Genomic DNA, 72089 nt, shown 5'->3' with positions numbered 1-72089 from the left:
TTAGGAATGCTGAAACTTTTTTTTACTATTAAATAAACTTTGTGGCTTCAGGAAGCTGATTGCCTGAGTAATACAAATAGGGAAGGTGAAAACTGAACTAAGAAAGTTCCCAGATGCAGACTGGGGTCTCTAACGCTATGGATTTTCCTATTTATGATAGGAAACAATACTTTATACCAATCGCAAGGTTAGAATTGAGAACTTAGTCAGAAAGGTTTCTTTCTTGTCTGGCTTCAAAAAGGTGGGAGACTCATTCATGCACACTAGAAAACATCTCATGCACAGACATCAGAGGGTATTTGATAAGACCACTGGGCTCCTGGATTGAGTAAAGCACCTCTTTTATGGGCAAATTATATATTAAACTTCCTCACTGATCAGTCAATAAAGTGACACTCTATAAGGGATGTCCCTAAAGTTTTATTGTGGTGTTAAGTTTATTAAAAATGAATGATATGACTTAATAAAATGATACCCTGTAGAGGATGTCACTTTATTGTTACTTTAAAGCTTAAATTAAAATTTAAAGCTGCACTAAGATTTTTGGGATACTTTCCGTAGGCTTGTGGAAAGCAGTGCACAAGTCAGAGGGAGTTTCTTGTACTACTACAATACAAATGTCACCAATTGCACACAACAGCATACTGCATTAGTGTCACAGGTATGTATGTGGATATATATGTGTGTGGGTGTATGTGTGTACGTGTATATATGTATGTGTGTGTATATATATATATATATATATATATATATCCACATAGGTACATGCTACACATATGTAAGATAAGGGTCACCCAGGCTTCTCAACTGAATCAATTGGAAAGTATGAACAAAGCTTGACTATATCCATTGAATCAATCAATCAAAGGCATTTCAACCACATAAGATAGGAAGTAAATTAGGATTGGCTGAATCAACTCAGTCACGCCCTGGGAGACTATATAAAATGACAAGTTAGTCAGGATTCCAGCATTCAAGTGTATGGCAAGGTGGAAGAGAGAAACATCTAGCCAAGCCCTTGAGAGAGAATCACTCGGAGGGAAGGTAAGATAGATCAGAGGAGCTTTGTGAACCTCAGAGAACTTCATTTGAACACCTCATTAGTATCCTAGGATAGCAGTGGTTGACAGTGGTCTCTGCATCAGAAGCTGAGGATAAACTAGACACATTAAGGAAAAGCATTCATGACTGTACAAGGAGCTCAGCAGAGAGCTACAGCAGTGCCGTGCCTAGGGGAACTTGAGGAGCACTCCAAAAAGGGAGAGAGAAGGACTTCCAGCAGCCAGAAGCTGTGAGTTACTCCTATACCACATTTGCTCTCTAGGGTTGATCTCACTTTCTGTAAGTACTGGTAAGAGGCTACATCATAGAATTTTTGAGGGGACGTTTTGTACCTATTATACCACTTAAGTAAATACCTGATTCTAAAAGAAGTAAATCTGGTTGACTAATTGACTGATTGTTGTTGTTGTTGTTCAGTCGTTTCTCATTGCTCCAATTCTCCATGACCCCATTTAGGGTTTGGCAGACATATTAGAATGGTTTGCCATTTCCTTCTCCAGCTCATTTTACAGATGAAGAAACTGAGGCAAATAGGGTTAAGTGACTTGCCTAGGGTCACACAACTAGTACGTGTCTGAGGCCAGATTTGAACTCACAAAGATGAGTCTTCCTGTCTCCAGGCTCAGCACTCACACAACACATTTCATCACATTACATCACTTAGCAGGAATAATTAATACAAACTGATAATTATTGGGAAAAATATGTTAGCTGTGGTTAATGAGCCTGTAGTACTACAAAGATACCCCTTTGGGGCCACACCTAGAACCCTGAGGAGAAATGTAACAGCTGAGATTTAGAGACCTGACCTGCCAGTGTGAGTCTGGACTAAGCATGAACTATTAGAATTTATTTGAGTACACACACACACACACACACACACACACACACACACACACACACTTCTCAGTAGGAATGACTTTCCTTGGTTAAACAACAAAGCTGTAATTCTGGACGAACAATCTTCAAAAGATTCCAGCCAGAATTCCCATCCATATCTGAAAGCAAGCCCCTAGCCTTTTCCTATTGTAGTGGGACAAATACTGGGCTCCAAGGCTTGATTTCACGTCCCCAACTCTATCACTAACTCCATACTCCAGATCAGCCCCCTGGTCTTTACCACCCCCTCTTAATGCCCTTATATACTTAGAGTTTTGGACAAGATGAACTCAAAAATCCCTTACACCTCTAGAGTTCTTTAGACTTCAGGTTCCTCATCTAAAACATGAAGGAGTCAGACTAGATGATGTCTGAGGTCGCTTCCAGCTCTTCATCTATGATCCTAAAAGATTATTAATACATTGGGGTGTTATATACACTATAACTATGACAAATAGATCAAGTAAGAGTGATATAAATATATGATTTGGTGAATTATGGCTTGGTTAAGCATTCCTAAGTTATATTCAAATCATTCATTATCTCATGGAGACAAATGACCATGTGTAGTTTTATTACTATAGCTTATTACGTTCAGCTATCAAATCATCTTTACATAAGAAAATCAATTTAACCCTCAAAGATTATGTAATCTTCAAATAAAAATTAAAAATTAAATTATCATATTAGGCTCAGTATAGGCCACCCTTGAATATAGGTTACTTCATTAAAATATGACCTCTTTGAAAGGATAAAAAATATAGAGAGATAGGCACTTTAAAGAATTAAACAAAGTCATCATACGTAAAATTACTGAGAGAAACCAAAGGAAAATGAACTTGAAAATAGGAAGAGTTTCTAAAATCTTGAATACTATTAATCTCAGTCCCACTTATTCCCCCCCAAAAAATGCAAAGTAATTATAATACTCAGTCACTTAAGTACTCAAAACAACTCTTCTTTTTTTTCTAGTGAGCCTCAACTATTCAGGGATCTATATAGTTTTCCAGTTTTGCTATAACTTATGAGATCCCTCTTGAAAGGAGAAAAAACTTGGCTTGATAGTCAAATAAGAACCCCCTAGAGTTAGTCCCACCCCCTTGGGGACTTCTATAACACTCTTCGGCGGTGCTATCAAACTCAAGTAGGAATGGAGGCCAATAACCATACGTGAGGATCCCTACGGCCAACATATTGACTTAGAAAGCCAGATATTTGCTCACCAGTGTTGTGGGTCACATGGAGCCTGTTGCTGGGCATTTGACAACCCTGGAGTTGAGGTACACACCTCAACAATGGGAAAGCACTCAGATGCTTTCTTTTTCCACCTATGCAATGAGGATAAGTCAGAGTACCAATGAGGAGTAAGGTCCAGGTTTGTATTACCACATCCTGGTTCTCTCTTGCTCACCTGCTCCCTCACCTGTATGGTTCACATACTAAGCATTAGCCAGAAATTCCTCTTCTCCAGCCAAGAATTCTTCTGCCTGGTCAGGAACCTCTGATGTTTCATCATTGTTGTTTCACTGAGACTGGTTCCAATTATTAGATCTCCCAGTGTGACTGGGGGGATCCTCAACATTTTATGTTGCCTCTGTTGGTTACCATTTCTAGTTCCCTGTGATTCCACAGAATGTACGTTTACCCACAAGGGCCCCAGGACTGGGGAGGCCCAAGGTTCACTTAAAGATCAAATCTGAACTTGTGTGCAACCATGTGCTCATCTCTGTCTACTGGGTTTTCTCTCCAGCTCTTGTCTCCCTTTAAAGGCTAGATCAAAGAGATTAACTCAGTTATTCACTAGCAATGGGATGTTATATGGCGAAATGAGAGCCCTTGAACTTCATCACCTTTCCAAAGAGATAATTCAGGGGCCAGAACAAAAGTCTTATTTATGTTCATTTCTTAATAAGGAATTAATCTAATCAAGGCAATCTTGCCTTCTTAAGGAGACTCTAGAGGGATTTAGGAGAACCTTATCAGCCTCCTCCTGGGCAATCCCTGTACATTTTCTTTAGGAAAAGTAATAAATTTTAAATTTATTTTAAATAAATTTAAATTTAAATATAAATTTAATTATTTTAAATAAAATAAAATAAAATTATTTTATGACTTCTAAGTTCTAATACAGCAAATACATTTGATGCTACTTCATGTAATGTGTGGGCAGTTAGGTGGTGAGTGGATAGAGCGCCAGGCCCAGAGTCAGGAAGACTTTTCTTTTTGAGTTCATATCCAGCCTCACAGACTGTGTGACCCTGCCTCAGTTTCCTCATATGTAAAATGGGCTGGAGGGGGAAATGGCAAACCATTCCAGTGTCTTTGCCAAGAAAATCCCAAATGGGGTAACAGAGTCAGACACGACTCAACAGTGACTTAACAACAACATGTAATCTGTACCAACTGGCTTCCCTTGTGCTTTACATTAGAGCATTGGTCTCTACAAACTAACGACAATGCTTGGGTCTTCCAAATTTGCTGCATTTTAATTAAATTTGCACATGCATTGGTGTAAGGCTCAAACCATCAACAGGGCAAAAAAAAAGAACCCAGAACAGCAGAGGAAAGCAAACCAAAAGTATCCAGAAAAAAGAAGATTATGCCATCTAAACTGAGTGACTTTTCTGTACTCCCTAAGTGCAGTTTTATTTCGTTTGTAGCTTCTGTAAAGTAATAAAAAAGAGCATGGTACTTGGAGTCAGAAATTCTGGGTTTGAATATCGGCTCTGGCACTAATTAGTTGTGTGACTTTACATCCTCTCTGGGCTGGGTCAAGCCAATTTTGTTTTCTCTGTTGTCCTTGGACAACTAACAGCAGGAACTACTAAATGACATAAGCCACAAAACAAGGGGGTGGCCCTGGATAATCTAAGCTTCATTCTCTATGGGGTGTTTTACTCTTGAGACAGTAGCAGAAGTTGGAGCAATGGAAAGGGATGCTATATTGGTACAATATTGTTCTGTTACTGATCCAGGAGTATGCTACTAAAATGTTTAACAACCAGTTCTCGGGGGGGGGGGGGGGCTAGACACACTTTTAAGTTTAATCTGCATTGTTAATATTTTCTCCATCACTTTCTTAAGTCTAGACAACAAAATAATAAAGGATTTGTGTTGTTTGCTGAGGTATAAATGCACTCACTAAAGATTTAACTATTGGCTCTCTTAAAGACCTGACTCCAGCACATCACTGAATTGATCCCGGACAACATGTCAAAAACCAGTTGATGTTTTTCAAGGCATTTCACTCTATGACCATAAACATACTACTTTATGATTTTGGACATTTGGTCAAGAGAGAACATTTGAGCTAGTAAGGAACAGATTTTACTGGCCCCACACAATAACAAATGACTATAAGAAGTGTGAGACTAGTTTCCAATGTGTTCAGAGGAAAGTAATTACCATGCTGTGCTGCATACTTGAACAGTATAAGCACCAGCAGGCCATTGGAGCCTGTGCAAATAGATTTTTTTTTATCTCTTCAGGAAAATATGAAAAAATATAAGCAATATCCTACTGATGACTTACCATTTCACATAGTACATGCAAGCATACCCAACCAGGAATCAGAAAGCTTATCCAGTAGCTAAGGTGTTGTGAGACAAGTAGTTATCTGTTATGGAAGTAGGTGCTTAATAAATACCTCTTGACTTGATTTAACTTATATGACGCTTCCTTGCCAGGATCCACTCTGACCAAGATTGAAACTTTTGAAGAAAACTATTTACATTGGTATTGGCTTAGAAAGAAATAAAGAAGTCTAACACTATACCTTACCTTACCTTACCACCCTGAGGGAAACCCACAGTCTAAGTGTTTCAGTCTCACACTGCTAAGCATGCTGGGAACCTTAATTCCTGCAAATAAGGTTCAGTGGAGTAAGCATGTGGCATTTCTAGCTCAATACTACCAGGCTCTCTCAAAGCATTTAGTCTTTGAAACACTGCTAGGAATAATACCAACACACTGGTCTTTACACCATACCTGCTGATATTTCAAGGAAGGCAGCAGTTGTCTTTTGATTTGTGCTTTGGAGTCTCAGAAGATGGGGGGAGAAGGGGGGATGTGACATAGAGATTCACAGTGAGCACATCGCTTGGTTGAAAGATCAGCTGAAAGAGGTTTACCACTTGAATACGGCTAACACTCAGAAAAACTTTGATGGAATCAAGTGAGAGGAGGATGCTCAAGTTCATTGTCAAGAGCTTCAGCAAGGTGATAGATTTCGACTAAGAAATCTTGGTTGCAGAAGGACACATAGAGAGCAGACCATGGAAAGCCATCCCGTACCAAGTAGTTGAAAAATAAGGCAATCTGCCAATCTAAAAGATAACCCTATAGAATGATCAGGGCCCCTAAAAAGACCCTATAAAATAGGTAGATCACATTTCCCTGCAGCCTGTTGGAGAGTTGGTCAGACTCTTTCATGAGCAGGAAGGAAAGGGATGATAGAGACTTAGCCAAGAGGACTCTAAGGAGAAGAACCCTCTCACCAGTAGATGGGAAAATGTCAGAGTTAGGTAAGAGCTAAGACAACTCAGATGAAGGAACTGGGTGCTGGGTGTTGATACTTGCTAGAGAGTCAGAGAAATCAACCTAAGGAACCTCTGTTCAAATAGATGAGAAAACTGATCTCAGAGGTAGCCCCTCTCTTGGCTAATCATCAGGTTGTGGAGACACTTAGGGAACAGAAGGCACCCACAGATCCTGGCATCAGTGACAGCCAGCCGGAGCTATTCATGAACTTCATGATTCCACGGGTACTTCTGCAGAGCTTGGGGTGTCTTTTCTCTAATGCTATTGATTTAAGCCCCAAATCTGGTGTGTTCTCCCCATTGGTAACTGCTACTGGTTCATTTAGCCAATTAATATCAATTAGCTTTTATAAAGATACTTATTTTAAAAACCTAAGGTGAGTAAAAACACAAACATTTCCCTCCAATGCTACGGGACACAGGCTCGCCTATACTATCTCAATCCCTAGAGACGGTGCGCTCAGACTATAGTATCTACCTAGCCTACCTCACCAAGTTCACTTCCAAATGCTACTTAGCCACTGGATGAGTCTGTGTCTCCACTGCCATTAGGCTGGGTCCTGAAAGTGGTTCCATTGGATGGTAAACTCCTTGAGGGTTTGAGGAAGTTTTTTGCCTCTTTGTATATTCCCAGAACTCAGCACAGTGCCTGGCATATAGCAGGCACCTAATAAATGTTTATTGATGGTTGATTCCTCAGGGTATTGTCCCAGAATTTTCAGATTCCTTACTAGCTTCTGTTCAAATAAATCAGCACAGGTTATCAACAGGTAAGCTGCAGTTTATTTATCCACTTACAGTATGACGTATACCACCAATAAGTGATAGATATGAGCGTCCTGAAATTCTGCAAATATCACACACACACACACACACACACAAATATTCTTTCCTCCTGACCTAGGGAGAGTGACAGAAGTGTCTCTTATGGAAGAAGTTTTGAATAAAATGGGATTAAGTCAGATAGGCAGAAAAAGGTATTTATTAGGATGCTTCAGTTGTTACAAAGGAAAGAATGCGGCTTTTCAAAACAAATCTAAGAAAGCATTGTCTTCTTTATCAGGCAGTTAATTAGCATTTGGTGAGCTCTACTAAAGTGCTTTATTAAATGGGATAAAGAGAAGGGAGTGAGTTCCCGGTGGGAGAGAGGTATTAAAGGAGACAGACATTTGGCCTTAAGCTGTCCCTGAAATCCAAGCTGAAACATAGCAAAAACAACAACAAAGACAGAACAAAATGGAGTCAATTATGTCCTCCCCCCACCCCAATCCACTTTTAACAGTATCATTGCTAAACTGGCTGACTGCTAAATCCATCATGGACTCCACGCTCAGATTTCCTGGTGGCTCATTCTCTATACTTTTCATAAAATAGTCACTATCTCCAACCTGCTTCACTTCAAATAAGAAAGAATACTTTCAAAGAGGCAAAGAGCAGAGGCTTGTACTCCTTGTCTGCATATGGACCTTAGATAAGGCGCACCTGAGACCCCTCACCATATAGCACTATGTCTCACTTGAGTTCATCCAGGCAGAAAGGAGTCAGACCAAAAGGGGCTGGGCCTGCGCTAACTAGTCTTTAGAATGTGTCCTTTTTCCAGCTATGCAATGGTACTAAAGCTAACTGCATGGAATTCTAGTGTGAATGTCACCTGTGCATTGTACTACGCCATTAGATGTTGGCTGTCAAATTATCTTGCTTAAGATACTTTAAAGATTTTCTTTTATACTCCATATAATTTGCTGGAAATGCAAATTCTTTACTCAGCTATGGAGCTTTGTTGCTGACAGATATGCATAATATAAGCAAGAATATGGGCTGGGGGAGGCAGGACTTTTTTTCAGATTCATTTGTAACTAAACTGAAGGGGATCTCAGGAATGTCTAACCTTAACTTACGTAGTGACCTTATTATTCCACAGAAACTGCTCTTTCCAAAGTTACTAATGATCTTTTAGTTGTGAAATCCAATAGCCTTTTCTCAATCCTTATTCTCCTTGACCTTTCTACAGCCTTTGACACTGTTGATCGCTCTCTCCTCCTTGACACACTTTTCTCTAGGTGTTTGGGACACTACTCTCTCTTGATTCTCCTCCTACCTATGTGACTGCTCTTTCTCTGATTTCTTTGCTGTATTCTCTTCCAGATCATGACCTCTAACTGTAGGTGTCCCTCAGGGTTCTGTCCTGAAATGCTCTCTCTCTCCTCATCTCTTCCTACTGGCTTCCTTTAAGTCTCAACTAAAATCCCATCTGTTACTGGAAGTTTTACCCAACCCTTCTTAATTCTAGTGCCTTCCTTTGTTAATTATTTCCTATTTATCCTGTATGTTGCTTGCTTTGTATATATGTTTGCACATTATCTCCCCCTTAGACTGTAAGCTCCTTGAGGGCAGGGACTGTCTTTTGCCCCCTTTTGTACCCCTTAGCACAGTGCCTGGCACATAGTAGAAGTTTAATAAATGTTTATTGATTGATTGAATTTTTACTGAAGTCTATCTCTGTTCATATATTAACGTAATAAAAAAAAAAATCTAATCTTACCTGGGGTCACAATAAAGCTATGTCAGCCTGCCCTTATCACAGAGAGGTTCTAGCAGCTGTACCCTAGTGGCTAACAGCCACCTCAAGAACAGAGAAGCAATGTGCTCTAGTTTTAGTGGGATGGGGACTGAGGGAGAAAGAATATCCTATTGAAACTTTTCTTACCGTGCTATTTTATTCAGTACCTCTGCCTTGAACTAATTGTCTTCTGGCTGACTGAGAAGAATGTAAACACATTGTTGAAATGCTGTGAATTGTGTTTTTTGGGGGAGTGTGGACCCACAGAGTACCTGGTACAAGGATAACTATTCTGTGAAGCCTGGTATAAGAGAGGGGGCATGACAGATGCTACATGTAATAGGAAAGCTTGGACTAGTTGGTGTCTACAGCAGCCAGAATCGATCTTTCAGTTCTGATATTCTGTGATCTGAGGTGAGGACCATTAATTATTAAGTCATCATTCCCTTCTACCCAAAGAACAATCCATAAGAATATGAGTTTAAAAAAAAAATGTGTTGCCTCAAGATCTAAAGGATGCTAGAGAGATTTACTTTGAGAAAGAAAAATCTTGCCAAGTTTCTCCTCCCTCTGATGGCCCTTACACATAAGTGGTGAAACAGATGGTAATTTTCCCACTATCCCCCTGCTTCTCATCCCTCCCAGAGTCCCATAGCATCCTCCTACCCTGCTCCACCACTTTCACCCCACAATCTTTACTGGACTTGGCAGGCACTCAGTCCTGGGAACAAGCTCTAAGTTTTCCCAGTGCCACCTCCAGATCACTGCCCTCACCTAACACAAGCTTGGACCGGAATCCGGGCTCACTAGGGACTCTAAGCTGGGGGTGCCAACTTTCTCCCACACCCAGACTAATTAAAAGCTCACTACCAGCCCTTGGTTTTTTGGAAGAAGAGCACATCAGGACCCTAGAACAGAAAGGCTGAGGAGGTGGCGAAGAAAACGAAATCATTTTCCCTTGCCCTTTTGTACCACTTCTATCGTGCCATCCTAGGACCCATCCTTGCTCTCTTGCAAACTCTGGAAATGACACTGGAAATGACTCCTGCTTACTTTCCCACTTTAACACTAGCCTCTGAAGCCCTGGGGTTATCCATCTCCAAGTGAGAAAAATAGCCCCAGCCCTAGGATGAAGAAGTAAATTTACTTTGAGAAAAAGGATTCCTAGATCACAGATTTAGGGAGTAGGTCAAAGGTTAAATCCAAACCTTTCATTTTATGGATGAGGAAATTGAAGCCCAAAGATGTTAAGCGACTTGACCAGAGTGCCACAGCCAGGAAGTCTCGTAAATGGGATTCAAACCCATGTCTTCCTGACTCTAAGTCTTGGTGCTCTATCCACTTAATAGACTGTGTTGCTCCCCTACCCCAATTCCTGAAGGACATCTCCAGTGAGATCACCATATCTAAGATATCAGAGTGTATAAGTTGGAGTAGGGCAATCTACCCCACTTTTCCCTTGCAGATGGGTACAGGGGCTTTGAGGAAAGAAGTTATTACTGATTTTGTAGCTGTTAGGAATGTTTAAATGGCATCTGTGGGACTAAGGGACTAAGAAATTCAATGCCTTCCTCAAATTTTATCCAAGCCAGACTTGGAGGGGGTCAGGAGGTACATCCTATATAGACATATTGGGAGGCAGTATGGTATAGAAACAAGTAACAACATGGTATGAGTAACAGTACTGCCTGTTTCTTACCTATGTAACCTTGAGCAAATCACAACCTGCCTGGGCCTCAGATTCCTCATCAGTAAAATGAGGGGATTGGACTAGACAACTTAAAAGGTTTCCTCCAACTCTAAAGCTATGACCAGAGGAACCAATTCTGTAATGTATGAAGGCATTGCATAATCTTAGGCAGGTCATTTAATTTGCCTTTGCAGGCCTCAGTTTCCTCATCAGTAAAATGAGGGGATTGGACTTATAAGGTCCCCTCCAACTCTAAATCTATGACCCTATACTAGAGGAACCAATTCCATAATAAATGAAGGTGTTGCAATCTTGGGCAGGTCATTTCCCTAATCTTTTAAGCTCCAGTTTCTTTATCTGTAAAATCAGGACACACTGGATTTGACTTGTTTTCAGTCTGTTCTGACTCTAATTTTCTTCAAGTCTCTTCTGAAACATATTTAAGCGGACTTTCAGAAAAGAGGACATGGAGGCTGTAACACCAAACGGCTTCAGGAGGACATTGTAAGGTCTTTATTAGTGGAATCTGATTGTTTATTAACCACCCTGGAGCACTCTTATCGTAAATGTGTCCAGGGGCAGCATGACAGGATGGGAATACAGCCCCATCTCTGGTGCAGACTCATTTTATACCTAAATTTGATGTGCGTGCATAATGCAAAGATGGATGACATAGTTTATTATTCATCGTGAATCTAGGAGAAAGTTGACTAAAAATGTCCCTTTTGGAAAATACAAGCTATGGCTACAAAGCAACCAGACTGAATCATTAACACCCAACCAAAGGTCAGTCCCATCACGTTCTAGTCTTACCCCTTTGTGGCTCCAGGTGCTCTGGATGCTGGGTGACAAGAGGTTTGACTACATCCAGCAGACTTGCATTTTCCTGATTCATGCTAAATTATTATCTATACAGCCTTTATTGCTGGGGAGTATGGGGAAGTATTGGATCAACTGGAACATTGCAAAATATCAGCTATTCTTGTACCCCAAGTTCCAGATATACATTAAAATGTTCATTCTTCATTAAGAAGGAATGAGTAGACAGACATTAACAACGATAATAGGAACAATAATAATAGTTAGCATTTATATGTGTGTTAAGGTTTGCAAACCACTTTACAAATACCTCATTTTACCATCACAACAAACCTGGGAGGTAGATGTTATTATTATCTCTATTTTAGAGATAAGGCAACTGAGGCAGACCTCAGGAAACTGAGAATGAGTGATTTGCCAAGGGTCACACAGCTAGTATGTGTCTGAGGCTGGATTTGACCTCTGGTCCTCCTGATTCCAGGTCTAACGCTCCATTCACCGAACCCTTTAATGGCTTTTTGGGATTGTGGATGGGAATAATAGAAGTTTGAAAGCATTCCCCTTCGTATTGGAATGTCCTTCTCCCATTTTGATGCCCGGAATCAGATTAGCTCTGAAAGTCTGGTCTCCCTGGCTCCCCTCTCCAGTCCATCCTTCACACAACTGACAGATTGATTTTTTCTAATAAAAAAAAATCTGACCATGTGGATTTCCTCCTCAAATACTTTCAGGGAATTCCTATTGCCTGTGAGATCAAATACAAATGCCTACTTCTTAATGACCTGGAAAAAAGGCAAAGATAGCGTGCTTATTTATGGCACATAGTACAAAACTATGAGAAGTAGCTAATGTACCAAATAACAGAATCAGGATGCACAAAGATCTTGACTGGCTAGAACATTTGGTCAAATCTAATTTTAAAAAATTAGGGGGTAGCTAGGTGGTTCAATGAACAGAGTGCTGGGCCTGGAGTCAGGAAGGCCTGATTCAAATCTGGCCTCAGATATTGTGTGACCCTGAGCAAGTCATTTAACCCTGTTTGCCTCAGTTTTCTTATCTGCAAAATGAACTGGAGAAGGAAATGGCAAACCACTGCAATATCTTTGCCAAGATAACCCCAAATGGGGTCACAGAGAATCAGACATGACTGAAAACCAACTGAGCTGAACTGAATTAGAAAATTTAATAGGGATAAATGTAAGGTAGAAGCAGCTAGTGGTAGAGCACTGGGTCTGGAGTCAGGAAAACCAGAATTCAAATCTGACCTCAGACATTTAATTAGCTGTGTTATCTTGGCAAGTCACTTAACCTTGTTTGTCTCTATTTCCTCTGCTATAAAATGGGGATAACTTATAAAGCACTTAACACAATGCTTGATACCTAGTAAGTGCTACATAAATGCTTATTCTCTTCCCTTCTCCCTCTAAGGTCTTACACTTGAAGTATGAAATAGGGGAGGCTTGGCTAGAAGGTAGTTTGTCTGAAAAAAAGATTTGAGTGTTTTAACAGAATTAAAGCCCTACATACATTAGATATGATAATTTTTTAAAAGTTTAGGCTGAGTTAAGAGAAGCAAAGTGTCCCTTACCTGGAAGATGATGGTTTTGCCATACTCTGGTCTAATCAGATCACATCTGACATGGTGTGTTCAGTTCTGCAAGGCACGTTTTCAGGAGGACCTTGGCAAGCTAGAGGGTGACCACAAGAGGAAAACCAAAATGATAAAAGAGGAGGAAAAATAAAATACTCTTGACTATGTCAAATGAGAATTGGTTGAAGGATGGGCATCTTTAGCCTAGAAAGGAAAAGATTAAAGGACACAACAGCTGAATTCAAGTATTCAGAGCGCTGTCATACGGAAGAAGGTTTAGTTATGTTCTCCTTGGCTACAGATGGGGACTAGTGCTAATAGGTAGAAGGCTGATTTCAGCTTGATGTAGGTGTGGAGGTAGAGCAGAGTGGCAAGTGAGCTATAAGTGAAAGGACTAGCATGTCTGGGGCTTCTCATCACATGGTAATTCCAGACTTACCAGTCATTGAGCCTCGGAGTAGAGGGAATAACAGTACTCCTGAGCTCCAGCTTCCTGGTTGGAGAGGGCAGAAGGGAAGAGATTTCCTATTCAGCATAATCCTGGAATCTAGCATTAAAATGCCAGAGAAAGGAGATTTCTGAGATAGCTGCCAGCCTTTGGTTTTGGCTTATGAACAGCCCCAAGTTTGAAGATCCAAAGTTCTGATCTTTCCATAAAAAGAATTTTCTAACAAATATACTTCCTGAAGAGAGGAAAGGATCACCCGTGCGAACCTTGCAATTGTAGTGGCTAAGCTACTAATTTCATAACATGTAGGGCAAAAGACCTTGACCTTACTGTCAAATAATATGTGAGTTATTGGACAACACTAGTCTAATGAGAACAGCGCCTGTCCCAACGGTCCCAAAATATATTTTCTTTCTGAGGGAGTTGATGTCCTCAAAGAACCTCTGTGGAATATAAAAAATGGAACCCTCTAAAGGAGACCTGTGTTTGCTCACAGGATTCTGTGAGTTCTTTGCATCTTACACAGCTTCTATGGGGCAAAAGAAAAGGTGTCATGTTTCTGATAACATTGTTATCTTGAGTTCTTGTATAGGATGTAGGAACCTGTTAGCTACATTTGTGAAGACCTAGATATGAGCTATCTTTGGTAATTTTCCTAGAGTAAACTCTGGCTTAAGGAATATTGGAACAGAGTGATCTACCTTCCTCCCCTACCCCAGGATCAAACCCAGTTCATGTGCACCCATGAGTTGGGGGAGCCAAGCCACAGTATCTTTTGTATATTTATTTGTGTATAGATTTTACTTTTCCCTACTAGATTTAAGGCCCTTGAGGTAAAGGATAATGTCATATTAATCTTTGTCTTTTTCTGGGCACCTAATAGTTCAGCATGCATAGTGCTTGAAAACTTTATGAAGGAAAGAGGAGAAACTGACCAGTTGTGTTTAGATCTTAAACTAGAGGGATGAAACAAAAGAATAAGTATCAGATTCCAGTTGCTAAGCACTCTTTTTAGGATGTAGTTTCATTTCAGGTACTCTCCTTCCAGTCAAAACTAAGTGAAGAATTGAGGTAAATAGCTTGATAATTTAGGTCACAAGAAACAAAATGCTATGAGAATGAAGCAGGGTTATAGATAATTATCACATATAAAAGACGGTGCGGTACAATAAAAAGGGCACTGAGCTGAGACTCAGGGAAAAACCTAAATTTTTCATCCCAGTTCTGATATTCATTAGTGGTATGACCTTGGGAAAGTACTCTAAATTCACTGAGCCTCAGTATCCTTACCTGTAAAACAGTAATAATAATGTTTGCAATGCATATACCACAAGGTTGTTGTGAGAAAAGTGTTTTGCAAGCTTTGCAGAGTTATACAAATAACAGCCATGTGCTAGCCAGGATGAAACAAGGTTCACTAAAAAGAATACTGGAGGGGCAGCTAGATGGCGCAGTGGATAGAGCACCAACACTGGAGTCAGGAGGACCTGAGTTCAAATCTGACCTCGGACACATAACACTTACTAGCTGTGTGACCCTGGCCAAGTCACGTAACCTCATTGCCTAGCCAAAACAAAACAAAAAGAATACTGGATTTGGTGTGAGACAACCTGGCTTTCAATCCTGGCTCTTGAATTCCTGGCTCCATTTCTTTCCTCATCTGTAAAATGAGGGGATTGGATTAGATAGCCCCAAAGGCCCTTTTCAGCTTTAGTGGGATTATCATTCAACTCCAATATGGGTATGAGGGAAAGATCATTGGACTTGGGTTCAAGTCCTGACTCTGGCCAATTACTAGCCAGTAACCTTGTTCAAATTACTTAAATTTTCTGAGCATCAGTTGGCTATCTCTAAAATAGGAATATTGATACTTACACTTACAAGCATATTGGATAAGAATACGACTGTGAGGTATCGTAACTGCTATTATCCACACTGAGTAGGGCAAACAAATTGTTTTTCTAATAGATTTACATTGACAAGATTGTTTACTCTCTTTATCCACTTTCCCTTGGCTATAGACAGGTTTGAGGTATACGTAGGCTATGGTTCTGCCACAGAACAGAACTTAAATTAAGAGTGAATCCATGACTTGGAGCCTGGAATACTTGGGTTTAAAGCCTCACTCTAATACTTTCTAGAGGTGAAACCATGGCTAAGTCACTTCCTGTCCCTGAGCCCTATTTCCTTCTCTGTAAAAGGGGGATAATAATATCTGTGTTACCTACGACATGGGTTTATCATGAGTCTCAAAGGAGATAACATGTGTAAAGTCCTTTGTAATCCCTAAAGGGCCAAACAGAACAAGTGAACTCATGGCCTTGGCCTCAATAGCAAACCCCAGAGGAAGCATTTATGGAGAGTTATTCCCAACATTTGGTCATTTTTTTAACCTTTACCTAAGTATCAGGGCAGCTAAGTGGCACAGCGGATAGAGTGCTAGGCCTCATGTCAGGAAGACCTGAGTTCAAATCTGACCTCAGACACTTAGTAACTGTGTGACCCTAAGTTCCTTAATCTCATTTGCCTCAGTTTCCTCATCTGTAGAACGAGCTAGACGAGGAAATGGCTAAACCACTCCTGTATCTTTGCCAAGAAAACCCCAAATGGGGTCACAACTGAACAACCAAAAGTCCCAGGACTTAGATAACCCTGAGGAGAAGAAGGAGAGCCAGACTACTTTTCTCCTAAAGGTAGAATCCTTATCTAGGTTACAAGTTATTTCCACACATCTCCCTGGGTTCTGTGGCCTGTGGCCAGTATCCAAATGCCTTTCAGCACCCGGAGGCCATCCAGATGGGAAACCTCAGAGGAAAATCCTGGGTGATTCAGGGTAAGAGAGATGAGATACAATGGCAGGCATGCTATGCCCTTACTTCCTCTGGGGGATGTGTCAGGTAGAAGATCTATATTGCCAGGGCAGGCCTCTTTCACATGACATGTCAAAGAGAGATCTTGGCACCTCGTGACTTGTGGTAATTTAAGTAACCCAGAGCCCTTTCTGTCATGTGAGCCACACTCCAACTGGAAGGAGTCATTCTGCGACCTCAGTTCCCCCTCATCCTTTCAACCTGAGGTATTTTCTCTTGGCACCAGATTAGTGGAGAAGTATCACAGTCCTCGGCTGAACACCTGCTACATTAGCTGTGGCTGCATTTCATAATAAAATGAAGCAATCCCTTTCCATAGATAGATTACATCAAACTTTAGACTCAGCCCTTTAGACCTTCCACAGAGTAACAGAAACTGAGTCTTATAGGGAACCATTGAGTCTTGATTTTACACGTCTGCGGGGCCTAGTGTGATTTGGTTGCTGGAGAAAAGTAGGATAAAGGTCATTAAATTCACCAGCTTCCTCAGACCCCTTTAAACCTTTTTTACAAGGTGATTTGCTATAGAGCATGAGTAGGATAGGAAAGGAAGCTCCTTGTCACAGGTCATCCCAGATCCTTTCAGTCTTGCTCCCAGGATGATTCCAAGGGATCCTGGCTGGACATAAAGAGATATGGTGGGTGTGAAATGAGATTTTCTGACCATAACTCAAATAAAAGCTTAAGCTGACAATATCTGAGAAGCTTCAAAAAAATGACAAAATTTGTCAAAAGACAAATTTAATGACTGAAAACTTCTCTGGCTGGCTGTGCCCTGGATCTGAATCACAAAGAACTGAAATAGCACTTGTGATTATAATCTAAAGAGGTTATACAGCAGCTGAAGATCAGCATATGGCAACAGATGTTGGTTGAGGCATTAGCAAAAAGCAACTCAGTGGAGATGCCAGAAAAGTAGAGCTTAGCAGAGACACCCCCCTTCCTCAGTGAAGAAAACAGATCACAGCCTGATGACATCACCCAAAGACATTGGCAGCTCTGCAGAAAAGAAAACAGCATAGCTATAAGCAGAGAGGTGTCCTATTCAGATCAATGACCCAGGAGTAGGAGTTGTGCTGGTCATGTGTATTCCCTTTATGGGCCCCCTGATGTATATTCTCCATGTGTTCCCTAATCTACTGGTGGCGTGATAACCTGGGGGACACTGTACCCCTGTGTGAATGGGGAAATTTTATGCCACAGAACAGAACCTAAATTAATAGTGATCCATAACTTGAAGCTTAGAATACCTGGGTTTACAGCTTCACACCAATACTTGCTAGAGGTGAGACCACAGTATTTTGCTATGCTACTTAATTAAATGTCATATGCTTTGGAACAATGTCCACTGATTAGTCTAGTCAAATATTGGTGAGTTCTCATGTGACACTGACCCTTAGTATGTTTTGAATCTAGAATAGCTTTTTGGGGTAATCCACACTTTCGGGAGCCCTGGCTATATTTCAATCCAAAAAACATATAGTAAGTGCCTATGATATGTAAAGTGAGAGGCAATATAATGGGTAAAAAGCTAGCCTTGGAGTCAGGAGGACGTCTGTTCAAATCCTGCCTCTGACATATATTAGCCGTATGATCATGAGCCAGCCTTTTAACCTCCCGGTACTCCAAAGTAACTATCTAAAACTATACATTACAGATTTGTTGACCTGTGTCAATGGAGGCGGTTTCCATACTGGGATTTGCCTATGCTGATGAAAACACATGCTTGGACTGAGAAAAAAATAATAATACATAAAGCTTTGGACTGAGTTCTAAAGATACCAAGATTTTTTTTTTTTATGGAAGGCTGTGCTGTCAAAGAGCTTACATTCTCCTTAGGGAATATAATGTGTACAAATAAGCAAATGCAAGGTAATTTGAGAAAAGAGAGAACATTAACAACTTGGAGAACAGGGATGCCAGAACAAATACCTCCTATACATCATCTACCACCCATCCAGCTACCATGTGAGGACCACCAGTGATAGAGAACCCACCACTTCTCGATCACACATTTCACTTTGAGGTAATTCTGATACTTAGTAAGTTCTTCCTTATGTCAAATCGAAATGTGCCTCTATACATTTCCTAATGATGAATGATATTATACAAATGCAAAATGCTAAAGTAAGGTGGAAAAAAAAAGATATATTTTCTAAGTATTTATGTGAACTTCATAAGAAAGTCCTTTTTTTAAAAAAATAGTTAAACTAGAAAAATCTAGGGTTGTTTATTTTTTATTATCTCCTTTGGGGATATTAAATTGGGTCAACATTTATTACGTCCTTCCTGTTAGTAGCTCCTTAGAAATAATTTATTCATTTAGTTTCTATACAAATAGAATATTCATACAGATAGATATTCATATAGGTGAAGAATAAAATACAAGTCGAGCTCTGTATTTATATAATTTATTTTAGCTGTGTTTTTCTCTTTTGATTAATATATCAAATATTATGTGGGTTCACTGTTCAAGAGCTAGGTCTGCTACATCTTCCCTGGGATATCCTGAAGAATTGGGGATTCTCTAATTCTACTGGCTGAAGTCATTGCCCCTGTTATTGTCAGTGAATTATAGCACCACAGTTCTATTTAACCTCTTAATATCAATGAGTTTTTACAAAGGGGTATTTACTTTGAACATACAGCAGTAACAAAAATACAGATATTTCTCCCCAACACCTGAAGGGGCACACTGTTACCTTGGTCTCTGCAAAAAGTGGGCTAAAATGTAGCACAGTTTCTACATAGTATTGGTGACACCAGCATCCAGTAGCACCACTACTAGATAAATCCTCATCTTAGTTAGCACTAGGTTATTTCCCAAAAGTCACTCCTTGCTCTTTGGAGCAATCAGTGCTAGGCTAGCTACAAAACCCAGCATGGATTCAGACTCTCAGCATCCTAGAGCATAGATGATTCCTGGAGGTTTGCTCTCCTGACCTGTCAAAACTCATAAGGTTGGAGCAGTCAGATCAATTTCCTTCATGAAAAAGCAAATGTCAAGGCAAAAGACAGAGGCCTGTTTTCATGAGGCCACATATTGTCCTCAAAGGGGAGAAGGTCCAAGGCCTTTACACTTGCAGTATTGTCTCTCCTTGGATACCATCAGTAAAGAGGTCAAGCCAAGAGCAGAGCTCCACCAGGAAAGAATAGCCAACAAGATGGTCGAGGCTCTGCTTTCTAGTGCCTTTTAAAGGCACCCTGAGTTCTGACTACACAGCCAACTGAAAAGTCTTCTCCTAACCATGTTACAGAATGTCTACACATGCTCCACCATCTGTCCTATGCAGTTCCATTATATTTCATCACAACTCTCCCATAAGCATGTTCCCCAGACTCTTCCACAGGGGGAGTCTCTATCAGCCAAGCACACTAATGCATTCTGTACGTGTGCCAGTCTTAGAAAAGTAGAAAGGAGGAAAAAAAAAAAAACCAACAAATTCTCTGTGACCAACAATTCAATTTAAGTGAGAAATATAGACAACCTCAAAAAGTCATACCCAAAATTCTATAAATGAAATCATGCCAAGTTAGAATCAATGTGAACCAAAGAGAGTGGGTTGTATAATACGGGTAATCCACCAGGTACCAACATTCAGCACCCTGAATAGGGAAGAGATTGGTTATAAATGTGAGATAAGTGAAGTTGGTGGTGAAGGGGGAGAGAGAGGGGGAGGGGGAGGAGGGACAAAGAGCTAATAATATAGAATAGCATTGCATCTATTCCTCTTTTTCATGACCACTTTTCCCTTGGACTATTAAAAAAAAATCTTACCTGACCTCCCCTAGCTTCAGTATCTCTACCTTTCAGGCCATTCTTTACAAAGCTACCAGATCAATCAATAAACATTTGTTAAGTACCTTTTACAGGTCAAGCACTTTGCTGATTAATTTGCTTAATATACAGTTCTTACCATGTTACTCCCCTAGTCAAAAACTTTCAATGGTGATTTCATTGCCTATTGAATTAAGTCCAAATTCATTATCTGGTCATTCAGGCCTCTCCCCCGCACAGCTGCTTTATGTACCTTCCTCACTTTATTTTTCCATTACTCCATTACATATGCCCTATGGTCCAGGCAAATGATCATATTTTCTAAACTCTATAAGCAATTTGAACTGTTCCACTTTCATGCCTTTTTTCACACTGTTCCTTCCAGGTGAGAAATCCTTTCTCCCATCTCCACATGTTGAGATGTTCACATCATTCAAAGTCTAAAAATATCACATCTTCCATGAAAATGTCCACAATTATTTTGGCATGAAGTGATCAAAGAATCATACAGACCTCAGAGGTCATCTCCTCCAATTCCCAATCCAGAGTATGGTGCAGTGGAAATAACATAGAACCTAAGTTAAATACCAGATCTGCTACGTACTATGTATGTGACCTTGGCCAAGTCATTTAACTTGTCTTAGCCTCAGTTTCTTCATCCATAAAATTAAGGAATTGGATGATGTAACCTCCAAAGGTCTCTCCCAGCTCTGGATTCATGATTCTATCAAATACTAGACCCCTGACATATAGTTATTCAGACTCTACTTAAGTACCTCCAGTGATGGGGAACTCACTACCACCAAAGTAATCCATTGTATTTTTAGATAGCTGCTAGGAAGTATTTTCCTTGTGTTGAACTTGCAAACAGCCTGAATGAAAGAATAGAAATTATTAAGTGCCTACTATGTTCTAGGTACTGTGGTGGGCACTAGGTTTACGAAAACAAAAGTGAAATAGTCCCTGCCTTCAAGGAACTTACACTCTAATGGGGGATACAACATATATAGGGGAATGGGGACCAGGGAAAGGAGCTATGGTCTAAGAGAATCACTGGGATTGTAAGTGGGGGTCACAAGACAGATGAATGTCACATCCTTTCCAAGAACAATGAACTGATTGATCACTGTTCCCTTAGCAAGAATAAGAGGTAGAAAATGTGGGAAATACAGGTAGCTGAGGTATATAAACACAGTAGGGCAGATGGTAAGTTTCCCATGATGGATAGGCCTTGGTGCCCTCGTGGATGGAATGATTTGATGATTTTACTCTATGTTTCACACAAGTCATATACATTCTGATCTTTCTACTAGCAAAAAAAAAACAAAACAAAAAAAACAACAACCTCCCAATGAACAAAAATGGATCAAAAACTAGAATAAATGAGCACCATAGAAATCGTTTTAGAAGTAAAAAGAAAAACCTGCATCTCTGAAGCTTTCAGCAGGGGAGAGGAGGGCTTCAGTTCTAATGACATCACACAAAGGTTCATCGTAAAACATAGAGGTAATTCTTGGAAACTTTCCTATGAAGAAAAACACAGATCTCTAAGATTCTGACTGCTCTTCCTCCTTGTGAAGGACAGATTTAGCTCAGCTTGAGGAGGAAAAGCTGTGCAAGAGAGGAGGAGGGCTAACAGCTTACTTCTTGGCTGCCAACGTGGAAGCATTAAATGTTCACAGCCAAAAGTAAAGCTGTTGTTTTTCTGGTCCAAATATTCAGCTAGAAATAAAGTTCTAAGCAACTATAATGATGTCTCTGACTTTCTTCTTTTAATAAAAATAAAACAGTAAGTTAAATTATATTTATCATGAAAGCAAAGGTTATTGAAACAAATTGTCTCCATGGGATTAGAGAGTGATTTATGGCAAAGCGTACCTATTTTTCTAGACGTACCAGGGTTGGGGACCAATCTCATGTCACATGTTTATAAGAGGAAATGCATAATATAATCTCCAAGTTTAATGCTTAGATATTTCCAGGAAGGCAGCAGAAAATACTGAATTGGGGACCAGGAGACTTGGGCACTAGTTTTGGTTCTAACTAGCTATGTAACCTAGACAAGTCATTCGCCTCTGGGCTTTGGCTTCCAAAATGAACATTCTATGACAAGCTAATAGAGATAAATTACAAGAAGAGCTTGCAAGGTTGTGTGTGAGCAGCAATGTGACAGATGAGTTTCACTGTGGGTAAGTGCAAAGTAATACACTTGTGGAAATATAATCCAAACTGTGTTTACAAGGTGATGGAATTTGAGCTCTCAGTTACCACCCAGAAAAAGGACCTGGGAGTCATCATAGGATACTTCTTGTGACCAAATGGCCAGCTTTAAAATGGGTCATTTTCAAGGATGCTGAATATTTTTTTAAAATCATACTATCTTCATTAGAAAAAATTATTGTCTTTATACCTTTGGAATCCTAAACTCAGTTTTGGACTGTACCTAAAGAAAGAAATCTAGAGAACTGTAGCAGTTTCAAAAAGCAACAAAAATAATCCAGAGTTGTGGAGCTGCATTATCAGAAAACAAAGATTAGCAGTCCAGGCTAAAGAGAGGCATACGTTTGGAGAATTATGCTCAGAGGCATAGTCCTTTGCACATAAAACAGAAGCACAATTAATTGTCTTCAAATATTTGGTTAGACTTCTTCATAGTATAGTAAAAAGATCCTGGATTTGGGGTCCCAACATCATTCAAATTCTAGCTTTGGCATTTACTGACTGTGTGACCTTGAACAAATCACTTCCACTTTCTAGGCCTCAGCTTTCTCATCTACAAAATGATAAGGTTGGACTAAATCATTCCTAAGGGTCCTCCTAGCTCTAACATTCTGTGAATCTCTTAGGATTGGTCCCTAAGGAGAGAATTTGGACCAGAGTGTGAAAACTACAGGGAGGTAGATTTCAGATCAATGTAATGACAAACTTTTAGTGGAATGGGCTCCCTTGTGGGGTAGTGAGTTCCCCATTGCTGGAGGTCTTTAAGAAGAGGTTGGATGGTTGATTATTAGGATATCGTGTTGCAGCAGGGGTTGGAGTAAATATGTCCTAGGGTCCCTTTGTTAATTCTCTCACTGTAGGAATATGGGAGCAAAGACGAGGCAAGTTATTATATGTACTTTTATCTTCATCCAAGACATTAATAAGAATATTGGATAGCACCAAGAACAAAGGCCTGTGGCATACCATTAGAGACTTCCATTCCTGTTGACATCAATATCCTATCAATATGGTTGCTCCATTATCTATAAATGCAATTTATTCCACTATCATCTAGTGTAGCATTCTCTGTCTTGCCTAAAAATATAGTGGAGCAACAAGGTATAGCAGAAAAAGCACTGGACCTGAAATCAAGAAACCCAAGTTTGAATTTCAACTCTGACACTTAATAGTTAGGTGACCATGTATAAATTGCTTTCCTTCTCTGAGCCTATTTCCTCCTCTGTGAAATAAAAATGATAACACAATTGATGTTATATTCATGAATGTATATATTTGTATAGTATGAGTTGTATGTGTATGCATATACACGTGTGGGTATACATGTGTGTATATACATACATATATGCACACACTCACATACATGTACACATTTGCCAACCTTAAAGCCCTAAATAGATATTTTTCAGTATATCATGAAAGACTGGTTAAAATGAAACACTACACCTATAGGATTCCCCCAATCTTACAGCTTGGTAAGCCTACTGAGACAGAAAATAAAGTTAGTTTGGAATAAGTTTTTTTACCAACATAAATTATTCCAGTGAGGAAGAAAAGAACTGTTTCAAGAGGAAAATGTGGCTGTACAAGGTACATCCACTCAGATTTTGGAGTAGTGGATGAATGATATATATATAATATATATCATTCATCCAGTACTTCAAAATATATCCACTAGTCCAAAACATATATATGTTTGTGTATATGCGTGTATACAATTGTATATATGTGTATATGTAGATATATGTATGCATATATAAATATGTGTGTATGTTTACATATATATATGATACATAGTACAAAATATAGAATATATAGAAGCAAGTACAAGTAATTGATTTAAGTACAAGGACAAGTAACTGGTACCATTCTGCATGGAAAGCTAAAATGTAGAACAAAATCTAAGGTTTGCAATGAATGCTAAGGATAACTTTTTAAAAAAGATATTTTTAAGGTATTTAGGGTAAAAAAAAGATTAAAGAAAGAATAAGACCATTTGTTGGGACGGATGGGATAATTAGAATAGAAGGGGGGGAGCAGTTCTGTTTTTGCTTCTTCTCCTACACCAAGCAAAATTATTTTCAGCCCAGGACTGGGTGGTTGTTGCCAAGAACATAGCTATGAATGACCTTGTAACTCAGCATCATCGCTGTGAAGTACTTTGGTATATATGTATATGATGTAATCTTCAACCAATTGCCGTACATCCCACCACCTGTGATTTTTCTCAGGGTCAGGCACAAACAGAAGAGAAAAACACAAATACGTGGAAAGTCACCCAGGTAACCCGACTCCACTAACCTTCACTGCTTTGCCATGAAAAGATCTCATCTGGTTCTCTCATTCACCCTGCTGTGAACCGTCAGTTCTATGGCGTAAGAGTCAACTGAGGAAACATTGATCAAGAACTCTGACTTAGTTTTGTTTTCACGGACTGACTCTATCAGCAGTATCCTAGAACTAGCTCAGCCTGGCTTGGGAGAACCAACTGTTAAATTTTCACGTTGAGTATTTATACCTTGAAAATCAATAAATGCTATAAATCATGACTCAATTTATTGTTTTATTGATTGTCTAGGCTCAAGAAAGTGATGGAGAAAATGTTAACAATGAAGGTTCAACTTAAAAGTGTCATGGGGGCAGCTAGGTGGCACAGTGGATAGAGCTCTGGAATTGGAGTCAGGAGGACCTGAGTTCAAATCCGTCCTCAGACATTTGACCTTACTGTGTGACCCTGGGCCAGTCACTTAACCCCGACTGCCTCACCAAAATAAATAAATAAAATAAAATAAAACCACATAAATAATCAACATTTCTATATCTTACCAACAAAACCGAGCAGCAAGAGATACAAAGAGAAATTCCATTTAAAATAATTGTAGACAATATAAAATACTTGGGAGTCTACCTGCCAAAACCAAACCAGAAACCAAATAAACACAATCATAAAACACTTTTCATACAAAATCAGATCTAAACAACTGGAAAATACCAGTTGTACATGGATGAGCTGAATTAATATAATAAAAAAATAGTGTGTCATGTATACATTTTTTTTTTCTTTCAGAGAGCCAGTACATCATGTTATAGATGATCTAATGGGGAGAAATGCTGGTGTCCTCATCAGGGTTACTAGCAATAGCTGCTACCCTCCTGCCTCACAAATCAATTGTTCTGCCTTCTTAAATTGTGGTAACACTGTAAGCTAATGAACTTGACTTTGATTCCTGACAAAATTCAAGAATGTGTTTTTAAAAAAAAGGTCTATGAGAAGTTAGAAAAGGGAAGTAGCAATCACTGCAAGAAATGATTAAGATAAGTTATGCAAAAAAAAATCTCATTTCCTTTTTTTTTTTTTACAGGTTTCTAGAGTGAAACAGCTGGGAAATGCCATTAGCTCAGTATCTCTGGATTCTAGAAAGGTATTTGACGAAGTTCTCATGATATCCTTATTGACAAGATGGTAAGATATTGGCTAGATGATATTATAGTTAGGTGACTTCAATATTGGTTGAATAACTAGAATAAAGAATGGTGAGGCATGGATGGATCTCAAATTCAAGCAGTCTCTATGAAATATTACAGGGCTCTGTTTTTGCCCCCTGGTATTTAATATTTTTATCATTAAAGAAGTGGATAAAAACATAAATAGCATACATATCAAAGCTGTGGATGACATAAATTGGGATGGGATAGATAACACATTGGTCAAAAGAAGTGATATCCAAAAATATCTCAATTGAGTAGAACAATGGACCAGATCTAAAAGATTAAATGCGTTAAAGACAAATGTACAGTCCTATAATTGGGATCAAAAAATCATTTTCAGTAGTACATAGTGGGGGAGGTGTGGCTAGATAACAATTCAGGTAAAAAAAAAAAGACCTGGGTTATTAATAGACTGAAAGGTCAATATGAGTCAATATTGTGACATGACACCCCCCCCCCAAAAAAAATCCATGATGATCTTATGCTATGTGAGTGAATAAATGAATACTTATTAGGCACTTACCATGTGCAAAGCACTGGGTTGGGTTAAGCACTCAGGACACAACAGAAAAGTGTGACAGTCCCTACTCCCAAGAAATTTAGATTCTAAGAGGTGGAGACAACACATATAGGAAGATTCAGCAGCAGAGCAAATGGAAATGTTCTTGGGGTTCATTGGCAAGGCAAATAGCAATGTTCTAGTGTTCCAGATGCAAGGAAGAGAAGGCTGATGTACAAATATATACTCTTTACTGTTTCTTTGATTGATAAGATCATATCTATTTCTGATATTGAACCTCCTTGTTCTTTGGTGGTGAGAACTTTCTTTTCCAGGTCTTCAGCAGCTGAAGTGGCAGGGGATGAAGCACCAGCAGAGACAGTTACCTGACAGATATCCATAGATATCCTCTGCGGGACAATGTAGGCAGAGGTCAGGCTGGGAGCAGGGTCAGCGGCCCAAAGGGTTCCTGCTTCTCTCAAAGATCTTCGTCCTAGATCATATCCATAGAGGTCATGGTGGTGGTGATGATAATTCATACGTACTGCCTCTAGCACCTAAAACAAATAGTATTTTGGCTTTGTTATACTGTGCCCTGGTTGAACTATGTCTGGAAAATTTGTTTCAATATTTGGTGGCTTATTTTAGGGTATATATATTGACAAATTAGATGCAAATAGAGGACAGCCAGGGTGATGAGAGAACTAGAAACCATGCCATATGAAGATCAATACATCATGCTGTCTTCATAGCCCGAGCACCTAGTACAATATCTTATATTTAGTCATATTTTACTATTTCATTTATCATTGTCAATATCATTTTAAATATATATTGTGTATGTATATATGTATATTTGTAAATATATATATGTGTGTATATAAATATAAACATGTGTGTACACACAAAAATAGATACAAAGATACTGTAGATATATAAAATAGCTATGTGTGTACACACATATGTGTATATATTAATATATGGATACATATATACACATGTATATATGTATCTATAAAAGAAATGGGCTGCCATAGAAAGTCATATCAATAAGTTCCCCATCTCTGCAGGTCCTCAGGTAGAAGTGAAATGATCACTTATCAGGAATGTTGAAAAACTAATGACTGCTTCAGGTTTGGAACAGACTAGAAGACCTTCGAGCCCTTTCTAACTCTGAGATTCCATGATCCTATTGAATCTATTCCTTACTTTTCTAAGTGCTTACAAATCATATCCTTAATAAGCTTTTCTCAAGAAATGATTTCAATCTTGCGGTAATTTGCTCTGTAGTGGCTAGAATCTACCAGTTTTATAACTTTTAAAAACTGGTTCAACTCTTACCTGTCTTCTGGTACTTCTCTTGTTCTCCATAATTCCTTAACAGACACAAATAATAGTCTAATATTCCCATTTGCAAGTTCTTTCAGCACTCTAATGTGTAACTTATCTGGGCCTGGGTACCTGAACTGATTTAAAGTTGCTGTCTGACATCTTACTATCTCCTGATCTATAGTGGTCTTTGGTATGATTTCCCGATTGAAGGTCATTCTTCTTGACCAAGGAAATGAGAACATGTAGGCATTGAGTATTTTCACTTTCATTCTATCATGTATTAATATTGCTTCATCTGATTAGTTTTGCTGAACTTCTACTCCCCTCTCCTTTTTTTATTCCTCACAAATATATGTTTAGTAAATGATTTTTCTTTCAGTCTTCATTTTAAGTAATGGTTCCTTAGGAGGGAAAGGATACATTTAGAAATGTAAATTTTAAAGTAAAACTATATTAATCAATCAATCTAACATTTATTATCTTTCTAACATTTATTAAGACCATACTGTGTGCCAGCCATTATGCTAAGCTATTTTAAAAGGCAAACAAACATTATGCCATATGCCCCAAGTGGTAGGCCTTTCCCTTCCTTATTCTTATTGCTCCAAACAAAGGCAAAAAGTCCATTTTAGTCTTGGGAATTTGGAGCTTTTGGAGGAAGCTTCAACTTATCAAGGCTTTAGCCACCCTGGGTTACGTTTACAAGATCATGTCACTCTTTTGTATTTATCCTGATCTATGTATTTCTCTTGTCCATATTTTGTACATACCCTTCTAAAATCTGAGCTCATCATTTTACTGTTTAGACACCCTTGACAACATCACAGTTATCAAATGGCAGCAAGTTACCTTCTAGCCATTTAGAATAGGAATGATGTGACAACCATACTTACAGCTAACCCCCCTTAGCTCCAGTCAAAATAGGTGAGCCCCAAAGAGTCTTCTTGAATGGATAGAGCAGATAATTGTCTGTTGCTTAATAGGGTAGCACCACCTTGATTTAAAACAGGCTTGTCCCTCAGAAAATAGTCATATCCAGCCAACTTTTAGATCTGGAAGAGCTTAGAATTCAGAAAGTACAATGTTGCTTTAAATTCCCAAGAGAACAGAAATTGACAGGGTTATATCCTAGGAATAAGAATCATGATCATACCATATGATCTAACCATACTAGAAGTAGTGGGAAGGGCATAAATGATCCAGATTTTCTAAACACCCTTTCTCTTTCTCTCTTTACTCTCCTTTCTCTTAGACAGAGAAAGAGAAGGCTCTTCTTTCTCTTCCTTGGGAGTAAAGCACCATTCCTCTTCTTCTTTCTATCTTCCTGGTAGGCAGATGAGCGGAAAACTTTGTAATTCCCCTCTCTCCTTCTGGGCAGAGGACTTGTGCTCCCCTTGGCTCCTTCCCCCTTCTCTGGTAACTGCATGGGAAGTCCCTTTGGGCCAGACAGATATTGGTAATAGTTATCTATACTGTTTTAAGAGATGCTTATGTTTTTTTAGAGCTATAATTAAATGTTTTATTATAACCTTAAGTAAGTAATTTTAATAGGTTGGTATATTTTTACAGAGTTAAAAAAAAAAAGACTCAACAAATGCTGTGTTCATTAGTCCCATTTGATACTGCCCTCCCTCTGACTTACCTGCCCTTCAATCTTAATCATACGAAGTGAAATTCAGTCAATCAAGCATCCTTGTGTGGTTTGTCCTTCCTTCTAGAAGAGGACCATGACATCAGGAAGATGATGCCATGACTTGCAAATGAATTGGATTTAAGCGAGGGAGGGCTGTGTAAAGTCACCAGCCTCACTTTCTCCTCCAGAGCCATCTGGGTCCAGTGTCCAGATATCGATCAGGATGACTGGAGATGGCCCAGCATCAAGCAATCATCCTGTTGTCAGAACTTTAAAGGAAGGCCCTTCTTAACAGATTTGAGGAGCTACAGTACTGTCAGTCATAGAGACCAGCCCCTGTGCAGTCACAAATGTTTCTTTAGAAGCCTCCTCCTTTTCCTCTTTGTTCAGAACATTGTAATTATCTTGCTGGGTTTTTTTTTAGAATTTTCATCCCTCTTTAACAAATTTAACATACATTTATTGAATTTTTCCTACATGTGGGTGAAAGAATAAATCACAGAAACAATACCTATGTATAAATAATGATAATAATGAAACAACATACAGCGATTTCTGGGCTGCAACTAAAGAAATCCTCAAGGGAAAGGCCATATCCTTACAAACATATATTAACAAAATAGAAAAAAAGAGGATTGATGAACTAAATGTAGATTTTTTTCAAATTAGAAAACCAACAAATAAACAAACCTAAAATTAACACAAAAGAGGAATTAATAAAAATTAGAGGGGAAATAGATAAATTGGAAGGAAAAACCCCTTAGAAATAGTAAGTAAAAGTAAAATCTGGTTCTTGGAAAAAACTACTAAAATCAATAAACCTTTAACTAATCAAATTAAAAATAGGAGAGTAGAAAATCAAATTAATATAATAGCAAATAAACAAGGTAAAATTGCAACAGAACCAGATGAAATAAAAAAGGAATCAAAACATTATATATAGTTATATGCTAACAAAACTGAGTACACAAAAGAATTAGAGAAATATCCTCAAAAATATAAAATGTTCACAGTATCAGAAGACTAGATAGAGATTTTAAATAACCTAATCTGAGAAAAGGAAATAGCTGTAGAGAAACTAGTAAAGTGGGGGAAAACCTTGCTCCTGATGGATTCATAGGAGAATTCTATCAAACTTTTAAAGACCAATTATACTCATACTTCACAAATTATTCTCAAAAATTGAGAAAGTATCCTCTCAGAATCTTTTTATGAGACAAATATAGTCCTAATACCTAAAACAAGGAAAGATCAAATATAGAAGGAAAACTATAGACCAATATCTTTAATGAATATTGACTCAAAAACTTTAAACAAAATTTTAAAATTTTGTCTGTAATCAAACAGACTGTTTGTCAAACAGACTACAGCAATTTATCTGAGAAATCATTCATTATGACCAAGTAGGATTTATACCAGGAGAGTTCAACATTAGAAAAATGATCAACATAATTAATCATATTAAAAAATAAAACATGTAAAACCACATTATTATCTCAATAGATACAGAAAAAGCCTTTGAAAAGTACAAGAATTTTTTTAGTGCTAAAAACCTTACAAATTATGGGCATAGAGGGATCTTTTTAAAGTATATATTTTAAAAAAAGAATCTATCCAAGACTAAAAGCAAGCATCGTATGCAATGGGGATGCACTAGAACCTTTCCCAGGAAATACTGGTGTGAAGCAAGGATGTCTACTCTTCCCACTATGATTTGATGTAGTTCTGGAAATGCTAGCAACAGCAATAAGACAAGAGAAAGAAATTAAAGGTAGGGAATCAGCAAAAACATTAATTGAGACAATCAAGAACTTCAGCAAAGTTTCATGCTATAAAAAAAACCCTGAAAAAAATCAATAGCATTTCTATATGACAATAACAAAATATAAGAAGTAATAATAGAAAGGGAAATCCAATTCCAAACAACTAAAAATGTATAAAATAGCTGGGGCTTGACCTACCAAAGTACACAAAAGTCTTATTTAGATTCTATTACAAAATGATCCTTAAAGAAATAAAGAACAGCTTAAATGACTGGAGGAATATTCAGTGCTCATGACTAGTCTGTGCCAATATAATAAAAATGACAATACTAACAAAATTAATTATGCTTTTAATGCCATATCAATCCAATTACCACGGACATTCTTTATAGAACTTGACAAAATAATAAAATTCATCTGGAAAAACAAAAGATCTACAGTATCAAAGGAAATGATGAAAATAAGTAAGGACAAAGAGGGAAAAAGCATTTCCAGACCTCAAGTTATATATTAAAAAGTGGCAGTCATAAAAACCATCTGACATTGGTTAGAAAACAGAGATAGATCAATGGAACAGAGTAGACAAGACAGAATCAGGAGCAATCGAAGTCAATAACCTGGTGTTTGATCAAATGCAAAACAAAAATTACTTAGGGAAAAAACTCCTTATTTGATCAGAGCTGCTAGGAAAACTTGAAATCAGTCTGTCAGAAATTAGATTTAGACCAACACCCTATGCCATTTTTTACAATACATTCTAAATGAATATGCAACCTTAAAATTACAGATCACACTATTAAAAAATTAGAAGAGAAGCAAATCATATACCTCTCACAGGTATGGTAGAAGATGTATACTCAACCAAACAAAAGATAGAGGTAATTACAAAAGTTGAAATGGATGTCTTTGATTACTTGATACTGAAAAGTTTCTGCAGAGATGAAATTAAGTCACCTAGGATAAGAAGGAATCTGGTTGAATGAGGAAAAAAATATCAGTATAAAATTTCTCTGATAAGTTTTTGGTATCTAAGATATATAAACAATTAATAAATACATATGACTAATAACCATTCCCCAATAGATAAATGGTCAACGCATATAAACAAACAGTTCTTACGAGAAGAATTATAAAGTATTCACAACCACATGAAAGAATGCTCAAAATCATTAAAAATAAGAGAAATGCAAATTTAAAAAAAAAAAAACCGAGGTTTTCTCTCACAACCTGCAAATTGACCAAAATAACAAAAAATTTCCATGCCCTTTGTTGGAGGGGTTATGGAGTGATAGGTATACCAATACATTGTTGGTGGAGCTATGAAATAGTACAACCATTTTGAGCAAAAATTTGGAATTATGTAAATAAAATGACTGAAATTTTCAAACCATTTGAACCAGAGACTCCATTACTGGGCTTACACCCCAAGAAAGCCATTAATAAGAAGAAATAAATGGAGACAGGACTTAACAATTTGGAACGTCCAGTGAAAAATCTTAATAAAACAGTGAGTTCTCCAAGGAATAAAATGATCCAGATGGAAGACAAAATTGCATAGGGAATAGAACAAATAATTAAACAAAGTTTTAAAAACAGTATAATTAGAAAAATGTTTGAAAATTTTGCAAACGAGAGTAACAGAACTGGAGGACAGAGCTCAGCAAGACAACGTAAGAATTTTTAGTCTCCCAGAAAAATATGAAGGAAGAGTCTTAATACTTTCATGGGTTTCTGAGTCTTCAGTATACATTCCTATGCTGTACATTATCACTCTAATTTTCCTACTGCCCAGCCCATTCCCTGACAAAGGGAAAGTCAAAGAAATACAAACAGAATTCGTATCACTTCAAAAATATAATACAACACAGCTCCAAAAGTATACAAAGACAAGTCCATCTGCCATACCAAGTTTCTCATCTGCCCCCACTCCCACCTGGATTCTTTCTGTTATTCTTAGCATTTTGTGAAAGTCTCAACTCATTTTGTCTATTTTTCCCCTTTCAGATACTGTCTTATAGGTCTACACCATTCATTTGCACTTGCCTTTGCTCTTTGTTCCATAGGGATTGGAAGAGAAAAGGAATAAGCATTTATATAGCGCCTACTACAAGCCAGACACTGTGTTAAGCACTTTACAAATATTATTGCATTTAATCCTCTCAACAATCCTGTGAGATTTCTTTGGTGTATGTCAACATGACACACTGGCCTGTTACTCTAGAGACTTGGGTTCTAGCTTTACCTCTCAACGAACTTAGCTATGTAATCCTTGCCAAATCACTAAATCATTCTGGGCCTCAGCTCCCTCATTTGCAAAAGGAGGAGAGGTAGACGTGATGACATATGTAGCCCCATCCAGCCCTAAATCTATGCTCCCTAAGGTTTCTCCCAGCACAAATATTTTCCGAGTCTATGTCTTTGGTAAGTATAAGCTCGTTTGGAGTGTGTTCATTTTCCATCTCTAGCACTACCTTGAGGTAGCCGGTTCAATTGCAGACATTAGTTAATTAATTAGCTTCTAAATTAATTAGCTTCTAAGAACTGCGCCTTGAAATTCCAAACTTAAATGTTGCCACTATTCATCCTCACTTTCCCCCTACCCCCCACCTGCCTCTGGTCACATATACACACACAATTATACAAACAGAATGCAGTTTAGGTTGTCTCTTCTAGAAAGAAGAATGTGAATACCCCTTTGTATAGCCAGAGTAGAAAGAAAAAGGCTAGGGCAAAGGAGGATTCTTAGGTGTGGCCCAAGCAAATTAACTTTGGAAAGACTGGAAGAAAAAAGTTTTTTAACATTAAAATAACTAGGTAGATAGACAGATAGATAGATAGATAGACAGACAGACAGACTGGGACATACAGTTAATTCAGACCTGCTTGCTGAATGACTCATTTTTATAACCCTTTATGTTTTCTTTTTCTAGCATCCCTGTCAGTTTTTTAGGAAGGATCTAGATTTCTACTACAATTGGGATGCTTCCACTTCCAGGAGGAGCTGAAACTCAAATGGGTATGTTTGTATGGATATTCAGAAGGAGGGATCCCAAAGGCAAATCCTGAGATTGGGCCAATAAAACCAAAAATCCGGCCACTTTAACTCACTAGGTCAGAAACAGACATGTGTTCTGCAATAACACTATGTTATCTACAAATTCAGTCAAACCTACAAGTTTGGAATGTTAAGAATGATGAATTATCCTTAATCACTGGGGCAACATACTGGTGTATAAACTTCACATCCAAATGGTAGTTTCATTTTCTCCCTTGTATATATTATACAAAAAGAAGCCTTTCCATGGGATGAAAAAAAAAAGAAAAGAAAAAAGGGGGGGAAAAGGATATTCGAGGAGATCCCATATAATTAAGAAATGTTCACCTTTGCCAAGACTAACAGTTGTTATTGGTTTCCCCACAAGATGGGGCAGTGCGTACATTTTAACAGCCTCCTGCTAATTAAATCTTCCATATGGATCTGATACTTTTTCCTATGTTAAAAAGACAACTATACCCAGCTCAGTTCTCTCCATATTTTGATTGAAACAAGCTATTTTGGAGGATTTTAGGAAAAGCCTAGTCAAAGTCCTCTCTAATCTTTGCTCACCTTCCAGTAGGACGTGCTTCTATCCCTAAATCAGTCACTTTGGACTTTGAGGGCCTAGCTCAAAACTTTTCTGTTAAGCTTTCCAGCCTGAAAATGATTACAGCATAAGACAAGTCTTGCCTGCCCCAAGGGCAGCTCCATAGGGTCACTTCCAAAGCTATAATTGGTGTTGTTTATGCTTCTTTGAGGAGATGGTGTTTACGTGACCAAACTCATGGCAAGGGAGAAAATGTTAAAAAATGGTCATATTTGGGGGCAGCTAGGTGGCACAGTAGATAGAGTGCCAGGCTTGGAGTCAGGAGGACCTGAGTTCAAATCCGGCCTCAGACACTTAGCAGCTGTGTGACCCTGGGCAAGTCACTTAACCCCAATTGCTTCCAAAAAAAAGAAAGAAAGAAAAGGTTATATTGGCTTCCCCAACTTGAAATGACTTCTTCCTTTCTGTGAATTCAAATCCAGATTCCTGAGCCTAACATTCAACCTTAGACCATCTTTTCTTCACTCACGGCGGAGCAGTCTTCTGACTATCTCCTTGTTCCCACCTATGTGCCTTTGTTGGGGCTATTTCTCTAGTTGTACTGTTCTCTCTCTACTGTTTCTCCAATACAGCCCTCAAGGTCAGGTGCAGCTCAGGTCCCACCACCTCCTCCAAGAAGTTGTCCCTAGATAAATCTAGCCTACCATGAGCCTTCTCTCCCTGAGCATCCTTCCAGCACTGCCTATTTCTATACAATACTAACATCCCATCTTATATTTTCTGACTACTTAACACATATAATTCCTGTCCTTCCAACAAGATGTTAAGTTTTTTAAGGACAGAGAACATATCTTAAATTTCTTTTGTATCTTCCAAATCTTCTGGTATGGGCACATACACAGCAGCTCAGTGAATGCTCAGTTTACTAGATGGGAATATAGAGTATTCCATTTACCTGATCTTAAGAGTGATAGATACATACATGAATGAATGGCAAGTTATAAAGTCAAAGGAGACCAGTAGAAAGAGCCTTGGAATTAGAACCCCCTGGCTGGGTTGAAATCCTGGCTCTGTGACCTTAGGAAAATCATTTCCCATTCCTAGATCTTGCTTTCTTCATCTGCAAAATGGTGGGGTTGGACTAAATGACATTTAGGGTTCATTAGACTGTAAGCTCCTTTAAGGCAGGGACTGTATTTTGCCTTTCTTTGTATGTGCTTAGCACAGTACCAGGCACATAGTAGGTATTTAATAAATACTAGTTGACTGACTGGGGCAGCTAGTTAGTGCAGTAGATAGAGCACTGGGCTTGGAATCAGGAAAACCCCACGAGTTTAAATATGACCTCAGACACCTACTAGCTGTGTGACCCTGGGCAAGTCTGTTTGTCTCAGTTTCCTCATCTGTAAAATAAGCTGGAGAAGGAAATGGCAAACCACTCTAGGATCTTTGCCGAGAAAACCCCAAATGTCATGAAGGGTTGGACGTGACTGCAGATTGACTGAATAACAATGTTAACTGACTTTTAGCTCCTAACATTTTGTGATTCTGGTAGAGACAGCCAGCTGCAGCAGCCAAAATTTTTTAAAAAATTAGATTGTACATTTGAGCTATCCAGTGAATGGTCCTAAGCCTTGGTCTTGTTGTTGGCTTATCACATAGCTTGGCAGTCACTCTTAATGAAATGTATAATGTGAAAATGAACTATATATCATCCCTTGTAAGAAAAAGAATTAGGTCCCTCCTCCCTCTGCTATTTATCATTCTATCTGTGTATTAGGTATTAAAATATACTATAACCATAAATGATTCTTGGAATCCTTCTGGGTGATCTCTCATGCTGAAGGATGCAGAATCAGCCCATTCAATGATAAGTCCAGCTAGTTGGAATTTAGGGCAGTCAGGAGTTATGCAAACGTGAGAACAATTACACATTTTTCCCACACTTAAGAAAAAAACATGTACCTCCAATGGTGGGGAGGAGTAGAGAGAGAGATTCAGATAACTCAGTCATGCAGCTGAAGTGAGAAAACTCAGAATTCAGTTTGGCATGATATTCATTTTCACTGAAAAACAGAAATCAGGCCAAATAACCAGGATGTTTCAGAATTTTTCTTTTTTACTTGTAAATCTTTGACAGTATGAGTGTAATCCCAGAGAGGTTTCTGCTTTTCTAAAGGTAAATCATTTAAGTCTGGCATGTCTATAGTAGAAAAATCACACTAAAAATCTGGCATCGTCAAACTGTCCATGAGTTGTTGTCCATTGGCCAATCTGTGACCTAAAAATATTTTCCCAGTAAGAAAAGTAATAAATCCTATATGAACCACTTCAGCAATCCTCAAAAGAATAGTTGAGGCCCATAAAAATGAGGCCATAAAAAATAACTATTTTTCTTTAAGACAAAAAAATTTCTGCCAAGACCAAAGGCATTAAAAAAAGTATTCAAAAATATAAAACATAACCAAATAGTTATACTTCATTTCCATATTAAGTAAAGGGAGAAAAAGAGACAAAGGGATAGGAATGAAAGAAAAAATGAGAAGGAAAGAAAAAAATAGAATGACATAAAGGTGGGAAAAGAAAGAAAGCTAGGAGACTCCGAAGTGAGTTTATCAGGCAGCTAGGGGACATAACAGCCATAGTGCCAAACCATCCTGAATTCAAATCCTACCTCAGACACTAACTGTTTCACCCTGGCTAAGTCATTTAACTTCCTTTAGTCTCTACTTGCTTATCTATGCAATAATAATAGGATAATAATAGCACCTACATCAGAGGGTTATTGTGAAAATAAAATGAAATGATAGAGGTAAAGTACCTTGCAAATATTAAAATGCCTTGTAAATACAATCAGCATTGGGAACACAGGCAGTGGCTAACTATATGAGGCAGTATGATTTAACAGAGGTCTGGACTTGTCATCAAGAAGATGTGGGATCAAGCACTGTCTCTGACATATACTAACTGGGCAGTTCATTGAACAACTCCTAGCCTCATTTGCTCATTAGTAAAATTGGGGATAATAATATCTGTAACATTTACCTCATAGGGTTACTGTGAGAATCAACATTAAGTATAATAGTTAATTAATTAACAATAATTCATTAGGTATAATAGTATCATGTATATAAAGTACTTTAAAAATTGTACAACTCCATATAAATGTTAGGAGTTCTTATTATAGATTTCAACGTAAGGAACCAAGAGTAGGAGTGCTGAGACAAGACTTATGGGAGCAAGGCAGAGTTGAAAGGCTCATGGTCAGGGTGGAACTTGGAATCGCAGCACCGATGAACAAGTCCCCAGTGGGAACTAATCCTGATAGAGAAAGTCAGAACAAGGCGATAGATCAGAACCCAGTAGGTAAACTGGAGACAGAATATGTGTGTAACATTTGTGTCAGGCTCACGTGGCACACGAAAGGCCAGCTACACACATTTTGAGGACTTCTCACCCCTGTGGCTCATTGTCTTCATCTGGATGATCTGGAAATGTCAGCATTTGACACCTTGCCTCAAAAAGTGAGAGGAAGTATGGCAAAATGGATAGAGCGCCAGAGTCAAAGTCAGGAAGTCCTCTATTAAAGTCCAACCTCTGGTCCATACTGGCTGCGAGACCCCAGGCAAGTCCCTTACCCTCTTAGTGTCTAGGCAACTCTCAGACTCTCAGATACAAGTTGTAGAAAAAGTACCATCCAGCATTAGCAGAGAGAGGGACCTTCTTCACAAGGGAATTTCCTGTAACAATGAAACCACAAACTTAGTTCATGCCCTTAACCTCCAAAAGGTAGCCACTAACTCCCTTACAAGTACATGAGTTCACAAAGTTTGGAGCACCAAAAAAAAATATTTTATAAGTTCACGCAAAGACTTTTTATTTTATATGTACCTGTGCACTGGCCAATAAGGGTTCAGTGCTAGGGACATGAGTGTTTGGGGAGATACTTTTGGAGGTGTCTGATGAAATGGAATGATAGAAGCTTGGCTTTCTACTTCAGAGCATGAGCAGAGCATTCAGTGACTATTTCCAGTCTACTTAGCACATGGTGAGAAAGGATTTTTTTATTTGTTTCTGAGGCAGAATTGAGCACGCATACAAAAGGCTACACAATAGCTGAACAAGTTGTAGTATATGATTGTAATGGAATATCATCGGGCTCTGAAAAATGACAAGCAGGCCGACTTCCGAAAAAACTGGAAAGATTTACATGAACTGATAAAAAGTGAAGTGAGCAGAACCAGGAGAATGTCATGCATAGTAACAGCAATATTGTACAAGGAAGAAATGTGAATGACTTAGCTATTCTCAGCAATACAAGCTCCAAGACAATCCAAAAGGATTCATGATGAAAAATGCTATCTGCCTCCAGAGAAAGAATTGATGTTGTCTGAATACAGACTGAAGCATTCTTTCTTTCTTCTTGAGTTTTCTTGCACAAAATGACTAATATGGAAAGGTTTTACATGATTACACATGTATAACCTATATCAGATTGCTTACCATCTCAGGAGAGGAAAGGGAGGGAGGGATGGAATTTGGAATTCAAAACTTAAAAAAATGTAAAAAATTGTTTTTACATATAATTGGGGAAAAAATAAAATATTTTTTTAAAAAGGCCCCACAGCTTAACCTTGGTCTCTTTGTTGTCTGGCTATGTTTATGCGAGGAAGAGACAAGTAACAGCAGAATGGGGGCATAAGCCTATAGCATTAAAAAAAGATACCCCAACCCCTGAGGAGGAGATATAATCAGCTTCATACTCTGGGGACTTGACTTGTCAGTGGGAGTGGAAGTTGAGATAAAGATGTCCAGGGTTTAAAAAGGTGAACCAATCAAACAATAAACATTTATTAAGCTCCTACTCTCTGCCAGGTACTGTGCTAAAAGCTGGAGATACAAAAAGATGCAAAAGACAACCCCTGTTTTCAAGGAGCTTACAATCTAATGGAAGAAACAACATGCAAACAAATATATACAAAACTCTATCTATCTATCTATCTGATAATTAGGAAATAATTAAGAGAGGGAAGGCACTAGAATTAAGAGGGGTTAGGAAAGGTTTCCTGTAAAAGATAGGATTTTAAAATGTTGGGACTTAAAGGAAGCCAGATTACGTATATAAAGATTACCTATGTAATCAAAATTGTCTATTCTGCCTTTTGGAATCTCTTCAAATCCTTATCTTGCTATGAATTGTTTCTGTAACTATAATTGTTAAAGAAATGACCTTGCATCCTCCTCTAAATCTTTTGTGACATGACCTTTTATGTTTAGATTGATTATCCATTTGGAGTCTATTGTGGTATATAGTTCAAGATGTACTGGGCGATGACATTGACTTGTTTCTATATCTTGCTTTTTTAGTCTATTCCACTAACTTTTCTATTTTTTAAAAAATATCAAATTGCTTAGAGAATTACTTCTTTACAATTTGAGACATGGCAATTCTATGTCCTCTTCCTTCTGCTTTTTTTCATAATTTCTCTTATAATTCTGAACTTTTTGTTCCTACAAATGATATATTATTATTTTGTCTGGATCTATAAAGTCATCCCTTGGTAGTTTGATTAGTATAGCAATAAATCTATAGATTAATTTAGGATATCTTGTCATTTTTATTACATTGGCCCAGTCCAGCCACAAGCAATGACCGTGACTCCAGTTGTTTTTCTCTTTTATTTCCATAAAGTGTTTTATGGTTATGTTTATATGTCTTGGTGGGTTAACTCCCAAATATTTTATGCATTTAGTAGTTATTTTTAATGGAATTTCTTTTTCTGTCATTTTTTTAAAAATTTTTGTCAGTAATGGACAGAAAAGCTTATAATATCTATGTGTTTATTTTATATTTTGCTAATATACCAAAGCTATTAGTTGGCCCAATTACTTTATTCACTTAATTCTCTGGGGTTTTCTAGGTAAATCATCATTATTTACAAATGAATAATTTTCCTTTATCTTTGCCATTGTATATTCCACTTAATTTCTTTCTCTTGTCTTATTGTTATAGCTAACATATCTAGCACTATTTCAAATAACAGTGGGAAGTGAAAGTTTTATCTTTGAACTTACAGGAAGGAACATCAGGACATGTTTTTAGAGTCCTAGAGACTTAAATAATCTCAAGGTTGTAGTCATAGTTCTATTTTAAACCCCATTTACAAGGATACTGTACCTCTAAAGTCTGAAGCAAGAACATTAGAACTGTCTGGGCCCCAGAGCGAGCCATAATGAACCTGGAATCCACCTGTATGTCAGAACTGAGACTCAGATAGCAACTAGGCAGGCCAAATTGAAAAAGGTCAGGGTCAGGCAGATCTTCAGGGTTTGATGTACTCAAAGCATCTGAATACAAAAGTAAAGAAAGGAGTAGCTTGTTCAGGGGGCAACTACATAGGGACGTTAGTTTAAATGCAGATCCCAAACAAGAGATTAATTAGTAGGGGAAGGTGCAAACGGATATGAGTTCCAAAAGCAAAAAGGCCCAAATAGCTGGTTCAAGATTCAGGCTCTCCAATTAGGCTGGGGTTACACAGGTGATTGTTGAAGGACTAAGCAACGAGTTATCTGTGGCTGTCTAGGTGGTGTTGTTCTATGGAAGAGGGGTGTACTTGGTCTTACGTGAACAAAGCAGGGACCTAGTTATTGCGGAATAAGGGCACTGGGTTCAAAGTAGAACTAGAAGTCTAAGAACTCCCCAACAATGGATTAATAATCTAGCTACAGGACAGCTATTTATTTCATCCATAGCAAAAGAAATGCATTTATTGATAAATATTTAAATTGATAAATATTTAAAACCTAAAACAATAACCTATAACAAAGAACTCACAGGAGCCCATAAACAGATATGGAAACAAAATGCTATCTCTGGGAAGGGCACAGTTATAGGAATCACTTCCTGCTGAAAACACCTGGACCTCTCAATGCTCTGGGTCTCTTGAGCTCATGAGATGGCTGTTAAGGCTGGAAATATTTATCTCAGGAGTCCAGCCACTTGTGTTCAGGAAAGAAACACGAAGTAGAAGAGGCAGCTAAGGACTTGACATAGTCTCAGGAAGATACATGTACTTGTTGTCATGAGCACACAACTTCCTTAGCTATGGCTGAGAAGGGGAAGAGGGAGGAAAATCCTCCTACCCTCTTATCAGAAGTCTAAGGAAGCATTCAGAGTCTTGACATGCTTGAAAAAGAGGAGGTCAAGAACGGAAGTTCTTTTTCCTTTTTGAGCTTCCTCACTAGGTGGCTCTTACTGCCCAGTCACTAATCATCCTAGAAGTCACCAGTGATTGGGACCATTGATTGGGGCTAATAAGAAAGTGTGGTGTCAGCACAAAGCACCAGTCCTTCAGTGCTAAACACATCTCTCCACACAGAGCAAAAACATGCATGCCCAGTCCATGAAAAGTACCCTGTTCCAACAGATGGAGAGGGAGATCCCCTGTTCACCTCCATTACACATTTAATATTCTTTAAACAATCTGTAAGTACTGGGGTAATAAGCATCATTGTCTTCTGGAGAAACTGAGGCAGATTATTGAAGAGTGTAAGTAAAAGAGATTAAATAAGATTTATTTTCTTTACTACAAGAGAGAAAGATCTAAAAAGTGTTTGTCTTCAGACAGCCCCTGGGCAAAGTCCAATGAGTTTCAGTGTCACAAAGTTAACTGAAGAAAGGAAAGAGCAAGTGTTTGAAGCAAAAATAAGTATAATTAATCTTTAAACACAGCAAAAAGTTGTTCCATTCTAAAAGAGACACCTTAGGAATTTAACTACATCCAAGAAGAGTAAATTGAATTAAGAAAAATAGTAATTAAATCTGGAAAGAAGAAGTTTTAGAAAAAGCAATGTTAAGTGAAATTAAAACCAGTAATACTGAAAAATAGGTAGGAGTAGAATGAACTTTGAAGGAGAAATAAAAGGAAATAAAGCCCTGCTGGAAAATTCAGAGAGGCGATTAAGAATGAAAAGAATAGAAGAATGCAAGGTGGGGGTGGGAGACACAAGTATATGGAAGCCATTTTCTTAAAAGAACAGATACATCAGTTCTGATGGCTCCACGCCTAGAAGTTCCAGAGCGTGGGTGCAGCAGACAGGACAGATAAGAGAAGTTGGGACATGCCGAATGACTTTAACCTATCCCAGTCAATAAATAGTCTTCCACCCTTGTCCCATTATGAGGTGGAGGTGACCCCCAGCCTCAACAGTTAACAGTCAACCACACTCTCCGGGAGATCCTACCAAGTTGCACAAGCTTTCAGTATGTAAGAGGCAACAGAATGTCACCAGGTGATACATTTTTAGTGGCCCAGAAATTTAAGACAATCTAGTTAGGTGGGGAAAGACTGCCATCAGCACTGGTGGAATTGCAGATCTCTTGAAGTATTGAAGAGTACTTCTCTGTGTCTGCTAATTGCCTGGCTAAGGGTCTGCGTGTCCAGTGTGATGTTAAGGGAACTTGTTAAAACAGTATAGTGTAATAGACAGTTCACTGGACTGAGTTAGGCAACCTGTGTTCTAGTCATATCTTTGTAAATGGTTCTCTAGGCCTCAGTAACTTTAGCTATGAAAAGATAAGGTTGACTAGATTCCTTACAGGTATAAATTTCTATGGTGCTTACCTGAAAATTTCTGATTCTTCACATGCTGGCCAATTCATACAAGACAAGTGAGACAGTACAAGAAAAGAGTGGATAGGTAGGCATCCTGGGATCCCAAGAGGTGACTGGGAGTTTCTTGCATCATTTAGTACTTGAGAACTCTTGAAGAATTCTACCTCCATAGGGACTGGTGGCCATGCTTTCTTTCACCTGTACTACGAAAATCCGAAGTACCTTCTGAGTCAGCACCAGTCACTGAGAGAACAGAATTCCCTTGTGTGTATGTAGCATGAAGTAATTTGCAAATGGATCTGGAGCTAGCAAGGGATGAGGCCATTAATAAAAGTTGACTTCAGACTACCCCATAGTCTCAGGTCATCTACAGCCAGCAACAGGGAAATACATTATGTGCATAATGACAAAATTTCTATCAATATCCTTTAAAAGATGGAGAAACATGGGTTGGATAAAAAGTACGATTAAGTACTATATATGTGAACATCTTATGGAAGGATATGGACTAGAATTATTATTAGAGAATGAAAAGATATACATAGACTTCAATACATATCAATGGAATACCCGGATTCCTAGTAGTAATGAAGCATTTTCCCCCAAGACAAAGCTCACGCTGTGCCTTAGCCCGTAGTTACAAACTTATGTTAGCTTTTGTTTACGTAACTGGCCCTTCCTTCCATCTTTTGTATATCTCTTCTAAAAATTTGAACTCATCTGATTTTTAGTTGTTTACCCATATTCTTTTACTAAGATCATTCACAAAATTTGTCACAAATTCAGAATTCATGGGCCCTCTAATTCCTCATGAGTCATATTGTCTATTTTTTCTAAACTTTACAAAACTTCCCAAAAGCTAGTGTATCCAGCATCCCTACTATGAAGTCCAATGTAATCTCATCACTTTAAGGTTCCTACCACTTCCATTATCAATTGCTATTTCTTTCTTCCTTGACAAAACAAACGTTTTCTTCACTGCTTCCTCTGCCTTCTGAGGGTGAAGCGTTACCAGATTAAGTGAACAGAACTGGCCTACAGATGTTAATATAGTAGTACTCCAGAATTTTTATCCTGTTGGAAGTACCTAAATGGTCTGTTTCACAATCTACATTAGGCAAATGTTATTCCTATCTTCCATCTGGGTGGGAAATCTCAAAACAATTATTACTTTGGGCTCTCTTTTCTTTTACCCAGACACTTTCTGTGTTTGCACTGTAAGGTACATGCTTTCCTGATGCAGAAAATGCATTACTGACACATGATCCTCTTTTCAGATGTTTCATTCATTCAAAGCATATTTTCCTATTGCCATTATAAATCCCATCTCACCAAGGCTTGCTGATATCTTTGCAATAGCATAATCTATGCATAGCTTGCTTGTTTTAAAAATCCAGATTACAGCCAGGAACCAAGTGGTAAAGAAGATAGCCTTTGAGTTAACATAAAAACATTAAAAAGTACTTGTACTACAACTCCAGTAGTCAGTTAGATACATAATAGTGACTTAGGAGGTCAGGTTTGGGACTGCTGATTTGGGAGTAATGAGGAAGTACATTCAAGGTGCACTGAAGACTTTCTAACACAGCTTTTGAATAACTTTCTTCAACAGCTTTTTGCAACAAAATCTAAACCTAAATGTACTTTTTTTCTCTCCAATACAGAGGAATTCAAGAGTAATGCACTTGGATTTTAAAAACTAACTTTAAACCTCTTAAGTTTTGTACCTTTTACACTTTTCTAAAGGCATTATTTCTGAAGTTGGGTAATGTGAGGAGTTTTGAAAGACAACTTAATCGAATAAATAACTCAAATTAGCTGGGAAAAAGGATGTTCTGAAAAATATCATAAAGATAGTAACTGTAGGAGTGACACCTACTCAGGTACTTGCCACATATAGGCTAGGATAGTTTTTCTCTTAAAAAAAAAAATCTGTCATTCAACAAGTATTTATAAAGCACTTACTATCTGGAAAGCACTATGCTAAATGCTGGGAATACAAAGACAAAAGTGAAACAACCCTGCCCCACAGAGGCTTACACTCTAACAGCAGAGACATGCTATCTAAAAACACATACAAAATGAAGACAAGACTAGCAGCGAGATGATCAGGAAGGGCTTCATGTATAAAGCAGCACTTCAGCTGGGTTTTGAAAGAAAAATGGGGATTCCAAGAGGAAAGGTGAGGAAAACGTAGATTCCAAGCATGAGGGACTGCCAATGGTAAGACACGGATAAAGGAGATGAAGTGTCATGTGCTCGGGAATAGTGAGTAAGAAGGCCTTGACACCTGAATGGCCAAGTGTGGAGAGAAGAATGATGTGTAAAGGCTGGAAAGGTAGGAAGGGACAAGGTTCTGAAAGGATTTAAATGCCAAAAGAGTTTATGATTCTATTGGCAATAGTCAACAAAATTACATTCCAGACTTAACTGGTCCAGGGAACTAAAGCTTGAAGCACTAATGTGTCTTCCTGGTTGTATAAGTACTAATATCCAGCACCAAAAGAATCAGGGGTTCCTCAGGGTCAATACCTGCTTCTCTGCTACCTCCACAAATGCATATCAACTACATCATTGCTATATCATTTCAGAACATCCTTTTCATGCTATTGGTAAGTATTAGATGGTCTGTCTACAAGCATCTCATCTCATTTCAATCCCAAACTTTAACCACTGGACTGGACTTAGTGAGACTAGCCCAGAACACTATACCTTTATCAATAAAAGATTGTGTTGGAGTCTGATACTCTTAAAAAGGTTACAGTATACATGATAAACAACATTAAATTTTCAGTGATTTGCTTAAGCATGAATAGTAATTCAAGTATTTCCTACAGTTTTAGGGGCAGAATAAATTTTTTTAAGAGACTAGTATGCACTTAATTTTTTAACAATGATTTGCATTATGTAAACACAAATTAAGTCAGACACCAACAACATTTTAATATCATTAAGCCTGTGACAAAGCAGAGAAAAACATGGGAAAAAAACCACACTGGTTTCAGAGCAGATCCTACATCTTCTCGCTATTTAATGAATACCCCAAAATGTCCCCATTATCCAAGCAGAAATATGGAGGAGAAAAGTTAGAAGCCCAGGCTATGGAACAGACTTCAACACAGTACTAGTCTTCTTAGCAACAATAACCAAGTAAAAACATATTGATATGAGATTAACGATCTCTGAACTATATTATCTCTGCTTTGAAAAAGCATATGAAAAGGTTAGCACAATCAACTAGGTCAAGTATATTCAAGTGAATTTATGAGACAAATAGGAAATTTTCAATGTACCACAGAAAGTCTCAGTTCAATCTATAAAATTTTTCCTGATACAACTCTCTAATAAAGACACTGCTGTGGCTGAGATACACAAATGTATGTATTTTTAAATAATTTACAACATGTGAAGTGATGTCCAATAAATGAATCAGTGCTCTACTGGGGGAGAGAAATCATGAGACAGCATAACACTTCCATTTGTACTTGCCATTTTATTATGCCTAACCTGCAAATCTTTAGGCAGATGAAACTTGTGACAGATCGGCTTCAGAAAACAGACTTGATACAAAGGAATTTTTAAAGTTCATTACAGAGGAATTAAAAAAAGGTCTCGAAAATCAACCTGTCTTTTCTAAGTTTCTTATAAAACAGTAAGCTTTCAAAAAACACTCTCTCCATGAACATAAAGTCCACCATGCTTTTGGTCCAGAATACAATTGCTGACAGAAAGATGGATGCAGCTAAGTCTATGAACGTGTGTACTTGCCCCAAATATGCAACATAAATACTGAAGCAATGAACAGAAGACTCATTACCAATACTGGAACAGGACCACTGAAAATAAAAAAGAAAAAAGTAATCATTACCTTTAGTAGTATAAAAAAAATTATCAGTCACCCACAAAAAAACATTTAAAAACTAAGAATATTATGTACATCTTGGAGGAAAACAACAACCAAAACTCTAAGTAAATGCAATTTTTAAAAATTGCCAAACTAAAATGCTATTTTTGAGGTGACAGCATCAATATCTAATTTATAAAATCATTCAATAAATATTTCATACCCAAATCATATTTTAGATTCAAAAATAGTATCACCATTGCATTTTCTTTAAAGGCAACTGTTAGTATAAAATATGACTGATGCATATAGCTAATAAAATGCTAAAAAAATCATATTTTAGATGCACAATTTTTTTTATTTCACCAAACACAGATACACAGAGAATTTTTAATATAAAAATAAAGAATATGTATTATCAAGGCAGAATAATTAACAGAGGCAAAGTACACAGGATAACAATGAACTAAAACGAAATTTACAACATGGGATGTGAGGTTCAAATACATTACAACCAACAGATTAGGAAGAGGTGAAATATGATCTAAGGAGATGGCAGGTTGGAGGATTCACATGACACACTGCCTAATGAGGTACATTTTATTATACATACAAACATGGTTACAGTTCTATCACCATGTTTGTTAAAGTGTTAAATTATTTAACCCTAACCCCACCCTCATAGACACAAATTATTACCTTTTCATACAGGTATAATCAGACCTCAAAAAATAAAATCTTAGAAGCCAAAACTGGATTATTCAGAACATCTCACAATTCAAACTCAAGAGACTATGTATGAATTCTTTCATCTGAATCAGTTCAATTCTAAATTTGTTTTTCAAATCTTTGCCATTTACCAAGGCTGTTTACCAAGGATGTTAGATTAAAGAGCTACAAGTGACAACTGGGGTCATCTATTTCAGTTCTCTCATTTTTAGATGAGGAAACTTAAGGCCCAGAAAACTGAAGTGACTTGTATAAGGCCACACAGGTACCAAATGGTAGAGGAATGTTATTCAAACTTAGGTTCTCTGATTACAAATCCAGCATTCTTTTCACTGTTTCATGCACAACACTGAAGATCTAGGCTGGATAGGCCTTTAGAAATTGTCTAGTCCCTGTGCTCCCTAAAAGCATCAATCTTCTGTACAACACTAACAGACAGAAATTCAGACTCTGCTTGAAGACCTTTAATGACCCGGACTCATTTCCTTTCAAAGCAGCCCACTGCACTTTTGGATAGCTCCGACTACTATGTTGTTTTTCTTTATACTGAGCCAAAATCTGGTTTCCTGAAGTTTTTACCCATTAGTCCCTAGAACTGGAGACCAAACAAACCAAAATGGCTGCCAATATTTGAAGACAGTAATGTTTTACTCATCATCCCCAAGTTGCCTCTTCCCTTGCCTAAATATTTCCAGTTCCCTCAACCATTCAAACTACGGCATGAACTCCAATCCCTTAACTATCTTGGTCACCCTGCTCTGTAAACCCATGCATTAACTTGTCAGCATTTTCCCTAAAATATGGCACTTCAACTGGACCTAAGATTCTAGACATGATCTGCCTAGAACAGAATGCAGTTGGACAATTACTTCCCTTCTTCTGACACTATGCTCCTGTTAATGAAGCTTAAAGATAATATTAGATTTTTATGGCTGCTCCAACTGGATTGCCTCAAACTGAGCCTCAGATCACATGTTTTTTCACAGAACTTCTGTTCTAGCATCTCCCATTTTTATGTAGTTGATGTTCTGAACCAAAGTACAAGACTATGTATTTTTTGCTAAGTTTCATCTTATTACATCTGGCCCATCAAGTTCTTTTCTATCAACCGGCATATTGACTTCCCCTCATTGTCCTGCATTGTGTCACCTGTATATCTGCTAAGTTAGCCATCTATGTGTTCTTCCAAATTACTAATAAAAACACTGAACAAAAGCAGTAACTGACTGCTATGTCTCAACCGCTAACTATCAACCATCTTGGAGGGTAAGCCAGAGATCACTAATTCCTAACCTGTCATCTCTTGTAATACCTGATCAGGACTCCCTGATACAAAGACATTTTGGTTTCACACTGGGAATGAGAACAGAACTTACCAGCTTCATTCTACAGATACAGCATGAATGTCAGCAAAAGGTCTAATTTACTAGGTAGTAAAGTTTCTAATGTGCAACTAAACTTCCTCATTTTCTTATTCTCAGTGAAATCTACTTTTTTACCTAAATTTATTTCCTATACATGGAAGAAAAGCATAAGCAGTGGAATTTTAGCATCAAGATTACTGGAGAAATTTCAAACTCTGACATTCAATATTGTACTTTAAAGTTGAAACATGCTCACATCTACCTATAATTGTTATAAACCTCTGCCAATTACCTAATTAATGACTTACTACTTCCATTTCTCAATTAAAGGCAGTTTTTGGCACTAGAACAAGTGAAAAGAAACTGAAAATTAAAAAAAAGTATTCCTCCAATTTTCTTCTATCCCATAAATTACCTCAAAATAGTTAGACATAGTTATATTCAATACACAAATTCAATAAACCTTTATTAAGTGCCTCCTGTATGGAAAGCACTGTGCTAGGCAAAGGAGGAGATAAAAAATTTAAATAAGACAGTTCCTGTCCTCAAAGAGCTTTAGAATCTACTAGAGGAATTAGAAAGCAGCATAGATGGCTACCATACAATAATATTACATGACCATAATGAACATCAGGACAAGTAAGGCCATTAGGAAATTATAAAACAAAATGCTATGTGAAAGAAAGTTGTCACTAATCAGAGAATGCTTCCTAGACGAAATGACATTTGAGTTTGGCTTTAAAGAATACACAGATTGGGGCAGCTAGGTGGCGCAGTGGATAGAGCTCCAGCCTTGGAGTGAGGAGGACCTGAGTTCAAATCCAGCCTCAGACACTTGATACTTACTAGCTGTGTGATCCTGGGCAAGTCACTTAACCCCAATTGCCTCAAAAAAAAAAAAAAAAAAAAGAATACACAGGAAAATTCAACTAAAGTAGGCACAGGAAACTGTGAGCAATGCCACTGAGTTCAAGAATTGATCCCTAGTCATTCTAGGGTCTGTTTCATTACCTTATATGATCAAAGTAAAACTGGTCCACTTCACACAAACTACATCTTATGTATTTGCCACACTATCAAGCGGAAAGCTATCAAAAGCACTAAGCAGTAAACATAATGGAATTTAGTTTATATTTACTATTGTTATGTTTCTTTGACTTACACTTTGAGCCCAGGGGAATCTTCAGTATAGAACCTCCACATCCCCCCTGTACCTGCTGAAGTAGTACGGCCTGCACTCCTTGTCCCACAGCTAGCATTTTTCCTACAAAAAAAAAAAAATTAAGATTTAGTTATATTTAATCCCCAAGAAACTTACAACACTTTAGTAATATAGGTTCCATTTTATTTTTAAAGAATCAATTCAAACAATAATGTATTAGGGCAATTACATCACAAAATGAAAACATTTCTATCAAATAAATTTGCATATTACCAATTAAAGTAACCCCAATTCTAAAGAAGGAAAGCCTAAGCTGCAATCCTTAAAGCTAATCAAATTTAATTCTAAAGCTGAACAAGGAAGAAAAGAATTTATTCTTGATGTCTAATTCTCACTGAACTCCTTATGCATATGTTGGGAGTAGGCTAGGCCAAGTTCATTCATTCATCCTTTGTTCCTTCTTTCTGCCCTTCCTCTGATTTTCTTTCTTCCTTTCTCCTCTTCCTTCCCCAAGTCCATTGATCCATTCATTCATTCATTCATTCACAGAAGGGCCCAAAGTAGTCTTGAAGGAAAACAGAGATCCTAGGAACTTAAAGTAAATAGGGAATGCCTTCCAGCTGTATGTCAGTGCAAAAGAGCAAGAATGATACCATGTATGAGGAACAGTAAGAAGACTGAACTATAAAGTATGTGGAGGAGAGTAATATGTAATAGGGCTGAAAAAGCAGTTTGAGACAAGGTTGTAAAGGGCTTTAAATGTCAAAAAGAATTTATATTTGATCCTAGAGGTAATAGTGAGTCAGTGGAGTTCACTTTTTTTTTTACATTTTTTTTTCTTTTCTAGGCAATTGGGGTTAAGTGACTTGCCCAGGGTCACACAGCTAGTCAGTGTCAAGTGTCTGGTCTGAGGCCAGATTTGAACTCAGGTCCTCCTGACTTCAGGGCCGGTGCTCTATCCACTGCGCCACCTAGCTGCCCCTATATATATATACATTTTTGCTTTTTTTGATGAGGTAATTGGGGATTGAGTGACTTGCCCAGGGTCATACAGCTAGTAAGAATCAAGTATTTGAGGCTGGATTTGAATTCTGGTCCTCCTGACTCCAAGACCAGAGCTCTATGCACTGCACCACCTAGCTGCCCCCCAGTGGAGGCAGAGAAGAGAAAAGATGTGGTCAAACTGCATTTTAGGAAAATCACTTTGCTTCAAATTTAACAGATTGGCAAAAATGCAAAAACATGGTAAATGACCAATGTTGGAGGGGTAAAGAAAAAACAAGAACAGGAAGGTGGAGCCAAAATGGCAGAAAAAAGGCAGCAACTCACCCAAGCTCTCCCCAAAACTCCTCTGGACATCTTTAAGTAATGCCATAAAACAATTTCTGGAGCGTCAGAACCCACAAAAAGATGTGAAACAATTTCCCAGCCAAAGAAAACTTACAAGGTTGGCAAGAAAGGTCTGAGTGAGGGGTGGATGAGAGTGGAGCACAGTCCAGCGCAGGCCATGCTAGCACAGACCAGGCCCAAGCAAACCAGGATCAGGCCTTGGGAGCCACTAAATCAGCAGTGGCAGCAGGGGCATCTGGAGTTCTCAGCCCACAGATGGTAAGGTGGGTCGAACAACTCATCAGGAGATGACAGGGGTCTCTTCGCTGTTACTGGGGGCAGGACTCTGTTGCTTTGCTCATACTCAGATTTGAGCTGCAGTCCTGGGTGGCAGTCCCAGGGCGAGGAGGAGGACTAGCACACCAGAGCTTGCAGCCACAGTGAAGCAGTGACCTGGCTCACAGTTTAAGGGCAAAAAAGAGAGCTTGTGGTCACTCACAGACTAGAGCACAGGCCAGGAGAGTAGTAAACGCACCTCTCCTTAGATCATACCACCTTGGAAGAACTGAAAACTTACAGGTCCCTAGAAGTGTCCCTGAAAACAGCTGCACAAAGCCCCTGAAGCTTGGGACCAGTGCGCCTGCAATCTGGAAGCAGAGCCCGTGTTTAACAAACAGTTAAAAGTCAAGAAACAGACTGGGAAAATAAGCCAACAACAGAAAAAACATTCTGACCATAGAAAGTGACTATGTTGACAAGGAAGATCAAAATATACACTCACAAGAAGATAACAAAGTCAAAGCTCCTACATACAAAGCCTCTAAGAAAAACATGAATTGGTCTCATGGAAGAGCTCAAAAAGGATTCTGACGATCAAATGAGAGAGGTAGAAGAAAATTCAGAAAGAGAAATGAGAGTGATGCTAGAAAATCATGAAAAACAAGTCAATAGCTTCAAAAAATATTGAAGAAAATAATACCTTGAAAAACAAAATAAGCCAAACGGAAAAAGAGGCCCAAAAATTTACTGAAGATACTCCTTAAAAAGTAGAATTAACCAAATGGAAAAGGAGGTACAAAAGCTCACTGAAGGAAATAACTCCTTAAAAATTAGAATTGAGCAAATATAAGCTAATGACTTCATGAGAAATCAAAAACCAATAAAACAAAACCAAAAGAATGAAAAAAAGGGAAGACAATGCAAAATATCTTACTGGAAAAAACTGACCTGGAAAAGATCCAGGAGGGATAATTTAAAAATTACTGGACTACCTAAAAGTCATGACTGAAAAAACAGCCTAGACATCATCCTTCAAGAAATTATCAAGGAAAACTGCCCTGATATTCTAGAACCAGAGGGTAAAATAGACATGGAAAGAATCCACCAATCACCTCCAGCAAGAGATCCCAAAATGAAAACTCCCAGGAATATTACAGTCAAATTCCAGAGCTCCCAGGTCAAGGAGAAAATATTGCAAGCAGCCAAAATGAAACAATTCAAGTATCATTCAGCCACATTCAGGATAACACAAGATCTAGCAGCTTCTACATTAAAGGTTCGGAGGGCTTGGAATATGATATTCCAGAGGGCAAAGTTCCACATTGCTTTCCAGAATGGCTAGACCAGTTCACACCTCCACCAATAGTGCATCAGTGTTTCTGTCATTTCTTTCTTTTTTAAATAATTCTTTTATTCATTTAGTGTTTTATTTTTCTCTGATTACATGTAAAAAGTTTTTTAACATTCATTTTTAAAATTTTGAGTTTCAAATTCTCTCCCTTCCTCTCCACCCCTGTCACTGATAAGCAAACAATTCGATACAGGTTAAACATGTGTAGTCTTGCAAAACATATTTCTATATTAGTAATGTGAAAGAAAACACAGACCAAAAGAAAATAAATCCTCAAGAAAAATAAATAAAGTAAAAAAAGTATGGTTCAATCTGTATTCAGACACCATTAGTTCTTTCTCTGGGGATGGATAACATTTTTCATTATAAGTCTTTAAGAGTTGTCTTGGATCATTGTACTGCTGAGAATAGCTAAGTCATTCACAGCTGATCATCTTACAACATTGATATTACTTTGCATACAGTACATTTCACTTTGTATCAGCTCATGTAAGTCTTTGCAGGTTCTTCTGAGAGCATCCCGCTCATCATTTCTTACATCACAATAGTATTCTACCACAGTCACAAACCACAGTATGTTCAGCCATTCCCCAATTGATGGGCATCCTCTCAATTTCCAATTCTTTGCCCCCAGAAAAGAGCTGTTATAAAAAACGTTTGTAAATATAGGTCCTTTTCCTTTTCGTTTTTTGTCCCTTTATGGATATAGACCTAGTAGTGGTATTGCTAGGTCAAAGGGTATGCATGGTTTTATAGCCCTTTGGGCATAGTTGCAAATTGCTCTACAGAATGGTTGAATCAGTTCACAACACCACTAACAGTGCATTAATGTCTCATGATGTGCTATCATTTTTGAACATGGCCAATGTAATAATTTGTTTTGGGAAGTCAATTAGAATGAATGCAATAGTCTTAGGTGAGAGGTGATTAAGGCCTGAACTAGAATGGTGGCTCTGTGGTTAGGGGAAAGGGGACAAAGTGAGATATACTGTGGAGGTCAAGTCCTCAACTATTACTAGAACTCGAATTCCTCTCTCTACCTTCTGTTGATTACTATGACTACTTGCAGCTTCTAACACAAAATTCAAATAATCTTATAATTATTTTTACATATGTAGGCCTTGCAGATATATTCAGCAAGACTAACTTCTAGAGAAAAGTGGCTATATTACACAAAACCTAACTATAAATAAGAAATCTGGATGAAAAAGTCACAAAAAAACACTAGTCATTACTTTGGATTCATACCCCTGTATCTTCCACAACACCTAAAACAGTGATAAGTCCAGAATAGGTATTTGATTTAAAAAAAAAATAGGGCAACTAGAATTTAAGGTTCTTAAATGACAATACTTTTGAAAACTCAATGGTGATCTTCAAAAATGAGGCATGATTGCCTATTCACTCTTCCCTCCATTACTTCTCTAGATAAGATATTATCAAATCAAGTTTCTGTGCCAAGCACTGTGATAAGTGCAGGGGATACAAAGAAAGGCTAAAAAAGTCCCTTCTTTGAAAGAGCCCACAATCTAATGAAAGAGACAAGCGAACAGAACAAATTATACCTAAGACTACCAAGACTACCATGCCCAAACTGTCTCCTTCCCTAACTTCAAATTCTGAAATTCCCCTCTGATGATGATCTGCCATTTCATCTCTCTCTTTACCCCTCTCATTTCAATCCTATTTTATCTTCCCTGCAACCTCCATTCCCCCCACACCTCCTTTTTCTCCCAGGCCATCAGCCTAATTTTCCTCCTTTCACAATTTTGGCCCTTCAGTTAACCAGTTCAATTACTCACTGTCCTCCACTCTTGAATTCTTCTCCCCCATCTTCTTCCATTGTTCCTTCCCTGACTATTCCCAACCCAGAATCATCTCCACAACCTGTCTTCTTCACTAACTGAAAAGCTGTTGAAGGGCACAAAATAACATTGACTGAATCCATTAATGTTAATTTTAAACTGGGCCCTCAATACTATGTAACAAACTTTTATTCTTCCCAGATTAACCATCTTGTCCCAGCAACAGCTGTTCCAAACTCTCTCCTCTTTCATTAAGTCTTAATACCTTCCCCTCTCCCAACTCTATTCAGGAGATGACCTCACTTCCTACTTTACTCAGAAAATCAACACCATCCATTGTAAGCATTACCTCAAAACCTTCACCTATCCTTGGTACCCATTCTTTTTGTCTTCTCCTACCATTCTACTTGTGCCCTCAATCACATCCCCTCTTTCTTAGAGTGATGACTTTTAATCATTCCCTCCTCCCTCAGTTCTCCCTACCTTTATAAACAAAAACAAAAAACAACAAACCTTTATTTGGTACTGATATTCTGTATCTTTTTTCCTTTCCACTGCCAAACACCTAGAAAAGTTTTCTACATTATCTACTTCCATTTCCTTACCATGTATTTACTTCTCAACTTCTTACAATGTGGCTTCTGACCTCACCACACTAAGGAAAACTGCTGAATCCAAGGTTACCAGCAATCTTTTAACTTCTAAATCCAAAGACCTTTTCTTAATACTCATCCTTCTTGACTTCTCTACAGCTTTTGATAGTCAACTATAACTACTCTCCTCCTGGATAATCTCACCTTCCCAATCCAGGTACCACACAACTACCAGAGAAAATCTTCCTAAAACCTAAGTTTGATCATGTCACTCCTCAGCTAATGAGCTTCCCACTGACACTAGAATGATAAACAACAAATTCCTAAGTCTGATATTTAAGAACTTTTAGATACTGGCTCCATCTTACCTTTCCGGTCTTATTTCATGACTTCCCCTCATACAAATTATTACATTATAGCAGAACAGGTCTAGTATCCCTAACTTGACATTCCATCTTCCACCTACAAGCCTTACTTAGTAAAAGCCCTCCCCACACACTTGGAATGTCCTCTCTCCTCCTTTCTGTCTCTCCATCAGGTAACCACTCTCCTCTGTGAAGCCTTCCCTACTATTCCTCATTCCTGATTAGTGCTCTCTCCTTCTTCAAATTACTTTGTATTTATTAATCTTTGTATATGTTGTTTTGACTCCCTCCCAGCTCCAAGCAAAACATAAGCTCCTTATGGGTAGAAATGGTTTCCTTTATACCTGTTTTCCCTCATGTCTAATACAGTACCTGGAAAATAAGGTACACTTATTAAATATTTGATGAACTGAACAGGGCCAAATCAGGTTTCCTCTGGTTCCTTTCTCCACGGAAGCACAATTCCAGTGCCTTCACTCTACTGATTATTTCCAATATACCCTACGTCTTGTCTCTACATAGTTGTTTGCTTGCTGTCTTCTCATTCGACTATGACCTCTTGGAGAGCAGGGATTGCCTTTTGCCTTTCTTTGTGTCTCCCTCGATTGGCAAACACAGGGTACCTGGTATGTAGTAGAGGCTTAATAAATGTTTATTGACTGACAAGCTCATGCCACTTCTTCTTTCATTCATATACCCAAATTCCGTACTTCACCAATTACGTACAACAATAAGTGGTGATCGCTTAATATGTACTCCCAGCGCCTAACACAGTGCTGGCACATAGCAGATGCTTAATAAATAATGACTAGTTGAATTATAGAAAACATGCGTAGTAGCACAGTGCCTGGTACACAGCAGAGCTTAATAAAGGTTTTCTCTATCAATTTAGGACATAGCCTTGACCTCACTCAGCTAACAATTAAGCACTGACCCCTGCGAAAGTCTGTTTCAACACCCACAGGCCCAGGCCTGTCTCCCGGCCTTGCTCCTTACCTTTGCCTGACTGTGGATCCCGCGGCCCTGGCGGCCACAGCTTTGCTGGGAGACCGGCCCGAGGCGCCCACGTTTGTACCACTGGGAGTAGGGCCCGGCTGTGGACAGAAATAAAAAGACCATCTTGCATCACCTACAGAAGCCCCCACCCGGCCCCACAGCCCGCCCCCGACGATTCCGCCCGGAGTCTCCCCAGAAGCCTGCCGGGCCCCTGGACCCCCCCAGGTGCCGACGACGACACCCAGGCCAACTAGACTAGGAACCCAGTTATACCATCACTGCAGTTGAGGAGGTAGCAGCCTCGGTTGCAGATGTTCCGGCAGCTGTACCAGTTACCGTGACCAGAAAAGTCTGCCTCCGCTTGGCTCCTCAGTCGGGGGAAGGGGGAAGGCGGAGAGATAACCGCTTCCTGTGGTGCTTTCATAAATGCCTGATTGGAAATAAGGAGAATCTCAACAGAAAGCCAAAAAAGCGTGACGTTCTGGTATCTCAGCTCCACAATGAACAATAAAAAAGTATATGAAAATTGGTTTTGCCAGCTGAAAAAAGCAGACACATAAAAAAACACGCACGAGGATTTCCGGCAATATGAGAGACACCCTCAACTTTTAGCTAACGTGTCCAAATTCACTCAAGTCCTAAGGGGGCGGAGCCATTCGCACGAAGAAGCTGGGTCCGAGAAATCGGTCCAATGCCACGCCAGCACCAGCTCGGCTGCGGCGGGGGGGGGGGGGGGGGGGGGGGGAGAAGAAAGGGCGGGGCTTGTCCTCGAGTCTGCGCCACGGCGGCCACTGGGACCTCGACGCCTCTTGGGTTTCTCCGAGGGGTCTGCGCAAGCGCGAGCCCACGGCAATTCCAGGGTCTAGGAGGCCATGCAGCCTCGGGGTCTGGAGGGCCGCGCGCGCGGCCCGTCAGTGCTGTTCGTGCACCCGGACTTCGGCGTGGGCGGCGCGGAGCGGCTGGTGCTGGACGCGGCGTTGGCCCTGCAGTCTCGCGGCTGCCGCGTCCAGGTGTGGACGGCTCATTATGACCCGGGCCACTGCTTCTCGGAGAGCCGCGAGCTGCAGGTGCACTGCGCCGGCGACTGGCTGCCCCGCAGCCTGGGCTGGGGCGGGCGCGGCGCCGCGCTGTGCTCCTACGTGCGCATGGTCTACCTGGCGCTCTACATCCTGCTGCTGAGCGGCGAGGAGATGGACGTGATCGTGTGCGACCAGGTGAGGGGGCAGTCGACGCCCGTCCCCCGAGGGCTGCAGGGACCCCAGGGACAGTGCAGCCCAGCCCAGCTCATTTTGCAGAAACTGAGGCCTAGAGAAAGGAAGTGAGTCATTCAAAATCAAGTCAGATCATTTATTAAGCATTTGCCTTGACTTTTTAAAGCCCCGCCCAAAAGTCCACCCTTCTTGGTTCCCCTTGGTGGTGCAGTGGCTAGACGCTGAGCCTGAAGGCAGCAAGACCTGAGTTCTAATTCGCCCCAGACACTTAACAGCTGTGCGACCTCTGTGCTCTCTGTGCTTCGGTCCGCCCCCAGTGAAATGAGGCTAATAACAGTTCCCTCCCAGAGTTATAGTGGGTTTCATTCATTCAGTAAACATTTACGCTAAGCACTGGGGATCAAATAAGTTAATATTTATACAGCAATTACCATGGTGACTTGGACGTAGAGGGAACTTAATAAATGCTGATTTACTTCCATAATTAGAGTGCCCTCTCACTTTTAATTATCTTTGCTTTATCCTTTGTGTGACCCTTTTGTAAGTGGTTGTTTGCATGTTGTCTCCCCATTAGACTACGAGCTCCTTGAGAGCAGGGACTAATCCATATTCCTAGCTATTAGCACAGGGCCTGGCACCACCTCCAAATCATGCCCCCCAGTGCCTTCTTTCTGAGATTACTTTCCATCTCGGTGTATATCGTATATGTACATAGTTGTTTGCATGTTGCCTCTCGCATTGGAATTCGAGTGAACTCTTTGAGGGCAGGGACTCTTTCTAGCACAGGACAGTGCCCGACGTGAAATAAGCATCCAATAAATTGTTGACTCTTAATGTTTATTGACTGACTGCTTTGCAAAGCGCTAGGCCACGCTGATAGGGAGTATTGGAGACTGAACTTGAACCCAGAGTCCTATTCCCTTTGCTATACAAGTGTATTATACAGATGTTATGGATGAGGAAGGAGCCTCAGTGAGGTCAGGTGGGTCAGGGTGGGCTACATGTTTTCAAGAATACCTGGACTAGAAATGAAACCAGAATTCCAGGCCCCAACTTTGCCATTTAATTTAATCATTATGGATGACTTGGAGCAAAAGTCATTTCCCTTCTATTCAGTTTCCTCAACTGTAAAAAGAGGAAACTGGGCTAGGTGGTTTCTAAGACTCCTAGCTCTGACATGATTCTATGATTTGCCCTGCAATAAGTAACTGATAAAGTCGGAAACAGTGAACGATAAATGTTATTCATTAAAATTAAAGCCGATTGGCTCTCATTCTGCCTTTGAAGTATGCCTTGCATATACTTTTATTACCATGTTTTTGCATTCAACCTGAATCATGTAATTCAACCCCTTCTATTTGCACATGCGGAAATTGAAGCCAAAGGAGGTTAATGATACTCTTGCTAAGAGAACTTCAGTATGCCTTTTTTTTTTAAAAAGTAAGGCTAAATTACCCAAAGTAGAAACAGCTACAAGACATCAAAAGTGTTCCTCCACTCCCTGCTACAGTTTTCATAGTAAAATAAAAGTATTTTCTGAAAATAAATGAATTGCAAGTAATAATGGCATGCTGCCTTCCTCAAAGATTTTTAACTGAACAAGAATTCCTTCTGTAAGGTTTTGCTTAAAGACTTCCAGTGTCAGTTACTTTATTGTCCACTGGGGCAGCTCATTCTGTACTTGGACAGCTCTGATGGTTTCAGATGTCCTTCCTTTGTATTGAGCTGAATGTTTTGCACCTGTTGTGTGCCTGATTTTTCCCTCTGGGGCGAAGCAGATCTTCTCTATGTTACAAATGAATACCAAATTTTCATTCAGAGATTCAAGTTTGAATCTCCAAAGTATTGTATGAGGTTAGACAAGTCATAACCTTGGTCATATTCAGTTTCCTCATCTGAAAAGTGAGATTGGACTAGATGGTCTCCTCCTCTCAGTTTAAAATGATACCTTCCCAGTACTATCCAAATATTTGAAGATAGATCTGGTCCCCTTGTTTCCTTTAAGCTGAACATAGAGGGTTCCTTCAATGGATCATTTTGTGGAACTGGGTTTTTAACCTCTCCAGGCTTGTTTTTTATCTCTGAAATGATAAGTGAGATTGAACTAAGTGATATCTATGATTTTTTTATCTTTAAAATACTGTGATTTTTTTCTAGAAAGGGTTCCTGTAAAAGGTGAAGTTTTTTAAAATATAAAATGAAAGCAGTACAGCAGGCCCAGAGGACAAAAATAGTCAGACAATAAGCATTTGTTAAGCATCTGCTATGTGCCAAGCACTGTGCTAAGGATTACATTGCACTTATCAGGTGATTTTTATGCAGTGTCAACTTATATTCTCACATTTTCTTCCTCCTTTTCAAACATTTTTGTTTGGTTTTCCCAGAGTTTCTGTATCAGAGGAGTTGAGTGTATTTACCACAGATATAAGCTCATCCTTCTTCTGTCTAGTCATAAGAAACAGCATTGTTTAAGGGTGAGTAGGATCAATTCGATTATGCAGAGGCTTAAGGATTTTTAGTAGAAAAATTAAACCCAACATTAGTTAGATGTTTGCAGTACATTTCTGGTGCTATCGGAAATTAAGTAAGGAATACTATGATATTCTTAAGGTTTGTTTTTGTGAATTTTGCGGTAAGTTTAGAAATTGGTGACCAAATCTTGGTGCCATTCTTTACAACCTTGCATTCTTGCCTCTGCTATTAACTACCAGTGACCCTGGACAATTCACTTATCCTCTCTTTGCTTTACTTTCCTACTCTATAAAAATGAGAAACTTGGACAAGATGACTTTTAAGGTCCAGGCTACCTCCAAATTTATGATTCTGCATATTTAATTTTTCTGTAGGAAGGAAAATCTAGAGGAAGCCCCATCGAATTTGTGGTTTTAAGTATACACAACACAAAGTAGGCAGTTTTGTTGAAATAATGAATAAAAGTCATTTTCTTAACCAGTTTTCATTTCTGCTTTAATTAGGTATCTGCTTGTATCCCAGTGTTTAGACTGGCCAGACATCGGAAGAAGATACTGTTTTACTGTCATTTTCCTGATTTACTTCTCACTCAGAGAAATTCTTTTCTTAAACGACTCTACCGAGCCCCCATTGATTGGGTGGAAGAGTATACTACTGGCATGGCAGACTGCATTGTGGTCAATAGCTCCTTCACGGCAAATGTTTTTAAGAACACCTTCAAGTCCCTAACACACATAAACCCAGATGTCCTCTACCCTTCTTTGAATGTCAGCAGCTTTGACAATGTGGTACCTTCAGATCTCGATAACTTAATTCCCAAAGGAAAGAAGTTTGTTTTTCTTTCAATCAACAGATATGAAAGGAAGAAAAATCTAACTCTAGCTTTAGAAGCATTACTTGAGCTACGAGGGAGATTAGATCTTCAAGATTGGGAAAAAATTCATCTAATAATGGCTGGCGGTTATGATGAACGAGTTCTGGAAAATGTAGAGTATTATAAAGAACTGAAGAATACAGTCAACCAGTTTGACCTTAGCCACCATGTTACATTCCTGAAGTCTTTTTCAGATACACAAAAGATCTCTCTTCTCCATAATTGTACTTGTGTGCTTTATACACCGAGCAATGAGCATTTTGGCATAGTTCCTGTGGAAGCCATGTACATGCAGTGTCCTGTCATTGCAGTGAATTCAGGTGGACCTTTGGAATCTATTGTAGATAACGTAACAGGGTTTTTATGTGAACCTGATCCGACACAGTTTTCTAAAGCAATGGAAAAGTTTATCAGAGATCCTTCCTTAAAAGCTACAATGGGGTCGGCAGGAAGAGTCAGAGTGAAGGAAAAATTTTCATTAGAAGCTTTCACAGATCAGTTATACCAGTACATAAGTAAACTGACAGAATAATTATATGGTTTTAAAACCTTTTCTAGAGGCAGCTAGGTGGTACGGAGGTTTTAAGGGCTGGATTTGAAGTCAGCCAGACCTGAGTTTGAATCCTGCCTTATCCAATTACTAGTTGTGTGATCCTGAACAACTCATGTAACCTCTTACCCTCAGTTTCCTCATTTGTAAAATAGGGATAATAATAGCATCTACCTCACAGGGTTCTTAAGGAACAAATGAAATAACACATGTAAAACACTTTGCAAACCTTAAAATATCATATAAATGGTCATTATTAGATTACTGTTAGATTAACTAAATTAATTGACTCAGTTTCTAGACTCAGTTGTACTTCCAAAAAGAAAAATCACTCCAAAATTTATCTGGTGCAGAGTGGATTCATCATATATTGAAAATAACAAACTTAGGTCTAATCCTCCTCATCCTATAAACATTTTTGAAAGAAAAAAAAACATAGACCTTGTCATATTATTATTGTCTTTAAAATATTAAGACATAAAACCTGAAAAAAATCCATAACATTTTAATTATATTCTATTTAGACAAGTATTAGAGTTTGTATGCATTTAAACTACACAGTCATGTCACATGTGTATTATGGTTTGACTAGAGAATTTGTAGTTTTAATTATCCTTAACTGTCATTAAACCAGTACGTAAGATTAAATTTTAAGTCATAAAATATCGGCACTAATAGTATTTCTACACTAAAAATACTTGGTCAGTTTTACATGGTCTGCCATACTTGTGGGAAAATGTATGTTTTTTTGGAAAAGATTATCACATTATAAACAATGATATTTTTGTATCCTGTTTTGCTTTCCAAAAGATGGAAGCCAATATGTGTGAAAAAACAAATAAAATGGTATTTTGGAAGCATTTTTATTTTTTTAAATTTGAGGCTGTATTTTTCAGTATTGCCAGTAGGGGACCCATCTTAGTACCAAAGCTTGAAATCACACAGTTTAAAAATCATAAAGGAGGTACTTGCAGTATATAGCCTGCAATCTGTTTCACATTTTTTTAATAACTGTAACAAAACATATTAAAAGATGAAAATAAGTATATGATGTTTTCTACAAGTACAATGAGATAGAAAAGGAAAATTAAGAAGAAAAATTAGTTTTTGGTTAAAAAAAAGTTCAGCAAACATTTTGTACCTACTATGTGTGAAGCATTTTGTGGGTGTGGGAGGAAATACTTAAGTGGATCCCTGATCTCATCCTTGGTGAGCACTTCCTCTAGTCTCTAGATTACAACCCAGCCCTAGCCACTCATACTGGGAGATTCTTATCTATGTCTTTCTGTAAATTGAGGATCTGGTTCATTTTCAATACCACTGCAACACTTGGGTTGTCTATCTTTTTTTCAGTCTTATGACATGATCCTCTAACCTCCTTTTCTAGTCCTGCGCATCCTTCGTGTGATGTCCTTTATGCCATTTATCAGATGTGTGTTCTCACTCATTGTAACCTGTTTTCACTTGCCATCGATTATCCTGTTACTCTTCTGTGATACAGGTATCACATGATTCACAACTAGGTAATTTCACTGAGAGGAAAAACAGTGCTGAAAAACTGCTCTGCGTTTTCCCAAATGAGATATGTTCTGATAATCTGTTCAGTTTATTTTCCTAGATACTGATAAACTAATACAAAGGGGCTGTATGGTATGGTGGTTAGTTCACTAGATTTCGAATCAAGAAAATCTGAGTTCAAATCACTGCTTTGTGATCCTCAGTAAATCTCAGTAACATCTCAATAAGTCTCTTAACATCTCTGGGCCTCAGTTTTCTCATCTATAAAATGAGGGGATTGGACTCTGAGCTTTGAGGTCTTTTCTACCTGTAAATCTGTGACACCAAGTTGTCCATTCATATTCATGTTATAATCTAGGCAATATTCTTTATTCACTTTGGTTTCCCAGTGGAAGTGACTGGGTGATCTCCCTTGAATGGACTTTTACCTAGAATGTCCATGGAATAGCATATGATCTTAACACATGATAAACACCTTATTTGAGGAAATCTGTTAAACTGGAGTCTTGCTCTCCCAAGATGGAGGACTTGCAGCCAAGAAGGTTGCCTTAATGGGAGGCAGATAACCCTACTCCTATGTAATTACACAAGTAGAACGCTGAAGTTCACAGCAGGAATAATGATCAATAAATCCAATGAGAAAATACAGTAACTTCTTTAACTTCAAGACTGCACAGAAGCCCATGGGTAATGGAAAAGGGGGTTCCTCTAACAATCAGCCAGCATTGGAAGCTAGTACAACCAGAGTTAGAGGTAGGCTCTATGTCTGGAGACAGTAAGAACAGAGGGTTCTGAGAAGGTCCAAGAATGATCAGAAACAGCTGACAGACCAACATCTGGAAGTGTTCAAACTAGGATAACCCACGTTCAGGGGATCTGAGGTCTTTAATAATCTGAAATGTCAAAGAGGGCCCTGAAGATCCATTGCTCTAGACCTCAAAGATCCAAGAAGGTTTAATCTGAGGAGGTGGAGGCTAGTGTAAGAATCTAGAAGACCCAAGAGGAGACCAAGCAAGGTTGACCTTCCTGCCAGGGATAGGTAGATACATAAATGAGTCATCTTTATAGAAATGATAATCAAACCAATGAGAGTTCATGAGATCACAAGATAAAAAGGAGAGAGAGGCAAAAGGGACCCTGGACAGAGCCCATTTCTAGCACAGAGATGAAATCAAAACACTGACCAGTATCAACAATTATTGCAAATATTGAGCTCTGGACTCAAAGGAAGAATTGGATTTTCCATATGGATGACATGAATACCTAGCATCAATGAAACAAGAATTTTAAAAAAAATTTCTGGACAAAATAATTGGAAGGAGAATAACTTAGAAGAGAAAATTATAAATTTTACCTAAGAAAGGACCTCTAGAAAAATAGAATAGACTCCAGGAGGCAAAAAGAAATATTAGAACAAGATCAAAGTATTGAAAAAATAGAAAATATAAAATATTTATCATAAAAAATAACTGACTTAGGTAATGGGTCAAGGAAAGATCATTTAAGAATCACTGAACTATGGAAACAATCATCAAAAAAAAAAAAGAATCCTGGCCATAATATTCTAAGAAATAACAACTGAATACTAAACAGATCAATTAGAACTAGAGGAATAAGATAGAAAAAATCCACAGATTGCCTCCTAAAAGGAAGGAGTTAAAGGAATGTCAGCCAAAATCCAGAGCTCCCATACCAAAGAGAAACTACTGCAATTATCCAGAAAGAAACAGTTGAAATATCAAGGACATATGAGGATCACATAAAACCTTGACCTTCAGTGGAGTAGAGAACTTTCAAGAATTTCTGATTAAAAAAAAAAAAAAAAGACAAGATCTGAACAGGATATTTGAAACATAAACACAAGTCCAGAGACACCTAGAAAGGTAAATTTATTTGGGCAATTTGAAGTTGCTGTATGATGATGTAGTACTAACATTCTATCTACTAAGGGAGAAGAAACAAGTATCCTTTTAAAGCAGAGAGTTTTGATCTGGCATCTCTGAACTTATTTTTTCTTTTTATTTCTTTTTTAAAATTAGTTTATTTTTAGTTTTCAACAATCACTTCCTTAAGCTTTTGAGTTTTAAATTTTCTCCCCCTCCCTCTCCAAGATGGCATGCAATCTGATATAGGCACTACATATACATTCCTATTAAATGTATTTTCACATTAGTCATGTTGTAAAGAAGAATTAGAACCAATAGGAGGAACCACAAGAAAGAAGAAACAAAACAAAACAGAAGAAAAAAAATAGCAAATAGTATGCTTCGATCTTCGTTCAAACTCCATAGCTCTTTCTCTGGATGTGGATAGCATTTTCCATCATGAAACTTTTGGAGATGTCTTAGATCGTTGCATTGCTGAGAAGAGCTAAGTCTATCAAAGTTAGTCATCGCACAAGGTGCCTGTTACTGTGCACAACATTCTCCTGGTTCTGCTCACTTCACTCAGCATCAGTCCATACAAGCCTTTCCAGGTTTTTCTGAAGTCTGCATGCTCATCATTTCTTAGAGCATAGTATTCCATTATGTTCATATACCACAACTTGTTTAGCTGTTCCCCAATTGATGAGCATTTCCTCAATTTCCAATTCTTTGCCACCATAGAAAGAGCTGCTATAAACATTTTTGTACATGTCGATCCTTTTCCCATTTTTATGATCTCTGGGACACAGCCCTAGAAGTGGCATTGTTGAGTCAAAGGATATGCACATTTTTATAGCTCTTTGGGCATATGAACTTATTTAAAAAAAATTTGATAACTATTTCAGTATAATTGAAATACTATATATTTTATTTATGTATTTGAAATATTATTTGGAGAACATGTCCATAGTCTTCACCATAGGCACTCCTAAGCAAAGGAGTCCCTGACCAAAAAAAAAAAGATTTAGAATCCTTTATTGTCTTCAGAAGGTAATGAAAGAGTTAAAAAAAAAATAAGAGATCTTATTCTCTTCTGACAGTTTGAAGAGGGGAAGGGAGGATAAAAGGAATGTAATAATGTAGAAAGGAGGAAGAAAGGTAGAATTTGCTGTTTCTCACAATTGGAGTGTGAGAGAAAATTACAAACTGGACGAAGGGGAGGGCTGAGTGGGCATCCAATGAACCTCTTATTTGAAATGAACAAAAGAGGGTTGAACACAAGCACACACAAATATTTTGGTATAGAAATACATCAAACTCAACAGGGAAACCAGGGATAGGTAGATACATAAATGAGTCATCTTTATAGAAATGATAATCAAACCAATGAGAGTTCGTGAGGTCACAAGATAAAAAGGAGAGAGAGGCAAAAGGGACCCTGGACAGAGCCTTAGGGAACACCCACAGTTATGGGGCATGATATATATGATGAAGAGTCAGATAGGAGTGAGTGGTATGAAAACCCCAAGAAATACTATTCTATTTGTATACTACTTAAATCTAAACTTCACAGAATAAATCCTGTCATGGGATTCATTTGGGAATGGTGCTCTGCCACCTTAGGGTTCCTCCCTGTGGGGAGTTGAGGGTCACAGTCTGTTGCGTGAAAGCAAGGAAGTCTTAACTGACCTCTCCTTTGTGGACATGCAGCAATCATGACTGGCTCAGCTCTCCTCTGACTGGTTGAGTGCCTCCCTGGATGCCCTGGACACACCCCGGACGTGAGGCTTTCATGCGTAGTGGGATAGCTAGGACTGGCTGTAGGGCTCTGATCACGCGATCCCAAGGTGCCTTGAGGGCTATAAAGGTCACACCCAGCTTACAGTAAACAGGAGCTTCTGCCATCTTGCTGTCTCCCGCCTCATCCATGCATCTCCGGGTCACTGAGCATTGAGCTGGTCTCATGCTCTCCACTGCAGCGGCCGCGACAAAATCCCCTTAATAAAAGGATTTGTTCTGTAGAACTTGGACTCAGTCAACAGGCCACACCTAGAAGGCTACGTGTGGCCTTAAAGCCGAAGGTTCCCCACCCCTGGAATAGAGTGTCAAGGAGGGGATGGTCAGCAGTGTCAAATGCAGCCAAAAGGCCAAGAAGAATGAGGAATAAGGAAAGATCAAAAGACCTGGCAACTCAGAGATGAGTGGTAACTTTTGAAAGAGCAGTTTCAGTTGAGTGACAAGGTCAGGAGCTGTATTGCAAAGTGAGGAGTGAGTGACAAGAGAAGGAGAGGCAATAGCTTTTTTTTTTCTAGGAGTTTGGCTCTGAAAAGGTAGAGTGACAGTCAACAAACATCTACCAAGTTCCCTGCACTGTCTGTGCTAAGCACTGGGGATACAAAGAAAAGCAAAAGACAGTCCCTGCTCTCGAGGAGATCAACATGAAAAAATGGTAGGGTCTAGTAAAGGGTTTGGGGGGGTTCCCCCCATTTCAAGGATGAGCATGTTTGGAGGCAGTAGGGAAAGAGCCAGTAGAAATGGAGAGGTTGAAGATGAGGAAGAGAGAAGGGTGGACTATAGTGGCAAACTGTTGGAGAATACCTGAGGGGGTAGAATCAAGGATGTGTAGATGAGTTGGCTTTGGCAAAGAGAAGGGCCACCTCATTATCAGAGATCGGGGGAAATGAGAGAGAATGGGTGCAGGCTGGGGGTGTGATTGGAAAGGCAGATACCAAGTGGTTTTGAGATCAAAGATTCAGAACTGGAAGGACCCTTAGAAGTCATCTGGTTCAGCCTCCTTCATTTCACAGATGAGGCAATCGAGGCACAGAAAGTGGTTTGCCCAAGGTCCCATAATTAGTAAGTTTCTTAGGCAGGATTTGAACCCTTCTCTTCTGACTCAGAAGACCAGTGCTCTTTCTACTGTATTATGCTGAGTCTCTGAGGAGAGGGAGAAAGAGAAGAGGACTTGGAGCAGAGCCTCAATAATCTCCTCTCCCTCTCCAATTAGTCCTTCACACAGCTGCCAAACTGGTATTCCTAAAGCACTGATCTCACCTTTACTCTCCTGCTTAATAAATTTTGGTGGCTCCCTATTGCCCCTAATAAAAATTCAAAACTCCTCTGCTTGGCACTTAAAGCTTTTTACACTCAGACTCCAGCCTATCTTTCTAGGTTCTTTATACACTAGTCCCACTCACACACTCTATGTTTCAGTCAGACTGGCCTATTTGCTGTCCCTCATCTATCCATCTCACATTTTTGTGTCTTTGCAGAGGCTATCTCCATGCCTGTAACATTCACCTCTGCACCTTATATCTCCAATGTCTCACTAGAGGCCTTTCCTGATTTCCCCACTTCTTAGTGCACCCCAACCACCACTCTCACCCCTGTCTTTGAGTTTACTTGGCATTTTTTTTGTACTTTGTTATCAGTTGTTTTCTTGCCCAATTCCAGCCTCTCCAAGTAGAAAGTGATTCACTTGAGGGCAGGTCTATGACATTCTTATTTTTTTGTTTTTATCCTCAATGCCTAGCAAAATGCCTGGTACAGGGTATGGTGAAGGCCTTTGTGTGAGGCTGAATAAAGGCAATATTTTCATGGCAATATATTACAGACCAACTGGTGAGGAGGAGGAATTGGATAATCAGTTCTGAAAGCATATAAAAAAGCTGGTACAGAGGTAAGACTTGTTAGGAATGGGAAATTTCAACCATCTATACCCACTGTATGTCTCCTAAACTAAAGCACCTAAAAAAGTATTAAATTTCCAATAATTTTATCCTTCAGAAGGTGAACAAACTGACCAAGGGATCTGCTGTTCTGGAACTGATTCTAACAAATAAGGAACGGGCTTGATATAATAGAAGTGATAGGAACATTGGGTGGAATTGGCCAAGCTTTCTTAGAATTTGTGATAGATAACGTGAAAATATGTTTAATAGGAATGTATATGTATAGCCTTTATCAGATTGTGTGCCATCTTGGGGAGGATGGTGGGGAGGGAGGGGGAGAAAAACTTTAAACTCAAAAGCATATGGAAGTGATTGTTGATAAATCAAAATAAATTAATTTTTTTTTAAAAAAGGAGAGAGGCTATACAAATTCAAGCCATGAGTCAGTCTTGTAGTGAATTAATAAATACTCATGTATTTTTTAAAAAAAGCTGATTAAAAAAAAAGAATTTGTGATAGAGAAGGACATACTTAAACTTTTATCCAAAACTTTGCGGAAATAAATTTCAGATTTAGGCAGCAAATGGGTAGAAACTCAAGGCCTAAAATTCTACACAAGTCAACTCAAAAGAGATGATATGTAGAGATACAAACCAATATATAGTCATAAAACCATTCACTTCAACCAGGTGTTTATTATTCGTCTGGTAGGTACCGTGGTAAGTGCTGGGGATACAAATTGTTGCTTGTCCTTTGTTCTCAAAGAGGACCATGACATCAGGAAGCCAATGTCATGACTTGCAAGTGAATTGGATTTAAGTGAGAGGGGGCTGTGTAGTCACCAGCCTCACTGTCTCCTCTGGAGTCATCTGGATCTGCACTGAGTCCTCTGGAGTCATCTGGCAAGATATAGATCCGGATGATTGGAGATGGCACCTTGGGATACAAATACAAGTAAATTGAAAGACAGTACCTGCCCTCAACAAGTTTACATTCTAGTGGGGGAAGACACACTGGAAAGATCTGAAAAAGGGGGAGGGCAGGGCAGGGAGAGGTACCAAAACAGGGGAGTGGTATTGAAAGTCAGAACCACTATTGGAAGGGGAATGAAATGGGGCAGCTAGGTGGTGCAGTGGATAGAGCACCGGCCCTGAAGTCAGGAGGACCTGAGTTCAAATCCAGCCTCAGACCAAACACTTGACACTTACTAGCTGTGTGACCCTGGGCAAGTCACTTAACCCCAATTGCCTAAAAATAAAAGAAAGAAGGAAGGGGAATGAAAGACAGCCTGGATCCCTCGCCAAAATGGAAGCCCTGGGAGGAACTCCGAAATGGAGGAAGACTAGCATGGTGGAGGGATGTTCCAAGGTGAGAAGGTAGGGACAGAGGCTGAGAATGCTCCAGGCACTGAGGGAGGTTTTAGGGTGAGACTGCAGTGGAGGGCTAGTTTTGAAATCCAGAAAGTCAGTACACACACATACAATAATGGCTCCCTAGTGGATTATTTGGAGAGGGGGATGAAAACTATGTATAGATTTTCCTATAGCTATTCCTGCAATAGCAACTGGTTTTATCAAGAGAGGACACATTAAGCATTTTGAAAACCTTAAGTATTACCTGTAAATGTCAACTATCATTTTTTTTCTTTGGAGGTACATACGGAGGTGTTCTGATGGAGAGTAAGTCACTAAATGACTTTTATAAAAGATGTCCCATAGATCCAGATATTCTGAAGGCACATTAAATTGGGGTTCAGAGCTAAGCCTTCAGGACTATTTCTGGGAAGACTGAGGTTCCAGTTATTCAATCTAGAATAGCTTATTAGAGTTGTATAGACCTAGAGTTCTATAGACCATTGACATCATCTAGTTCAAGGTTTCTTAACCTTTTGCTGTGTCATAAATCCTTTGAGCAGTCCAGTAAAGTACGCAGACCCCTCCTTAAAGTAATGTTTTGTTTTTTAATTCATAATTGAAGGAAATGCTAAATTTCAGTTAGAGGCTTATGAAAATAAAAGTGAAATCTTTTCCCCATCGAGTTCAAAGACCAACTGAAATCTTTTCATGAAACCTATGTTAAAAATCCAATTCTAGTTTAATCTCCTTATTTTATGTATAAGGAAAGTGAGGCCTAGAGAGGCTAAGTGACTTGCCTACTGTCACATAGCAAGATAGTGGAAGAGCCATGGGAGAATTTGGCTCGCATGAATCCCAGCTGAATGCCCTCATCTCTCTTACCACAGACCTTCTAACACATGCCATCACTTCTGTTACTCCCATTTCTACTGCTCCTAGTACTATTTCCCTATGTACCCCCTGCTTGATATATAAGCAGCATGGCTTCCTGTCAGTCAGATCCCCTACAGTAGTTTTCTATCCACTTATGTATCTGCAACATCCATCTTCTAAAGTGGAATTCTCTACTTAATTAGAAGTTTCTTGACAATCCAATGATCATTGAGTGGGTACAACTCTTGAAAATACCCAATAGCAATGAGGGCTGCTCCCATCTATGGCATCCTTTAAATGTCGTTTGGACTTCTTTCTTGCAAGGATTAAAACCTTTGACCAAGGCAACCCCTCATCGTGCTGAGGATGAGTTCCAGGCATTTGCCTGGTCTTTCCCTTTCATGATCCTGAGGAAGACACTCAGATTATGTGATGAAGTGTGCCATAGTGATAACACAAGCCCTGATGGCCTCTATACCACCAGAGCCCAGGATCAGCATAGCAACCCCACAT

At 38.7% G+C, this 72089-nt stretch overlaps 3 protein-coding genes across 3 annotated transcripts in view; 1 reads left to right on the top strand and 2 right to left on the bottom strand.

The window, feature by feature from the left end:
• The window catches only part of LOC114025688, an 89118-nt gene extending 59631 nt beyond the window's left edge, over nucleotides 1-29487 (bottom strand). Inside the window, exons 1-3 of the mRNA XM_027839158.1 lie at nucleotides 29418-29487; nucleotides 28929-29210; nucleotides 26691-27000 (exon numbers count right to left, since the gene is read on the bottom strand). Of these exons, the coding sequence (XP_027694959.1) occupies nucleotides 26691-27000; nucleotides 28929-29210; nucleotides 29418-29438 (613 nt within the window). The 5' untranslated portion in view covers nucleotides 29439-29487. The remainder of the gene's footprint in view (nucleotides 1-26690; nucleotides 27001-28928; nucleotides 29211-29417) is intronic.
• Nucleotides 29488-46843: 17356 nt separating this feature from the next.
• LOC114025808 (protein transport protein Sec61 subunit beta) lies at nucleotides 46844-57580 on the bottom strand. Its single transcript, XM_027839338.1, has 4 exons — nucleotides 57461-57580; nucleotides 57188-57285; nucleotides 50470-50571; nucleotides 46844-47206 (listed from the first exon to the last, which is right to left on the bottom strand). Exons 1-4 carry the CDS (start codon nucleotides 57461-57463, stop codon nucleotides 47119-47121), a joined length of 291 nt encoding a protein of 96 aa, XP_027695139.1. The 5' UTR covers nucleotides 57464-57580; the 3' UTR covers nucleotides 46844-47118.
• A 460-nt stretch (nucleotides 57581-58040) lies between these two features.
• LOC114025945 (alpha-1,3/1,6-mannosyltransferase ALG2-like) lies at nucleotides 58041-62373 on the top strand. The gene is made up of 2 exons (XM_027839482.1): nucleotides 58041-58401; nucleotides 61374-62373. The coding sequence occupies exons 1-2, from the start codon at nucleotides 58060-58062 to the stop codon at nucleotides 62274-62276; spliced, it is 1245 nt and encodes a 414-aa protein (XP_027695283.1). The 5' UTR covers nucleotides 58041-58059; the 3' UTR covers nucleotides 62277-62373.
• The last annotated feature ends 9716 nt before the right edge of the window (nucleotides 62374-72089 follow it).

This window comes from Vombatus ursinus, unplaced genomic scaffold (assembly GCF_900497805.2).
Source record: "Vombatus ursinus unplaced genomic scaffold, bare-nosed wombat genome assembly UNPS02014832.1, whole genome shotgun sequence".
NCBI classification, from domain to species: Eukaryota; Metazoa; Chordata; class Mammalia; order Diprotodontia; family Vombatidae; genus Vombatus; species Vombatus ursinus.
The sequence above is the reverse complement of the archived record's forward strand: the minus strand, read 5'-3'. Positions and strand labels throughout refer to the sequence as shown.

Bases quoted from the DNA above. Each gene is read 5' to 3' on its own strand.
- LOC114025808 (XM_027839338.1), bottom strand. The intron at 50,572-57,187 runs GTAAGGAGCAAG...TTTTTTTTGTAG, and splicing joins GGATCCACAGTCAGGCAAAG to GAAAAATGCTAGCTGTGGGA. The intron at 47,207-50,469 runs GTAAGTCAAAGA...TTTTATTTTCAG, and splicing joins GATTCCCCTGGGCTCAAAGT to TGGTCCTGTTCCAGTATTGG.
- LOC114025945 (XM_027839482.1), top strand. From the start codon at position 58,060: ATGCAGCCTCGGGGTCTGGAGGGCCGCGCGCGCGGCCCGTCAGTGCTG. The intron at 58,402-61,373 runs GTGAGGGGGCAG...TGCTTTAATTAG, and splicing joins ACGTGATCGTGTGCGACCAG to GTATCTGCTTGTATCCCAGT.